Below are 71,001 nucleotides of genomic sequence, written 5' to 3' on the forward strand. Positions count from 1 at the left end.
GAAAGGTGAATACCTTATTGTTAGGTTGTTTATATTAGTTATGAAACATTGCCAGCTACATTTTAATTTCATTTCCCAACAGGCTTGCCGCTTCTTTGGATATCTCTTTCAGTTCTATTTACCTCTTATGGTATTTTTTATCTTTCCTTCCACATGCAATCAAGCTATTTAAGTGTAAGTTTTTAGGCCTTTTGTTTTTTTACCCGTGCATCGCACGGGGTTTCTTACTAGTGTATATATATATATATAGGAAATGGTTTGTGAGAAGCTGCTCAGATAGCTTATCTGAGCATGGATTTTTAAAACAAGGGTGGGCCCACATGTTGGGGTGATCTTAAGCATTCATTCGGAAGGTCCTGTCATGGATGGAGTGTGTACCAAAAATCAGCTCAATTTGATCATCTTAACATGTCCATTTGAGGAGGGAAAAATGGACAGATACTGTTTGTCCAGAAATTTGCCCAATTTTTCCCTCCACAAAAGGAAGGGTTAGGATGATCCAATGGAGCTGATTTTTGGTACACACGCCATCCATGATGGGGCCTTCCAAATGAATGCTTAGGATCACCCCCAAAATGTGGGCCCACTCTTGTTTTAAAAATCCATGCTCAGATAAGCTATCTGAGCAGCTGCTCTAAAAACTCATGTGGCCCACATTTTTTGGGTGATCCAAAGCATTCATTTGAAAGGCCCTTCCATGGATAGGGTGTACCAAAAATCAGCCCTATAGGATCATCCTAACCCAGTCAAAGGTGGAGGGGAAAATGGACAGACACTGGCAGGGATAGGATGATCCTAAAGGGTTGATTTTTGGTACACATCCTATCCATGGAAGTGCCTTCCAAATGAATGCTTTGGATCACCCAAAAAATGTGGGGCCACATGAGTTTCCGAAGCAGCTGCCCAAATAAGCTATCTGAGAAGCTACGCAGGAACACCTATGTGTGTGTGTGTGTGTGTGTGTGTGTAGACACACACTAGTAAGAAACCGTGCGATGCAAGGAGTGAGTGGTTGATGCCGGTGGAGAATGTATTGGTTTGACATGAGGCCAAATATCAGATTATAAGAAATCATTTAGTAGTTGCTACAGAAAAGAGGAGGGGGGCACATCTCAAATATAAGAAATCATTTAGTAGTTGGTATAGGAAGGAGGGGGGCCAGCCATACCAGCTGCATCTCAACAAATTCGGCATGAGGCTACAACATTGTATAAAAAGTGGACTGAGTAACCACTGTAAAACATTTAGTAGATGCTACAGAAATTCGAACGGATAGAACTCTAGCAGACAGTAGTGAGGCGTACAAAGAGATATGAAAGTAAGAAAGCTGTAACTTTTCATGTGTTGACGATACCAAGAGATACGAAATTAAGGAAGATGTAACTTTTCAATGAACAGATGTGAAAACAGGGAGAGATTCCAGCTCCTTATTTTTCTTCCAGTCGTTATAATTCGACTCTAAAAGAGAAAAAATCCAATTCAAAGAAGATTGTTTAATGTTTTTACATGGGTGGAAATGCAAAAGCTAATAAAAATCCCCCGTCTTAAAAATGGGTATCAACTAAGATTATAAAATTCATGTTATGATGCTGTCTATAAAAACACCCTCATTTCATGGGATAACAAATGTTAAATCGAGGAAGAATGTTTTGGATTCGTCTAGTGACACAACCAAGAAATTCTACACATGAAACATGTCCAACTGTTATAATCAAACTAAAGACCAATTCCTTTCCCAATACAGGAAAATAAAGACAAAAGTCAGACAAATAGAGAGAGCACCTTTTTGCAAAAAACTGTTGAATGTGAAAAAAATTGCTATAAAAAATTAAAAGCGCACAACATTCCCAGAATTCGGCAGTATACATATGCAATCAATATCCAAAAACTGAAGCAAGAGGATAAAAACAGACAGTAACAAAGAAGAGAAAAACATTCCAAAAAAAAATACAGCTTACCACATTCTTGAGAACATGTTGATAAAACTAACCGTGGGTCAATCTCGGGATCATGCAATACTATGTTTCTACTTCCACCAAATGCGAAGCATCGAGTAGTTCTTGACATTGAAATGTACCATCAGATCTTCTCAGCTACAGTTCCAAAAAGCAGAAAAGTGCAAAGAATCATGAAAGTTTCGAACCTTCTGTATAAGCTTCGTCCACCTATAACAGTTTTCAAAACCTGCCCAAAAAAGAAATTAATTGAGAATAATACAAATAAAAGCATGCAAATGGTGCATCAAAGAAAATAAAAATTAGAAAAGATATAAAATAAGAGGAAGCTCCACAAATTAGAGCTCACCTCAACTCACCTTCTCGAGTGAGACATTTTTAGCGGCCCTAATATACCGAGATTAAATATAAAAATACAGTTCAAAGACCGAAAATGTGAAACTGATTACATGATCTTTAAATGTTTTCTCGCAAATTGGGATAATTGTGATATGCTGACTTTGTGTTGTTTTAAAACAGTTCCAAAATCAGTTAAACTGATAGTTTCCTGTGTTTAACTTTGACTGGTTGTAGGATTATAGTTATAGATTTGATTTAACCAAGGATGTGAAACAATTTATGGTTAAGATTGGGTTTGATTAGAAGTCTATTGTGTGTCTTAATAAGTGTATTTGACGGTCTACAAATTGAGATAAAAAAAGTATTCACATTCAAAAAAATGTGGTGTTGAAGGTGAGCTCCAATTTCTTGACCTGCCTCCTACTTTATGGACCCACACATTTTGATTCTCTTTGATTAATCATTTGCATGCTTTTATTTGCAGTATTCTCAATTAATTCCATTTTTTTCACGTTTTGGAAACCATTACTGGCGGAAGAAGCTTATACAGAAGAAGGTGAGCTCCAATTTCTTGAGCTTCCTCTTACTTTTATCTCCTTTCTAATCTCTATTTTCTCTTTGATCCACCCTGGCGTTTATCATTTTCAGCTGTCTTTCTTACAGTAATAGGTTCTCACTTCCTCTGCTTTTCTTCCATTCCTTTTTTTTTTTTTCATTTTGTTGTTCACTTCTCAGTGTCTATTACCATTTTAAAGTCATCTATTCTGGTTGTAGTTGCTTTATAGGACTTTGGCATATCTTCTTCCAAGGGTGGATGCGTTATAGAAACTGCCATGAATCACCAAATTAGAGCTCACCTCAACTCACCTTCTTGAGTGAGACATTTTTAGTGGCCCTAATATACCGAGATTAAATAGAAAAAACAGTTCAAAGACCGAAAATGTGAAACTGATTACATGTTCTTTAAATGTTTTCTCCCAATTGGATCAATGTGATATGCTGATTTTGTGTTGTTTTAAAACAGTTCCAAAATCAGTTAAACTGATAGTGTCCTGTGTTTAACTTTGACTGGTTGCAGGATTGTAGTTATAGATTTGATTTAACCAAGGATGTGAAACAATTTTTTGTTAAGATTGGGTTTGATTAGAAGTCTATTGTGTGTCTTAATAAGTGTATTTGACGGTCTACAAATTGAGATAAAAAAAGAATTCACATTCAAAACCTAGAGACCACAGTTTACAAACGCATTTCATCACTTTTCCTGACATGGGTTCTACATAAAATCTCAGTAAAGTGAGAAGCTTCATTTCCATATCAACAATCAAAATTCCAAAACAAATAAAAAGGCACAGAACTGCCTGCACATACTGAAACAAAGAAAATGAAGTAATATTGAAATTTTTTTCCATTTATATGCAACAACAGGAAATGAGAAGGAAGCACAAAAATAAGGTCAAATGAATAGCTTCTAGATAGAGATAGAAACAACCTGGCTGGTGATATTGTCTTTGATGGAAGCAGGTAAGTTGAGATATATCAAGTTGTACCATGCGAACAAACGATCTCAGGCAATCCTAGATTCAACAAATCAAAAACCTTAAAAACCCAATATAAACAATGTTGGAACCCATAGTAGATTATTACAAAGCTTAGGAAAATCATGCCTGCAATTAAATGAAACATAACATCTCCCTATAGAATTCCATGACTATCTATACTATATAAATGTGAAAAAGAGAGCTTTTTGGATAAACTTGAGAGGAATTGTCATGAAAAAAGGAAAGGCCAGCAAGAGCAAATCTCTGCTCGGATGTAAAAAACTAACATTGCACAAAAGGTAGGTAAACAATTCTTTCTTTTCTTAAAAACATTTCATCGAGCAGTTTCTGTGCAAGTGAAACATATGTGGAATATCAAATGTTTTTCCCCATACCTTTCAAGCTACCACAACCCATCCTTTGCAGGGGCTAATCTATGAGGAACATCAAAGGTTTTTCCCCATACCTTTCAAGCTACAATAACCCATCCTTTGCAGGGGCTACTCTGTAGATTTAAAAAAAGAAGAAAGAAAACACAGCAACCACATCCAAATTTCATTGCACTCCACCCTTTATAAACCAACTTTTATCACCTTCATGGCAGTGATATTGATATATGCTCTCAACTTCATTAATTGCGATTGCACTTAATACATACTTGAGAATCTGAAAAGCCACCAATACTCTCTCAAAATCACCCATAGTTGCTATCAAAAAGTCACCAATACTGGCTCCCAAAATCAAGCTCATAAGAAATTTGCAGAGATCATTAGAAAAGATCATTGGATTGATTTTCATCGTTTTCAAATATTTAAGAGAAGAAGGGAAACCATAGAAAATCTTAAATACTTATACAGAGTGGATAGTATGGTTTCTGAGTTAGACCTTGAAATAGAGGACGTGAATTCAATGGTACAATAGATCTATCTAAATAATAAAGAGATTCATATAATTACCTCGGTAGACAATTGCAAAAAGGCCTCTCTCTCTCTCTCTCTCTCTCTCTCTCTCTCTCTCTCTCTCTCTCACACAAAAAGTTCCACTACTTCCACTACTTCCAACCAGATCTGGTAAAAGAACCCAATAACCAGAGGGCTCATAGACAGTAAAAATTGGGGAAAAAGGTAAAGAAGCTGGAGGTACTTCGATGCCCAACCTTGAAGAGCATGAGAAAGAGACTTTGATCATATAAACAAAAACATCAACTATTATAAAGAGGGAAAAATATCAGGAAGATTAGTGGGAAAAATAGCATTTTTTTTTTGTTTGAAAATTAATAGCATTATCTTTTTTAGGAAATAAAATCTCACACTTGCTTGGCTGCATTCTCATCCATTTCATATCATCCACATAGCATCAATTACTGATATCACGAATACATCAACATCACATTTAACTTCATCAATTTTGAAACATTTGTAGATCCTGTCATATTCTAAATACAGAAATTGATGGATTAAATACTACAACCGAATGAACTTGGTATATTGTGTTAAAATAATTTTACAATGGTGGTAGCCAATGCAAAAGAAATAGTTCAGGAGCACAATCCTCATTTCTATCACCATCAGGCAATCAAAATAGATCCTCAAGATAGCTCTGCAAAGTATGATATTGTTACAACTCCAGACACAACCCAATATTGGGTATATGTAGGAAGCTTTTCAACATGGAAAGAATAATCACTGCAAAGAATGAAGAGGAAAACATACAGCTTGTATTACCAGAAGTCCAAAAACCTCACTAAGTAGGAAACAAACCTACGAAGAAAGGATGTACCTATGTTATGAAGTTAAAAACATTGACCCGCAACTCCCACAACAACCAAATGCATAAAATAAATGGGTTCTGAATCCATCATTGTTGTGTCCATTAACCCTAACCAATTGTCAGAGTTGGAAGAAACAAATTCCTCCTGAAATTGTAAAATCCCAGATGGAATGCAAGCAAATTTTTTTCACCAAAATTTAAGGAAAAAATGCACAAATAAATACCTGAGAAATGCAAAGATAGACGATGCACGGGCGGCAAATGAAAAACTAATACTTATTAACACTTTAGCATACCCATCCATTGAATACTTCCTATATCAACTTCATAAATTAAATCATTGAGGCCATGAAAAATGCCACTGGGTGCATAGAAAGAATAGCAAAGACGACTATGGCCCAGGTTCAAACCCAGCTCACCTACCAAAAAAAGAATAGCGACGTAAGAGAATTGCAGATGATCTAAAGAATTTTAAAGAGATTCACCACGAAATATATATCAGTGAAATGTCCTAATTAGAATGTAAAATAATAAAGTTTAAGATAAACAAATTCCCAAATTAAGTAAACTTAAAGAGTATATCTGATGATTAACGGCTGCAGTGCCCAAAGTACAGCCTTCCAGCATTGAGGACGGATCTTGGCTAGCCAGACATCCTGTAGACTCGTATGAGTGCATTGGCATGAATTTCCATAGACTCGTTTGAGTTCACGGCATGAATTGCCAAGACTCTAGTCTTTCCGGATGCATTTAACTACACAATCCTCAGAATCCAATCTATAAGAAAACCTCAGAACACAACATCACAAGCTAAAAAAAAAATCACACACAAGCAATAAATGATAACAACACACCACCAATAAACCCAAAGTTCCAACATCTCAACACACTATAAATGAAAATTATGTAATGCACAGTTCAAAAAGGGAAATAGAGAAAAATATACAACAATATTCCACAAGAATTACCTAATAATCATAGTCTAAACTTCTGAAATAGGATAAGGAAACGAACCAAATGAAAGAGCTTTTGACCTGTAACTGACCGCTTGTTACTAAAAAGATGAAATAAAAATGATTGAGCGGGGTAAAATTAAAGAAATGATATCAATGCATTTTAATTTCTACATATTAGCTTTTGTCAAAAATATACACCCTGTTTGATGGTTGGAAGGGTGTGTACAAAGAGCCAATGTGAACAACTTATTTTCACTCAACCAAAATATAGAGCATCCCCTTCCTGATAAATCCATCAAAAAAAGGCTAGAGAGGTGAAATTAAAGTCTGGAACCCAAACTTAGCAGCAGATGGCAACAGAAGGTGTCTTAAATGTTTGACACCCAAAAGCCTACTCCTGGAAGAAGAAAGGAATCGAATCAACAGCAAAAAAAAAAGGGGAAGGAAGAAAGAAGGAAATTCCAAAACCAACAGCAGAGCTTGAATAATCAGTCACAGATTGGGAAAAGAATCTCCAGATCGATTGTTGAGCCCCAAAATCCATTGAATCTTTAAAAAACCAGGACATGCCGAAGGGATGGAAAGGGTGAAGGCCGATGGGAATTCGTGGAAGAGAGATTCACACCATCTCTTTTTACACGATTTTCTCCCCTAAGAACTCGCCAGTAAAGAGAGCGATTCCGATTTTCTCCCCTAAAAACTTAGCAGCAGATGGCAACAGAAGGTGTCTTAATCATTTATAAAGTAGCGAAGGGGGAAAATGTAAGCAATAGGAAAAGCGGTTGAATAAATGGGGCTTGCTAAGCAATTTAGCCGAAAGCCATTTTGTGGCTAACTTTTGCACCAGAGAACCGCCACCTCAGATAAATAAAAGGAATATGGTAGGAAAAGGTTTTCGAGTGCAGCATTTTTTGGGAGTGTTGATATGAAATTCGAGGGGAGGAGGTTGCATTTGATGTAAGATGAGGAGAGGGTGTATTGTGAAGAAAAAAATATACGAAAGAGGCGCCCTTTAGACCCATTTTCAGAACCTATTATACATAGGAGTTTGAGACTTGTGTTTTCAAATGTAGAAGTAGAAGTTAAATACACATTTGGGGATTAGGAAAATAAATAAAGGTTGAAATTGTCAAAAAAACATGTAGAGATTAGATAAAAAATTTGGTTGAACTACAAATATGGCATTTGCTAGGCAATTTCGTGGGAAGCCATTTGGTGGCTACCTTTTGCATAATAGGATAACCATCTCAGATGAATAAAATGAGGACAAAATCAGCTGAAAAGTGAGCCTCCGTGGATTTTCTCACATGCAAAAGTCAGCCGCGACATGGCTTTTCTTAAAATTGCCTAGCAAGTCCCAATGAACACATGTATATTACAACATCAAGTGGTCTTAAACTATGTTGCCTGTAAGAACATTTTAGATAATTCAAGTAAGCCGGCCATCATCAACATCCTCTGGAAAAAGTAGTACGCACATAATCTCCGAAGTATCATCAAATTAAACAATCGATGAATCAGTGTAATTCTCAATAGTCAATACACATCTAATTAGCCGACCAGAGACTGAATTCATGTAGCAATCGAATCCAAATCAAGAAGATATTGAAAAGATATTGGTACCTCAACCAAATAAACACTCAGTCATCGACTATGTGGAATGCAAAATAAGGCGTTTGAGGATGCTGATGAATGAAATTTTTCTTGTGCATGGAGAGTTAAAGAGAGGTAATTTTCTAGCTGACATCCGATTTTTCTTTTCCTCATTATACATCTAGACTAGTTGCTACTAAAAATGTGAGATATCCATCCATAGTTGTAAACTTTGTTCTACCTTTTGTTCGGCAATGTTTACCTGGGTGTGATGATTGGTTGGTCGGTGCTAGTGGTGTATGATTTGCGATGAATGCACGGGTGTACCAATTCATAAAAATCCAAAATTCAAGTCTATGGGAAATCAATTTCTGTTCCCTGAATTGAATTGCAAGCGATTAAAATGACGAGGGGACTGATTAACTTGGGCTCTAATGCCTTTTTAGACAAAATGAAATGATGTAGAGCGTAAGTGATGGCTTTTAATGTTGATACACGCAGAATGTAAATGACTCAAATTAAACATTGATGCTTGTAGAATGCAAACGACTAATTAACCTCTTAATAAAACAATACAAACAAGCTTCACAATGAATCCATTTCATCGGGTCTTCAATTCTTGGACTAAAACTACAACTACTGAAAAGTAAAAGTACAGTGCAAAATAGTAAAGTTAATGCAAAGATAAATTAAGACAGCATCCTAAGGCTACTTGCATATGCTCCAAGCTATCAAACAAACAAAATTGCCATAGGAACCCAACAACAGAAGTAATATGCACTTTGCAGTCAAAATTACTCACATACAGACCATAAAATGAGAAACACAAAAACAAATCAGGTGATAGTGCTTCATTAACATGGTTGTAACAATCTAGTTGTCTAATGGATTTCTTCTCTAAAGTAGTGCACTTCTCTACTCACCACTAAACAATACATTCCGAACAATCATCAAATTGGATCACATGGTCAAACCAAAGGAAACCAAAAAGCTAAGAAATAGGTTGAGTTAGAAGGTCTCACTATTTTCGATCCAGAAGTACCTTGTTATTAGTGAATGGAAGGTGTTTTGGCAGACTAAAATGGCTCACTTATCAATATCTTGCATCCCAATAGGAGTCAAACTCCTTGTCCTAATAGCAGTTAAGTAGAAAATTAGAATGCATGTGCATAGAAACAGAGATAGGAGGTATGTTGGTTGTTTAACTTCATAAGGAAATTGTCAGGGTTTGATATCTGAGATTTGTTACGTTGGCTAGTACCAAATTCCATGATAAATGAGAGTGACTCCCATTGATTCCTCCCAAGAGAATAAGTCTGTGAGAAATGAGAGTGACTACCATTGATTCCTCCCAAGTGAATCATCGACAGAGACAATTCGCCACCTCTGATCTTTTCCAGCACATCACTTGCAATAAACCTGTGAACGGAAGAAATCTTCATGAACAAACAGGGGAAAAAAGAAGAGTCATCGTTCAAGAAACAACATCCTTTAGAGGCCGAACAGTAGAATACAAACATGGAAAATGGGAAAAACAACCCAATTTCCACGTCAACGCCAAGCATATGAAAATGGAAAGATTCAAAACCAACCCTGAAAGAAGACTGCTAGGCTCAGCAAAACACCGTAAAAAATTCAATATAAGCCTAGAAAAAACATGATTAAGCAACCAAGGACCACATGCTCGCTGTTAGGAAATGGGTCAGTTGAAAGGATATATTAAAAAACGGGAAATACTGATAGAAAACAGGATATAACTGAGAAAGAAGATGAAGAACAGGAGGAGATTGATGACGGTGAAGAGCAAGTGGAAAATCAGCCATGTCACGACAAAAGAAACAAAAGCAGTAGAATGATGAGAACACCCATGTGGATGAAGGATTATGTCCGTAATTAGATTAACAGAAGCTGATTAGTTAAAGATTGTTAAACTAGGTTGTTACCATTTATACTTTTCTTGTAATTTGAAAGGCCAGCAAGGCTGAGTTAGTTACGATTGTATGTCAGAGTATCAAGTCTGTTAGGAAAGGCCTATATAACAGAGGCATCATGAGATGAGAAGGGGATAGAAAAATACTACTTTCTGAAATTCTTCTTCTTCTCCTTCCTTTCTTCTCCTCATCTTCCTATGTTTTTCTTCTCATTACAGAGATCTGGAAAATCCGATTTCTGGGTCATAACAAATACCCTTACCGTGCCAATTTCTTTCAGAACTACTAAGTAATGCTTTGTTGTGGACCAAAAAATCAGAAATAGAGAGGAATAAAAAAAGGAACAATTCAAAAAAGGAACTACTAAGAGGAATCCAAATGCGGAACAATTCAAGGAACTACTAAGAGGAAACAAAAGAAGAATCCAAATTTTCTTGTGGCAATGCTCGGCATATCTCACAAGCTCAGTCTCTCTCTCTCTCTCCAAGGACGACGGCACTGCTAACCCCAAAATCTCGCCGTCTTTCTCTCTCGATCGGCCCCATCTCTCTCACCATCCCTTGTACTACCACCACCCTTGCATCGCCATCAAATCAGCAAAAGCCTGGATTTATGCCGCAAGCATAATATTAATTAATTGATTGGAAAAGGGTGCATACAATCTGTTTACATAGAACAGAATAAAGAAAATGGTTTCATAGATGGACTCACCTTCAGTTGCTAAAATGCTCCCAAGGAAATCTAAGCCTCAAGTTGATTGAAGCCACTTTGACAAACCTGAATTTTCTCCCCGGATTCAGTTGGGAGTGAAATTCCATATCAGAAAAACCCTAATCGGCTAAGAGAAGCATGAAAATATCGAAACGACAACCACCAAATCCAAATACAAACCTTACAAACCCTCAAGCAAGTAACCAACTGTTCCAAACCCAAATCGTGCCCCAGCTTCAATGACATGAAGATATTGCAGGTGAGCGAAGGAGAAAATCTCGCGAGATTTTTCTTTTGCGAAAATCTCGCGAGATTTGTTTATACCTGCAATACAATTTTTTTTTAATGGTATACCTGCAATACAATAGAAAGAGTAAGATCATAATCAAAATAGATCAAACCCTAAAAAAAAATAGATAAAACCCTCAAAAAACATTTTTTAAGTAGAAAAAATTAATACGACTGCTCATCACCACCTTCTCACTAAAAGTACCATCGTCCGCAATGACGCACCAAGGCTGTAACAGTCCATCTGCCATAAATATCCATTGATTCAACAAAGAAACCTCATAGTAAGGATTTTTCATTTCAATCCAGAAGTACAAACTTCCTATAGTTGTAGGTTTGTTTGATTACACTCTTTGAGTTTTTTAGCATCCCCTAATTTTGATAAACCTTATTTTCACTCAACCAAAATATAGAGCATCCCCTTCCTGATAAATCCATCAAAAAAAGGCTAGAGAGGTGAAATTAAAGTCTGGAACCCAAACTTAGCAGCAGATGGCAACAGAAGGTGTCTTAAATGTTTGACGCCAAAAAGCCTACTCCTGGAAGAAGAAAGGAATCGAATCAACAGCAAAAAAAAAAAAAGGAAGGAAGAAAGAAGGAAATTCCAAAACCAACAGCAGAGCTTGAATAATCAGTCACAGATTGGGAAAAGAATCTCCAGATCGATTGTTGAGCCCCAAAATCCATTGAATCTTTAAAAAACCAGGACATGCCGAAGGGATGGAAAGGGTGAAGGCCGATGGGAATTCGTGGAAGAGAGATTCACACCATCTCTTTTTGCACGATTTTCTCCCCTAAGAACTCGCCAGTAAAGAGAGCGATTCTGATTTTCTCCCCTAAAAACTCAGCAGCAGATGGCAACAAAAGGTGTCTTAATCATTTATAAAGTAGCGAAGGGGGAAAATGTAAGCAATAGGAAAAGCGGTTGAATAAATGGGCTTGCTAAGCAATTTAGCCGAAAGCCATTTTGTGGCTAACTTTTGCACCAGAGAACCGCCACTTTTGAGCCTCCCGTGGATTTTCTCACATGCAAAAGTCAGCCGCGACATGGCTTTTCTTAAAATTGCCTAGCAAGTCCCAATGAACACATGTATAGTACAACATCAAATGGTCTTAAACTATGTTGCCTGCAAGAAAATTTTAGATAATTCAAGTAAACTGGCCATCATCAACATCCTCTGAAAAAAGTAGTACCCTCATAATCTCCGAAGTATCATCAGATTAAACAATCCATGAATCGGTGTAATTCTCAATAGTCAATACACAACTAATTAGTCAATACACAACTAATTAGTCAAAACACATCAAAAAGATATGTTTATGAGAAGGAGATGGTAATTTATTTACTATTACATGAACAGTACAAAAATGTCATGCACATACAATCACTTTCAATGTAATGCATGTTTGCAAATGCGTGTTTGCATACAGGATGGCCCAAACATTTTACCAAGTAGGGTTTACAAATCTGTCAGATATAATGTAGCTTTCAAGGCACTAAATTTGGCGGTTGATAGATTAGGAACCTCCAATGTATGTGTTGCTGGCCATTCTTTAGGAGCTGGCTTTACCCTCCAAGTGGGTACAGCTTTGACCGAACAAGGGGTGTTTGTGGAGTCTCATCTGTTCAACCCACCATACCAAGGTTAATGATCTCTTTATTGTGCTTGAACAACCAACTGTATGGATCAATATCAGCAAAACAGCATCTCCTTTTGATCATTGTCACATTTGTCCTAAATGGTATGTATTTTGAAATTTGGATCATAGGAGTTACTTATTCAAAATTTCTGCTTTTTGATAAAGAAATAAAATCTTCTAATGCTTCCGTAGTTGCATTTCTGCTTTTTGATAAAGAACCAAAATCTTCTAATCCTTCCGTAGTTGCTTTTTCATAGGTCCCACATGAATAATTTTGTTGTTGAGCTTGCAGGCTTGAGTTGCAGTTGGAGAGGTCTACTTGCAAAGAATGACAGTTGCTTGGGTGGAGTAGAGTGGGAAATTGAGGTTTCATCTTATTTCATCACTTAAGAACAGGAGACAATGTTCACCACTTGAACTTTCTGTTGATAGTCTGTCTTTGATTTGTTGGCTTAGAAGTTGGGATTTTGCTCGATTTTCATTCTGTTTATGTTTACGAAACTGAATTTGTTATTCCTTCCTCTTTCCAAGAAAATGAATTTCTTATTCTTTCCTCCTCCATTTTCATTTCCATTTTTAAATGTCCATTTTTAAATGGATAATTTATAAGAGCTATTACTCTTTTTTCACATGTTTTGAGGCAAAACCTGCATCTCCAAACTTAATATTTTTAACGAATGCATATTTCTGCCTTTAAAACAATTTTAAGCCAAACTTTCTTTTTTTGCCCGTGCATCGCACGGGGTGTAGAATTCAGGTTCATTACTATGTCCATGTAGAATTCAAACTTTTTGTGATGTTCTAATACCACTTTACGGGTTAAGATTTGGATTCGTCATTGTAATGAAAAGAAGGATAGTAAATTGTCCTTTGTTATTTTGAGTGGGGGTCTTTCGTCTGTCAAGGTGGGGCCCATGTATTCAATTATCCAAATTGTTTATCAGTTTGGTTGTGCTAGGAATGGCCATATCAAAATCCACCTCCTTTATATCCACCTCTTCAATTGATAGTACTATATTGTGGTTGAGGTTCTTTTCATGCTTGGTCTTTCTATTTTCCTCACATCTATCATATCAATAGGCTGTTGAGAAAAGTCATATTAGAAAGGTGAATACCTTATTGTTAGGTTGTTTATATTAGTTATGAAACATTGCCAGCTACATTTTTATTTCATTTCCCAACAGGCTTGCCGCTTCTTTGGATCTCTCTTTCAGTTCTATTTACCTCTTATGGTATTTTTTATCTTTCCTTCCACATATGCAATCAAGCTATTTAAGTGTAAGTTTTTAGGGCTTTTGTTTTTTTTACCTGTGCATCGCACGGGGTTTCTTACTAGTGTGTGTGTGTGTGTGTGTATATATATAGGAAATGGTTTGTGAGAAGCTGCTCCGATAGCTTATCTGAGCATGGATTTTTAAAACAAGGGTGGGCCCACATTTTGGGGGTGAGGGGGTGATCTTAAGCATTCATTTGGAAGGTCCCATCATGGATGGGGTGTGTACCAAAAATCAGCTCAATTTGATCATCTTAACATGTCCATTTGAGGAGGGAAAAATGGACAGATACTGTTTGTCCACAAATTTGCCCAATTTTTCCCTCCACAAATGGAAGGGTTAGGATGATCCAATGGAGCTGATTTTTGGTACACACGCCATCCATGATGGGGCCTTCCAAATGAATGCTTAAGATCACCCCCAAAATGTGGGCCGACCCTTGTTTTAAAAATCCAGGCTCAGATAAGCTATCTGAGCAGCTCTAAAAACTCATGTGGCCCACATTTTTGGAGTGATCCAAAGCATTCATTTGAAACGCCCTTCCATGGATAGGGTGTGTACCAAAAATCAGCCCTATAGGATCATCCTAACCCAATCAAAGGTGGAGGGGAAAATGGACATACACTGTTTCCGATAATTTTTTCCCTCCAGAAATGGCAAGGATTACACACCCTATCCATGGAAGTGCCTTCCAAATGAATGCTTTGGATCACCCAAAAAATGTGGGGCCACATGAGTTTCTGAAGCAGCTGCTCAAATAAGCTATCTGAGCAGCTACGAAGGAACACCTCTCTCTCTCTCTCTGTGTCTGTATATATATATATATATATATATATATATATATATATATATATATATATATATATATATATATATATATATACTAGTAAGAAACCCGTGCGATGCACGGAGTGAGTGGTTGATGCCGGTGGAGAATGTATTGGTTTTACATGAGGCCAAATATCATATTATAAGAAATCACTTAGTAGTTGCTACAGAAAGAGGAGGGGGGCACATCTCAAATATAAGAAATCATTTAGTAGTTGGTATAGGAAGGAGGGGGGCCAGCCATACCAGCTGCATCTCAACAAATTCGGCATGAGGCTACAACATTGTATAAAAAGTGGACTGAGTAACCACTGTAAAACATTTAGTAGATGCTACAGAAATTCGAACGGATAGAACTCTAGCAAACAGTAGTGAGGCGTACAAAGAGATATGAAAGTAAGAAAGCTGTAACTTTTCATGGGTTGACGATACCAAGAGATACGAAATTAAGGAAGATGTAACTTTTCAATGAACAGATGTGAAAACAGGGAGAGATTCCAGCTCCTTATTTTTCTTCCAGTCGTTATAATTCGACTCTAAAAGAGTAAAAAAGTCCAATTCAAAGAAGATTGTTTCATGTTTTTATATGGGTGGAAATGCAAAAGCTAATAAAAATCCCCCGTCTTAAAAATGGGTACCAACTAAGATTATAAAATTCATGTTATGATGCTGTCTATAAAAACACCCTCATTTCATGGGATAACAAATGCTAAATCGAGGAAGAATGTTTTGGATTCGTCTAGTGAGACAACCAAGAAATTCTACACATGAAACATGTCCAACTGTTATAATCAAACTAAAGACCAATTCCTTTCCCAATACAGGAAAACAAAGACAAAAGTCAGACAAATAGAGAGAGCTCCTTTTGCAAGAAACTGTTGAATGTGAAAAAAATTGCTATAAAAAATTAAAAGCGCACAACATTCCCAGAATTCGGCAGTATACATATGCAATCAAAATCCAAAAACTGAAGCAAGAGGATAAAAACAGACAATAACAAAGAAGAGAAAAACATTCCAAAAAAAAATACAGCTTACCACATTCTTGAGAACATGTTGATAAAACTAACCGTGGGTCAATCTCGGGATCATGCAATACTATGTTTCTACTTCCACCAAATGCGAAGCATCGAGTAGTTCTTGACAATGAAATGTAACATCAGATCATCTCAGCTACAGTTCCAAAAAGCAGAAAAGTGCATAGAAACATGAAAGTTTCGAACCTTCTGTATAAGCTTCTTCCACCTATAACAGTTTTCAAAACCTGCCCAAAAAAGAAATTAATTGAGAATAATACAAATAAAAGCATGCAAATAAAAATTAGAAAAGATATAAAATAAGAGGAAGCTCCACAAATTAGAGCTCACCTCAACTCACCTTCTTGAGTGAGACATTTTTAACTGCCCTAATATACCAACATTAAATAAAAAAAACAGTTCAAAGGCCGAAAATGTGAAACTGATTACATGTTCTTTAAATGTTTTCTCGCAAATTGGGATAATTGTGATATGCTGACTTTGTGTTGTTTTAAAACAGTTCCAAAATCAGTTAAACTGATAGTGTCCTGTGTTTAACTTTGACTGGTTGTAGGATTATAGTTATAGATTTGATTTAACCAAGGATGTGAAACAATTTATGGTTAAGATTGGGTTTGATTAGAAGTCTATTGTGTGTTTTAATAAGTGTATTTGACGGTCTACAAATTGAGATAAAAAAAGTATTCACATTCAAAAAAAATGTGGTGTTGAAGGTGAGCTCCAATTTCTTGACCTGCCTCCTACTTTATGGACCCACACATTTTGATTCTCTTTGATTAATCATTTGCATGCTTTTATTTGCAGTATTCTCAATTAATTCCATTTTTTGTCACGTTTTGGAAACTATTACTGGCGGAAGAAGCTTATACAGAAGAAGGTGAGCTCCAATTTATTGAGCTTCCTCTTACTTTTATCTCCTTTCTAATCTCTATTTTCTCTTTGATCCACCCTGACGTTTATCATTTTCAGCTGTCTTTCTTACAGTAATAGGTTCTCACTTCCTCTGCTTTTCTTCCATTCCTTTTTTTTTCATTTTGTTGTTCACTTCTCAGTGTCTATTACCATTTTAAAGTCATCTATTCTGGTTGTAGTTGCTTTATAGGACTTTGGCATATCTTCTTCCAAGGGTGGATGCGTTATAGAAACTGCCATGAATCACCAAATTAGAGCTCACCTCAACTCACCTTCTGGAGTGAGACATTTTTAGCGGCCCTAATATACCGAGATTAAATATAAAAAACAGTTCAAAGACCGAAAATGTGAGATTACATGTTCTTTAAATGTTTTCTCGCAAATTGGATCATTGTGATAGGCTGATTTTGTCTTGTTTTAAAACAGTTCCAAAATCAGTTAAACTGATAGTGTCCTGTGTTTAACTTTGACTGGTTGCAGGATTATAGTTATAGATTTGATTTAACCAAGGATTTGAAACAATTTTTTGTTAAGATTGGGTTTGATTAGAAGTCTATTGTGTGTCTTCATAAGTGTATTTGACGGTCTACAAATTGAGATAAAAAAAGTATTCACATTCAAAACCTAGAGACCACAGTTTACAAACGCATTTCATCACTTTTCCTGACATGGGTTCTACATAAAATCTCAGTAAAGTGAAAAGCTTCATTTCCATATCAACAATCAAAATTCCAAAACAAATAAAAAGGAAAAGAACTGCCTGCACATACTGAAACAAAGAAAATGAAATAATATTGAAATTTTTTCCCATTTATATGCAACAGGAAATGAGAAGGAAGCACAAAAATAAGGTCAAATGAATAGCTTCTAGATAGAGAGAGAAACAACCTGGCTGGTGATATTGTCTTTGATGGAAGCAGGTAAGTTGAGATATATCAAGTTGTACCATGCGAACAAATGATCTCAGGCAATCCTAGATTCAACAAATCAAAAACCTTAAAAACCCAATATAAACAATGTTGGAACCCATAGTAGGTTATTACAAAGCTTAGGAAAATGATGCCTACAATTAAATGAAACATAACATATCCCTATAGAATTCCATGACTATCTATACATATAAATGTGAAAAAGAGAAAGTTTTTTGTATAAACCTGAAAGGAATCGTCATGAAAAAAGGAAAGGCCAGCAAGAGCAAATCTCTGCTCGGATGTAAAAGACTAACATTGCACAAAAGGTAGGTAAAAAATCCTTTCTTTTCTTAAAAACATTTCATCGAGCAGTTTCTGTGCAAGTGAAACATATGTGGAATATCAAATGTTTTTCCCCATACCTTTCAAGCTACCACAACCCATCCTTTGCAGGGGCTACTCAATGTGGAATGTCAAAGGTTTTTCCCCGTACCATTCAAGCTACAATAACCTTTGCAGGGGCTACTCTGTAGATTTAAAAAAAGAAGAAAGAAAACACAGCAACCACATCCAAATTTCATTGCACTTATCACCTTCATGGCAGTGAAATTGATATATGCTCTCAACTTCATTAATTGCTATTGTACTTAATACATACTTGAGAATCTGAAAAGCCACCAATACTCTCTCAAAATCACCCATAGTTGCTATCAAAAAGTCACCAATACTGGCTCCCAAAATCAAGCTCATAAGAAATTTGCAGAGATCATTAGAAAAGATCATTGGATTGATTTTCATCGTTTTCAAATATTTAAGAGAAGAAGGGAAACCATAGAAAATCTTAAATACTTATACAGAGTGGATAGTATGGTTTCTGAGTTAGACCTTGAAATAGAGGACGTGAACTCAATGGTACAATAGATCTATCTAAATAATAAAGAGAATCATATAATTACCTCTGTAGACAATTGCAAAAAGGCCTCTCTCTCTCTCTCTCTCTCTCTCTCTCTCTCTCTCTCTCTCTCTCTCTCTCTCTCTCAAAGTTCCACTACTTCCAACCAGATCTGGTAAAAGATCCCAATAACCGGAAGGCTCATAGACAGGAAAAATTGGGGAAAAAGGAAAAGAAGCTGGAGGTACTTCGATGCCCAACCTTGAAGAGCATGAGAAAGAGACTTTGATCTTATAAACAAAAACATCTACTATTATAAAGAGGGAAAAATATCAGAAAGATTAGTGGGAAAAATAGCATTTTTTTTAAAAAAAAATTAATAGCATTATCTTTTTTTAGGAAATAAAATCTCACACTTGCTTGGCTGCATTCTCATCCATTTCATATCATCCACATAGCATCAATTACTGATATCACGAATACATCAACATCACATTTAACTTCATCAATTTTGAAACATTTGTAGATCCTGTCATATTCTAAATACGGAAATTGATGGATTAAATACTACAACCGAATGAACTTGGTATATTGTGTTAAAATAATTTTACAATGGTGGTAGCCAATGCAAAAGAAATAGTTCAGGAGCACAATCCTCATTTCTATCACCATCAGGCAATCAAAATAGATCCTCAAGATAGCTCTGCAAAGTATGATATTGTTACAACTCCAGACACATAACCCAATATTGGGTATATGTAGGAAGCTTTTCAACATGGAAAGAATAATCACTGCAAAGAATGAAGAGGAAAACATACAACTTGTATTACCAGAAGTCCAAAAGCCTCACTAAGTAGGAAACAAACCTACGAAGAAAGGATGTACCTATGCTATGAAGTTAAAAACATTGACCCGCAACTCCCACAACAACCAAATGCGTAAAATAAATGGGTTCTGAATCCATCATTGTTGTGTCCATTAACCCAAACCAATTGTCAGAGTTGGAAGAAACAAATTCCTCCTGAAATTGTAAAATCCCAGATGGAATGCAAGCAATTTTTTTTCACCAAAACTTAAGGAAAAAAATGCAGAAATGCATACCTGAGAAATGCAAGGATGGACGATGCATGGACAGCAAGGAAAAACTAATACTTATTAACACTTTAGCATACCCATCCATTGAATACTTCCTATATCGATTTCATAAATTAAATCATTGAGGCCATGAAAAATGCCACTGAGTGCATAGAAAGAATAGCAAAGACGACTATGGCCCAGGTTCAAACCCAGCTCACCTACCAAAAAAAGAATAGCGACGTAAGAGAATTGAAGATGATCTAAAGAATTTTAAAGAGATTCACCACAAAATATATATCAGTGAAATGTCCTAATTAGAATGTAAAATAATAAAGTAAAATAATAAAGTTTAAGAAAAACAAATTCCCAAATTAAGTAAACTTAAAGAGTATATCTGATGATTAACGGCTGCAGTGCCCAAAGTACAGCCTTCCGAGAATTGAGGACGGATCTTGGCTAGCCAGACATCCTGTGGACTCGTATGAGTGCATTGGCATGAATTTCCATAGACTCGTTTGAGTTCATGGCATGAATTCTCAAAACTCTAGTCTTTCCGGATGCATTTAACTACACAATCCTCAGAATCCAATCTATAAGAAAACCTCAGAACACAACATCACAAGCTAAAAAAAAAAATCACACACAAGCAATAAATGATAACAACACACCACCAATAAACCCAAAGTTCCAACATCTCAACACACTATAAATGAAAATTATGTAATGCACAGTTCAAAAAGGGAAATAGAGAAAAATATACAACAATATTCCACAAGAATTACGTAATAATCATAGTCTAAACTTCTGAAATAAGATAAGGAAACGAACCAAATGAAAGAGCTTTTGACCTGTAACTGAAGGCTTGTTACTAAAAAGATGAAATAAAAAGATTGAGCCGGGTAAAATTAAAGAAATGATATCATTGCATTTTAATTTCTACATATTAGCTTTTGTCAAAAATATACACCACTGTTTGATGGTTGGAAGGGTGCGTGCAAAGAGCCAATGTGAACAACTTATATCCCAAGAAACTCATCCTTTCTAAATCTTCTAGCTCAGAATTAAGTAAACATTAAAAATAACAATGTTTGATGGTTGGAAGGGTGTGTACAGAAAACCAAAGTCAAGAAGTTAAATTCAAAGAAACTATCTCTTCATCGAAATTCAAAGAGACTCATTTATTCTAAATTTTCCAGTTCACAATTAAGTAAAATACAGAAATACCACGACTAAATTTTCAAATTCAAACATGATTAGAAAATGGCCTGAGCAGGAAGGAAATACATTATATATAATCCAGTTGGTGATTAAAACACGGAAAAAGAACTGGAAAAAACAAACTAACACCTAAAATAATTTATTAGAAAACACAAAAATAAAAATATCTGTTGATATAGTATTTCTACTTGGACGACATGGCTAAGGGAAGTAAATAATTCATAAAAAATGAATTTAAAAGATGGATTTATAGATTTTCTCTAAATTATTTATAAAGTAGCGAAGGGGAAATATGTAAGCAGTAGGAAAAGCAGTTGAATAAATGGGCTTGCTAAGCAATTTAGCCTCCGTGGATTTTCTTAAAATTGCCTAGCAAGTCCCAATGAACACATGCATAGTACAACATCAAGTGGTCTTAAACTATGCTGCCTGTAAGAACATTTTAGATAATTCAAGTAAGCCGGCCATCATCAACATCCTCTGGAAAAAGTAGTACCCTCATAATCTCCGAAGTATCATCAGATTAAACAAAAAAAAAAACACAAACCTGCTGGAAAGAAGCTGTCCAAACCTGAAACCCTAGCAATCTTAATCCATCTTTTCCAATCTCTTTTTCATTTCTACTGCCCTTGAGGAAAAAACTGAGAAAAGAAAAAGAAACCTAGCTTTGAATCATCATCATAAGTAAGAAAAACTCGGAAGAATCCCAAATCCAAGAAATTTCATAAATGAAAAAAAGAAAAGAACAGAGAGGTAGCGTTTCTAAAAGGTGACATGGGTAAATTACCCTGAAACAAGGTTTCTAAAATTTACCCTGAAACAGGGTTTCTAAAATTTACCCTGAAATAGGGTTTCTTGAAGAGGGGCAGAAATATGGGAGAGAAGAACAAAAAAAAACAACAATCAGGCTTCTAAGTAGAAAGAAGACACAAAATTTCGGACAAATCCCAAGACCGAAGATTACAAATCAAGATGACAAAAAAAAAAAAAAAGTATTACCGATGCACAGGTCAAACATTTACAAAAAAAGTATTCCTGATCACCATTCATTTGTAAATTTACAAGTCCTGAGAACATAAGTTCGGTGAGGATTTTCGGGCTTTGCTAAAGATCTCGCGATACCGAGATTTTGGAGAGAGAGAGTCTTCGTGTGAATCTTGGGTCGAAAATCTCGACCGAGATTTTCTCTTACGCGAGATTTTGAGGGCGAGCGAAAGATACAGAGGGCAATATTCTCGGCGAGAGAGGGTTTTCTCTATTTTAATGGTTTATTTCCTGTTTTTTTTTTTTTTTTTTTTTTTTTTTGTATTTTTTGGGAACCTGAGAAAATCAAAATAAATGGGAGGTGGAAGGGGAGGAAGACACGTGTCTATGAACAGTAAAACTTCCCTTCCTCTTTGTAGGTAGACACACTGTGTGTCTGTCCATTTTTTTCCCATTTTCCCCTCCACAGTTGGATGGGTTAGGATCATTCTATGGGTCTGATTTTTTGTGGACACCCTATCTAGGAAAGGGACTTTCAAATGAATGGTTTGGATGACCCAAACAATGTGGGCCCGCACTATTTTTAACTCGACCGAGTAGATAAGTTTAGCTACGAGACCGAGTAGCAACACTTTTCAAATATATAGGGTTTCTTGAAGAGGGGCAGAAATATGGGAGAGAATACCCAAAAAAACATCAATCAGGCTTCTAAGTAGAAAGAACATACAAAATTTCGGACAAATCCCAAGACCGAAAATCACAAATCACAAATCAGAAACTTCGTGGTTGATGAAGCAGCTGTATGGCAGTTGTGGCGCGTGTGTCAAGGCGATCCTGAGAAGATAAGTTCGGTGAGGATTTTCGGGCTTTGCTAATGATCTCGCGATACCGAGATTTTTGAGAGAGAGAGAGTCTTCGTGGGAATCTTGGGTCAAAAATCTCGACTGAGATTTTCTCTTAGGCGAGATTTTGGGGGCGAGCGAGAGATATAGAGGGCAATATTCTCGGCAAAAGAGGGTTTCCCCTATTTTAATGGTTTTTTTCCTGTTTTTTTTTTTTTTTTGTATTTTTTGCTTATTTTTTGGGAATTTGAGAAAATCAAAATAAACGGGAGGAGGAAGGGGAGGATGACACGTGTCTGTGAACAGTAAAACTTCCCTTCCTCTTTGTGGACACACTATGTCTGTCCATTTTTTCCCATTTTCCCCTCCATTGTTGGATGGGTTAGGATCATCCTATGGGTCTAATTTTTTGTGGACACCTTATCTAAGTAAGGGACTTTCAAATGAATGGTTTGGATCACCCAAACAATGTGGGCCCGCACTGTATTTAACCCGACCGAGTAGATAAGCTTAGCTACAAGACCGAGTAGCAACACTTTTTCGATATATATATATATATATATATATATATATATATATATATATATATATATATATATATATATGAGGAAACTGTTGGTGAGCTTAAGCTCACCAACTTATGGTGAGCTAGCTTGCCCAATCACATGGGTCCCACATTTTGGGGAGTGATCCAAACCATTCATTTGCAAGGCCTTATCATAGATAGGGGGTGTACCAAAAATAAGCTCCATAGGATCATCCTAACCCCTCCATTTGTAGAGGACCATTTGTGGAGGACAAAAATGGGGCAAATTTGTGTCTGTTCATTTTTGTCCTCCACAAATGGAGGGGTTAGGATGATCCTATGGAGCTGATTTTTGGTACACCCCCCATCTATGTAAAGGACTTTCAAATGAATGGTTTGGATCATCCTAACAAAGTGGGCCCCCATGTGATTGGGCAAGCTAGCTCACCATAAGTTTGGTGAGCTTAAGCTCAACAACAGTTTCCTCTATATATATATATATATATATATATATATATATAGAGAGAGAGAGAGAGAGAGAGAGAGAGAGAACATTTCCTACACACTTGTGTAGGTAAGTTACCTACACTACCTTAAAATACAGTGGGGGCCCACATTGTTTGGGTGATCCAAACAATTCATAGGGTGTCCAAAAAAAATCAGATCCATAGGATCATCCCAACCCTACGATTTGTGGAGGTAAAATGGACGTGTATAAACCTTCACAAATTAGTCCATTTTTTGCCTCCATAGTTTGAATGGTTGGGATGATCCTATGGATTTGATTTTTTGTGGACACTCTATCTATGTGAGGATCATTCAAATGAATGGTTTGGATCACCCAAACAATGTGGGCCCCCACTGTATTTTAAGGTAGTGTGTAGGTAACTTACCTACACAAGTGTGTAGGAAATGTTCTCTCATATATATATATATATATATATATGGGATTTGCTAGGATCCATCGCTAAAGGCTTTTCGCGGCTGGCCAGTCGCATATCATACCAGCCACCTCGTGAATGGAGACAAAAACAGTTGTCTCCATTTACGAGGTGGCTGGTCTGACGTACGACAAACCACCCGGGAAATGTCTTTTGCGAAGGACGTTAGCAATTCCCATATATATATATATATATATATATATATATATATATATAGGTATTCAAGGTTCAAAGTGATTGTTTTACATTAATTCCAAAGTGGATTCATATAGTAGAGGATGTCTGATAGTTCAAAGATTCATACCGTTAGAAAAACTGAAAGGGGTTTCACAAGTCTAAAGTATTACACCGCGTAGGTGAACCAAATTACCAAATTCAATAGAGTTCATTCGACATTCAAAGATAGTAATTCACATAGATTTTTCATAAGGTTGTCAATGCAGATGGTCACACAGTGGTCAAAGTTCATAAGCGCGAAGGAATCACAAATGGGTTTTCACAAAAGATTCATATAATGGAAAAATCATTCAATGTAAGTCTCTTTGCCATAAGATTCAATAGATTTCAAAAAATAACGGAATTAGCATGCAAGACCCAAGTCAAGTCTAAAGTTTATCAATGGCTCCAAAGATTCAGAGAGTTTGGGATTCACAATCAACAATGGCATAGTATTCAAAAGGTAAATCGCAACACTAAAGTAGTACGAAATTATGTACCTCAAATGCCGAATATATATTCCTTCAACAATTTTTAGGGCACAATACCTATCCCAAACAATGGCATTCATATCAATAAATAGGCCTAGGATAGTGGCCAAAGCAATGGTTAAAACCTCCCAAAATTAAGAAAAATACTTCAAAATTTTCAATGGGTTCGGAAGTCCGACACTATTCATCGGACGCCCGCACCACTATTCATCGGATGCCCAACACTATTCATTGGACATCTCTGCACACTTTCGGGTTCTCGGTTTACTATTCATCGGATGCCTAACACTATTCATCTGACGCCCGCAACACTATTCATAATTGGTTTTTGCCAAAATTCCAGATTCGTCCCGATTTTCCCAAAACTTCAACGGACCATAACTTTTCCGTTTTAGATCCGATTCGCTCATGGTTGGATTCGTTGGATTCATATCGACGAGAGGAATCCATCTAAATTAATTGCACGCTCCGAATTGGTATGAGTAATTATTGTAAAATAATCTAATCTTTTAGGTTAAGCTTTCTAAAACTAAAATTCTATGACATAACTGCCAATTCTTGGGTTTGTTGGGGGTTGAAGGGCGATACTAACCCTAGGAATCCAAGATCAGTCAAAATATTCTTATTCTAAGCCATATTGATCACAAATCTTATCTTTTAAATACTTTAATCATTTTTTTAGTGTTCTCAACATGCTAAACCTTATATAGAACATAGATCTTACCTCGATTCACGTTCTCTCTTCTTGAATCACGTTCTTCCTCTCTTTCCCCTCATGGATCTTCTCTTAGGGCCACAAAGACAGTTTAGAGTTCTTAATCTATCTTAAAGTTGTATTTATAGGCTTTTCTAAAGAAGCGCTAATTCTAATCCAACTTCTAATGACAAAATTACCCTTGATTCATAAGGCGGACGAATATTAAAGGGAGGGGTAAATTCAAGTATTTACCGTTATCCAAATAAAGGTATATAAAGAGACGTTTGTCTCCAAGGAAGAGGTACCAGAACCAAAATCCAAACAAGTTTTAACATTTTATCTTTACTTTCAAGCACTGTACCTATACTTTTCCCAGCTATAGATTTTATCTGGATTAAGGATGCAATGAATTTATCTTCCCAAGTAAGTCCTTCCCTTTAATTCAACTATCCCTCGCATTGGCGTTTTGTTTCTATTCTTTTGTCATTTAGTTGAAATAGAACGGCTTGTAAACCCTGAGAGTCGTTTGCATTCTGCTTGAATCGATAGCGACATTTGCGTTCTGCGCTCGGTGACGTTTTCCTTGCCAATCGCGAGTCATTCATGTTCTTCGCATGTAGACGTGTCGTTGACAATTTGCGCGTGTTGACATCTCCTCAGTTGGCATTATGTATGTAGTAAAAATGTCCTTTCCATCTGTGTATAGACAGAGGAGCCGAGGAATACTCTCTTTTATTGCATTTTAAAAAATATATTTAACTTCAATCAAGATAAGAAATATTCTTCACATGAGTATGACTAAAGAATTATCCGAAAATCTAAAATGTTCAATTTTGGTCACATGATGGGTATATATATCTATATAATCTACCTATAATATATACTAAGCCTGTAGGATTACAAAATGTCATTCGCCTTAGGAAAAGGTTTCTTTGGAAAAGTTTTTTGGGTTTCCCTCCTGTAAGAAATCGTTTGCCATTTTTGGATTAATGGAAAGGAACAACAAATACATCCATCTGCTCACTGGTAAGTTTATTCAGCTTCTTTCTCATTTCTTATCCTTGCACCCTCCTCCTTTCTTTGTTAGCTATATTTCTTCATTGCAAGAACCAAAGGAAAGGGATAACAGAGATTCAGACTTCAGCTATGTTCCTTTACATCCAGATTTTGCCTTTTTTTTCTCTTTCATTTTGCCCTTTATCTTTGATGTTTTACCCTTTACCATCCAGATATAACATTTGATTTGCTTTATTTATTTTGCTCCAGTGGTCTCCTGTTGGCAAGATCAGATTTTCTTTTCATCTTTTCCTTCTTTACTCTTTTTTTGAATGTTAGTTGAATATTAATTCACAAACTTTCCACTTAATCTTTTAATTTATGCATCTCCTGTGTTAAGAGTTTATGATCTAATATGCAGTTAATAATTATATTGCTTTGTACTATCTTATTGCAGTCACGGCTTTTGGATTTTCTAGGATTGCCATGATTTCAACCATGTGTTCATGTTTTCTGGGATTGCTTAATAGTTAATACTATCATTTGAGTTTGTATGATCCACACACAGGTACATCTGGATGAAGGAGCCTAACTTAAAAAACCCAGTGTAGCCAAGGTTTCGTCTACTGCCATCAAAATTTAGCTTCCATCAGTGCTAACATTGTGAAAATTCATGTCAACATCGTAAAACCATTTTCTCAACTCTATTAATCTTCTCCATTTAACCCTTGGTCACTATTGGTTCCTTGGTAAAGAACAAAACTGTAAAATATATATCTTTGCTCGACAGCTGCACCCCAATGGATGCTCACATATACAGCATCCTTCATGAATTCATAATAACCTATGCATTAGGGTGGGGCCCACCATAATCTAGACTAACCTATGCATTAGGGTGGGGCCACAATTTTTACACCCATGCATAGTTTTTCTTGAGATCCAAACATGGCCTAAGGGAGGTAAAGATTTTTCAGCTATATGGGCTGAAATCTTGCAAATTTTAATCTTTATTTTTCTCTAAAATAAATTATTTGAGATGGAAAAAATGACCCAATTAATTCAAAAATTTATTCCCTTCTAAATCGAGGAAAGGAAACATTTTTCTTGAGATCCAAACATGGCCGAAGGGAGGTAAAGATTTTTGTAGTGGGCGCCTCAATTTCATATTTGTTGCTCCGTCTTTGGATTTAAGTTAAGGACTGAATATGTAGTGGCTTCAAAGCACACCAATTCTAGAGTTTCTACTGCTGTGATTAAAAGTTGCTTTTGCTGACCACTCTACATTGATTGGTATCAGAGCATACCAAATCAAAGAGTATAACTGTATAAGTTTAGAAGCTTCAATGATTTCTGCTGCCGATGTTTAGAATCCACTTGGTTTTCACTTCCGCTCCACATCATATTTGGTATCAAAGCCAGGTTGTTGTATAAATTTCATTTTATGTGGTCCTGTGTGCTCAAGGCAACAATTCAGAGCAAGGTTCGTGTAGGAGCTGCCATTGAGAGTGTTCTCATTGGATGTTGTATGTTGTTGCCCCAATCTGTTTACTGTGTCCACTAGTTTTTTCTTACTATTTTTTTTCATTTATTTTTGAGATACCACACTTTCAAATCAAGCACACAAGAGGGGTATCCTATAGGTGTCTATTTAGTTTAATTTTATTCTATTTAAATTACAACCTACATATTATTCATGTGTTTGCTTCTTTGTCACTTGTTATATAGAAAAGAGATGAAAAAGAGGGGTAATTGTAACCGAGTTTTTATATGGTGGCCGATCGTGAAAATCACAAGGGCAGAGTGTCAAATCTCTGCCCCTTGATTTTTGATCTAAGTGGAAAGTCAAAAAAGGGGCTTTGACCAGGATAAAAAATCAAGGAGCAGAGTTTTGACACTCTGCCCTTGTGATTTTCACGGTCGGCCACCATATAAATTCTCATTGTAACCTATTGTTCTTTTATTTTTTATTTCAATAAAAGATTACCTTTTACCATAACTAGTAAAAGGCTACAGTCCTTATTTTTTCCAAAAAGTTTCTTTTACTTATATTTCTAAAATCTTTGTTCTTTCTAATAAATCTTCTAATTACATACATCCAAATATAGAAGAGAAAGTTTCTCAAAAACTGTGTTCTGTTGGAGAAATTACTTTAGAATGGAACCATTATGACATTTCATGTATGTTTGGTGTTGTACGATTAAAAAGACCAAAATGCCTTATTCTCATTCTTCTTTGTTTTCCTATTGTTTAATCTCCACCACCATTGCTGACCATTGCTGCAACTTGAAGGAGGAAGAAGAAGCAGAGGAAGAAGAAAACAAAAAGAATCGATGTCGGGAAAAATAGAAGATGCTAGAAAAATAGAAAAGAAGAGGGAGAAGGAAAAAAAGGAGAATCGACACTCGAAAGAATGGATCGGAAAAAATGAAAAAGGGGAAGAAGAGAATGTTGGGGTCGTATTGGTGGAATTGGGGTCGACTCGGTGAGATTTAGGAATGACTCAGTATTTTTTAAAGTCAGCTTGGTGAAATTTAGAGCCGACTCTGTGAGATTTTTCGGCCGACTCAATGACGCCACATTTCACGAAGTCGGCCGCAATTCTCACCGACACGGCCCCAATTTCTGCTTCCTCTCTCTCTCTTTTTTAAAATTTTTTTCTGGAGTCTTTTACTTTTTCCATTGTCGATTCTTTTGTTTCCTTCTTCACGCTCTTTTCTTCATCTAATTTGTCTACTTTTTCATCGTCTTCTTTCTCCTCTTCTTCAACCTTTTTCGAGTTGCAGCGACGGTCGTCGGTGGTGGTGGAGATTAAAAAACAGGAACAATTAAAAATGAACTAGGCATTATAGTCTTTCTCACAGTACGCGAAATTGAATAAAACACCATTGACGTGTCATTTCAGAAAAGATAACACAATTTTCGACGAACTTTCCTACTATAGAAAATGTTCTTTTTTTGACATACAACCCTATTTCAATTAAAAATAATCATTTTTATTTTAAGCACTCCCCCAATATCTTTTTTTTTCTTCCATTTTCTTTTATAGCAGTACAAAAAATGGACTCCTATCCTACTTCTAAAAAAATAACAGTAGGCTCTCCTCTCAAGAGGATCTTTCATTTCTCTCTTCCCCTCAAAATCCTAGAAGGGGGTGGGGTGGGGATATTTCCCTCGACTGGTGCAATTCTCTCTCTCTCTCTCTCTCTCTCTCTCTCTCTCTCTCTCTCTCTCTCTTCCTCGCCTCCTATTGCTCAAAAGGTTACAGGAGAACTCTCTTAAAAAAAGTCATTTCTTTCTCTGCACACACTTTACTATAATGTAGACTTTCTACAATTGTTTTTTTTTCACCATACAAGCCATTAATACACAAATACAAACTAGAATTTATACTTTTTTCCAAAGCATTTTATTTAATCTCGATCTTATATATTGGGGCGATGCGCGCATCAAATCTTCGGCATTCATATTGATTTTCACACAGGGCTTCTACGGAATACCAACTTCTCAATCCATCCATGACAGATCCACCATCAGTGATTGGACCCACGAATCGCAAGCATCGTGAAAGATTTAATCCTCTTCTTTTATTATTCTATTCTTTATTTATTAGATCCATACATAAACAAATTGCGCATAAGCTATTCTTAAATTTTATTTATTTAAATAAATTTTTTCTTTTGGTTATTGTTTTATGCATTTTATAGTAACCGATCATATGCATACTTTATCATTTATAAATTTCCAGATCAAATTTGTTTGATATAGATTTCTTTGAAGTTATTATTTTATTTAATTATAATCTTTGCTTGCAATACATCATTTTGATGATAAAACTACATATTTAAAGCTTTCTAAACAAATTTTAGGTTAAAACTTTTACATATTCACTTCGACATGTTGAACTAATCATGACCCATTAGAAATCTAACTTCACAGTTATATTTAAATTCGAAATTTTGATGTCCTCTCTTCCTACTACATTCAAAATTTCAAACCTTTTATTTATTTTTAATCTTGTTTTCTTTGGTGTATGAGATCAAGGGATAAATAAATACATGAAAAAAAGATCTTCTAAAGAGCATGTACAATTGAACTCTGTGTAAAGAAAAGATGGTAGAGAGATGGTGTGTCTAGTAGCAAGATATGAGAGAAATGACTTGTTTCTAAGAGAATTATATAATGAAAGGTCTTATGAATACGTACTCAGCATCCCATCCTTCATATTTGATCCTACAGCAGCTCACTTTTTGACGGGCTGCTGTTGGACCAAATCTCAAGGATGGTACCTTTATCGTACCGCCTTTATGTGTTCATACGGCCTTTCAGCATATAATTTCCTTCTAAAATGGGAGGGAGAAAGATATTTTGGTTTATGGCAGATTTTAGCTATAATATAAAATTTTATTTCTTTCTATATTTATGTATTTCAAATTTAGATGTTTACAACATCCTCTGTAGAAGAAGATGAAGAGATTAATTTCATACTTGCGCAGGGGTCGGGCTGTCTCAAATGTAAGCAAAAGTGTGAGTGTTCTTGATCTTTCTGACAAGGAAAAAACTGCTAAACCACCCAGACGCATCTCAATTCCTGCCAAGTCTTCTGTCAGCCCACTACCGAGACCGGTTAGCAGCATTACTCCAATATCAGAAATTAGAACAAAGAAATCAACTAGCAGCCAGGGAAATTGTGATACACCTGCCTTTGATGCGTCAAAGTCGACAAACAGGCGGAAATTCAGTGTTCTCTCATCCGTCTCTTATTGGATATCACAGATTAAGATATCTGAATCTGCCGCTAAGCATTCAATTTCACTTGGGTTTTTCAAGCTTGCCTTAGAGTCTGGATGTGAGGTATCTAGGTCCGTATATTCTTCAATTTCACATTACACACATTGCTTGTATTCTATGCCACAAATATCTCCAATATTTTCAAATTATCACGTTTTTATGGCGACATTTTGATAAAACGACAATTCCGAAATAATCCCTAGATTTTAAAAATATAGCAATAATATCATAAAATATTGCAATAATATCATGATGTTATCCTGACATTTTTACGATTTTTTTATATTATATATTTTTCTTAAATTTTATATATTTATGTATTTTTAAATAACTTTTTTTTTTCCTGATATAAACCTGGAAAAAATAAAAGAAATTTAATATATTCTGAGATTTTTCTTTGCCTAGAAATTCCCAAGAACGATATTTGTGACATTGCCTGTCTTGATTTTTCTTTCCCACATACTTCTAATTTGCTAATGCATTGTGGCTTGAATTCACAGCCTTTTCAGCGATTGCGTGATGAGCTGAAATCATATGTACTTTGACATAACCTTCTGGAACTTGGAGAACCCACAAAGGAATTGCTGAGAAGCTACAATATTTCAGAAGATTTAGAGTAGGTACAGGTCTCTGAGACATGCTCTCTGGTCCCTGAGTCATCTGATGAAGATGGTCATTCGACTTCTACTGCAAGAGCTGGCAATTTGAAACCCAAATCATTGAATTCCGAAAATATTAGAGCGTCTGTAGTTGGAGAAGCAATTTAGAAAGAGGGTGGTAAAAAAAGAACTGCAGTCAAGAACAGGGCATCAGTTAGCAAAAGCTCTTCAAATTTGGCATCTATTATTGATAATTGGAATAATTTGCAAAAGAAATCTCAGCGGCCAAGTAGGCAGGATACCAACAGAGAGAAGGGGAAGGTCAAGAATTCAGAGACTAAGTTTGCTAGTGAGAAAGGTAAAAAAAACATCTCGATTTTTTTTTCTGTTCTTTTTTTCTTTCTTTTTTTTGAAAAATGATCAGGTGTATGGTGTTATTTCTTGCCTCAAGACCTTTTTCCTCATGGGAAAACTGCATGGCATTCATTTTTTGTTGTTGTGGCAGTTGACCTCATGGTTACTATTCAATGCTTTGTGGATAAACCCATGGTGAATGTATAATGTCAACCTACAAATGGAAATTATTAATTTTAGGGCAAATTCTTAAAGAACCCACCATTTTGATAGGGTCACAATCAAAATGGCATCTTTTTGTTATGTTACAGATTCAAGCAATCCTATGTCTAACAGGAAACACAGCAAGATGACAAGGAAATTTGGTATGATATTTTCTTCAATAAAATGAATTTCAATTGACTGTTTTTCTAGAAGGATGGGGCTGCCGTTATGTTTTTTTGTCACATTATAATACATGTGGCACACTTAGACATTTGTTCCACTCATTTAGCGTGCCACCATTACCTCTAGTCTCACCATTATTGGGTGATCCTCACCTGGATAAAAGGATATGACTGTAGGATAAAAGACATGATTTTAACATAAAATGAGGACATAATGTTAATAATCAAGCTGAACACTTGATCACCTCGGGACTGGAGGCAATGTTCTAGACTAGCTGGGCACACCAGACTGATCAGGATGAACACCATTGGGTGTGCAATTTTTTACAGTTGGAAACCTGTATTACCAAAAGGTAATATGGACACATCTATTTGTATCACTATTCATTTCTACATTGGCGCCTTATCTGAATTTGAAAGGTCTTTTCTTAACGTCTTCCTGCCACATCTGAATTGAAAAGGTCTTTTCTTAACTTCTTCCTACCATATCTGAAGAATTGAAAAGGTCTTTTCCTAACTTCTTCCCGTTACGGAATTTACATTGGCATCATATCTGAATTGTTCATTTGAAAACTCTATTGCGGTGTGTTATATTCAAATGCTAGAAAATGAGAAATTAACTACGGGTTCATATTCAACGAGGACAAAAATCTTCTGACTAGACAATTAAGATTGTTCATCTAATGATGGTTTCAGGCTACTGCATATTCATGGTTCGCTTAGCTAGATTATATCTTATGTGTCTAGTAGATGGTTACATTGATTGGGTTGTGGTACATATATTGCTTCAAGGGATTTGCTAGCGACTATCCCGGATGGCATTTCATGGCTGGCTGTTGCATGTGAGAGCAGCCTCACAGGCTCACTTTTCATCAGATTTTGTTTTATGAACTTTATTCATCTGAGGTGGCTGCTCTCAAATGCAACAGCTTGCCACAAAATGCCTTTCTGTGATGGTCCCTAGCAAACCCCTTGTTTCAATATATGGTGTTACCTCTTACCTGTTACCTTGATAGAAAAGGTGTGTCTCTAGTGGTCTTTCTGAGCATGACTTTGTTCAACTTGTTTCTTACAAACCTCTAGTCTTCATTATTTCAGCACTCTCATATCAATATATGGTGTTCCCTGTTACCTTTATAGAGCAGGTTTCATCAGAGGTGTTTTGGTTGTTTTGAAGGTTTTGGTTCAACCTTTTAAGCAGCAATGATGGTTTGTGGCATTGAGCCTGTTCAATTAGAAGGTCCATAAATCTTACAACTTTTTATTGTTTAGTCCTCTCGTACCAACAATTTATTTTTTTCAATTTTAATCTGAGGAAAGGTATCTGCCATTACAACCATAGTTTTAAAACGTCTCAGCATCATCGTCGACTCTGTCGTGTCAACTCCCTTTTACGCTGGATGAGTTCCTGTCCGAATCCACATTTTCACCCTTCAAAGTAAATAAGATATCCTTTGACTCCATAATTATGACTATTTCATCTGGGTACTCGATCGTGGCATTCAAAGTGACTAGGATTTGATTTGGCTTCTTTTTGAAACAGAGATTAAAACATTATTTTAATGATTTTGTTGTTTTTGCCTGTAATCCGAAACAAGTAATTCAAGTATTTTCAACTACACTTGATTTGTTTTCTTTATTGTGATGATCCAGAGATCTAAAGTGACCTTAGAATATGATTTTAGTCATTTAGTTGAAGGATTTTACTCACTGAATGTTGATTGTCGGTTGTGTATTGTTATTGCTATTGTCTCTAATCTGATACAAGTAATTCAACTGTACAAGATCTGTACTGTTGATTGTACTGACTCGAAGCTCAACATTTCCCTGGTAGCCGATTTAATTATTTAATTGAATTCCTTTACCAATCGAAAGCTGATTGTTGGTTGACTTATTAGCAGTAATCCGTTTGTGGTTCTTGAAATACCTCTAATCCTATGCATGTTTTTAACTCAGCTATTGAGGGGCTGTAATCCAGTTCTTTTGAAGGTTTCCTTTTTCCTTCAATACCGACCCTTTCTAATTTCTGACATCCCCTCAATCCAAACATAAAAGGATGTTTTTGGGGGTCTAGCCTAACTGCGATGTTACTCACAAGAGGAAGGGATTAGAAACACCCGTAACTGAATTAAAAAAAGAAATGGCAACATTGGATAGTCCCTTGATCATTTATCAGTTTCATACCCCTTAGACCCCTTGACAGGGCACGAGTATCAAAATAAGAAATTGTGGATTACATCTCCTATTGTTATTATTATAAGTTGTTATATGCTTCTCGTCTTGTTTTCTATCTGTTTGAAGGTCAGTAAGAACATTTGATGTATATGCTATTCTCGTTTTATTTTCTATCTGTTTGAAGTACACAAATCAGAAGGTTAGTTTGATCATTTGATGTGAGGCACTTTTGAAGTACACAAATCAAAATGCTATTCTCGATAGCAGCCTTCAACAGGTAAAATTGTTGAGATTATGAATAAGTTTCTCACACTTGTACACTTGCCTGTTAATATGTTTCACCCCAAAAATGCCCACCAATTTGTCATCTAAATGCTCTGTTCCTGTTTTGCAATTTTTCTTGTTTGAAGGTTTTAAGCAGAAGACAAAGAACAAGTGTTTGTGTTTGAGTGGTGAACAGTGATAATTGCTGTGTGTCATTGTTTTATTCTTGTGGTGATTGCCAACACTATATTGATATCATTTAATTTTTTGTTTTGTATACATTTGAAACATAAATTATGGGTTTTTGTTATAAAGGTTGCATGGTTTCTATAGTGCAGATATCAACTGTACCAGCTATTCACAAAAATATAAAATAAATAGTGAAGCGCCATTATCAAAATTTAAAGTGCAGATATCAACTCCCTCTAGTTATGGCTTTCAGTTTTGAATCAATGCATTGAGAATCACAGTCCAAATTGCACGAGGGAGAATGGAAGAGAATGCTGGATATTTGGAGACAGAACTAAAAAACAGGTGAATGAAACAAATAAGACAAGCTAAATCAATCAAACAAAGAGAATTGAAATACGACAGGTCGGCAGGCATATAAAAATTAATAAAAATGAAACCAAAAGTAGTTAATGTCTAACGTGTAGATATCAAAACCAAAAATGAAACCGACAAGTACTAGTAGTCGGCCGCTAAGGAGGGAGAAAATCAAACAACTCTAAGCTTTCCTTAGACACTCTTGCTCTAACTAGCTTATTATTGGCTTCGCCATTTGCCAATCTTACATGCTGGAAAGAAATATAGGTCCCAATATAAATGGTTAATGGCCACACAATTCAGTACTTAGTTGAATTTTGAGATAAGAGTTGCTAAAATTCTCTGCATGCATGGTGGCTCCAACTAGTTTGCTCTTTTTTTCTACCACCTCCAAATATAGTAGCATTGTAGTTCATCTTCATTTTATTTTCAACATCTTTTTGTTTTAGAAAATCCCCTTTGAACATTGTGGTATGTTTGCTCTCATATGAGGAATCGATTCGACCCGGCCCGCGTCCTTTTTCAATTAACAAAATATCTACATTAAGGTCTTCTTAGTTGCTGTAAAGTGAAAAGAGGAGTGGACGTATCAAAGCAGATGGGTGTAAATACTATACCCATTCGTTTGCTTTGACTGTAAACTTTACATTTTTCAAGGAATAAAATATTTGGGCTTTTGATCAAAGCAAAAATGGCTCTTTACAAACGACAATGTCAAAGTCTCCGTGTTCAAAAACTTGGAGTGTAGCAATTTTATGGAAAAAGTTTGGAAAGGGAAAAAATATAAAAAAATTCCTACTTTTTTTTTTTTGATAATTTGAATCCACCCTATTCAATTTTAATTTAGAGGGACCTCATGATATATCCCTATAAATTAACCATAATCATATTATTCCCTTCTAAAAGAGGAAAGGAAACATTTTCCATAGAAAAAGTTTCCGTCGGAAATATTTTTCTTGAGATCCAAACATGGCCTAAGGGAGGTAAAGATTTGTCAGCTATATGGGCTGAAATCTTGCAAATTTTAATATTTATTTTTCTCTAAAAAAAATTGTTTGAGGTGGAAAAAATGGCCCAATTAATTCAAAAATATTGACTCTAAAATAAATTTACAAGTTTGAATTTTTATTGGCTGTTATAATGATTAAATCACACTTAATCTTAATTTTGTTATCGTTGAATATTAATTCAAAACATTGCCGACAACGGTACGTAAAATGACACAAAAATGTCCATGATTGATGTAAATTACAACATCTATGTGCCTGTGAAATCCCTTATTTTTCAAAAACTACTGTGGACCCACTTCATATGATGATCGAAACCGTTCATCTGTTGGGCCACAACTTAAATCATCTCCATAGGATGATCCCAACTTCCCAATCTATAGAGGTTTTTCTAAATGTGCAGTCTCTCTACAAATCGGAGGGTTAAGATCATCTTGTGGAGATGCTTATTTAAGTTGTGGCCCAATATATGAACGGTTGGGATCATCCTATGAAGTTAGTCCTACAGTATTTTTTTTTGAAAAATAATGGACTTCTTGCCCGCAGAATATAAAACCCCCCCTACTTTGCACCATGTTTTGATACGGTGGGTCCTACCAATTTCCCTCAAACACAGGAATAGGGTGGGGCACACCAAGTATACCAGTGCTCACTATCTCAACCCAAATCCATACATTGAGTCAGGCCCACCATCTTACACCATGTATTCGTTGTGTGGGTCCGACCACCCAAATTCATATTCATGTATAAGGTGGGGCCTACCATTTTACACCTTGCTTTGATAAGGTGGGCCCCACCATTTTAATGGAATGATATATACAGTAGTTGGACCTGTTGGGTTGATTTGGATCTTAATGGAAGGAAGGAATCTAAAGATGTAGACTTGCTGAAATCCATGCCCTCTTGTCTGCCCACAAGCACTAATTAAAACACCGAAATAGGGTCAGATCTTAGCTCACTTCCCAACGCTCCTTCTCACACTACGCACGTGCCGCCGACACGTCCACTTTCTTACAGGACTTTTAGCCTATCATTTGCCCCTCTTTTTTCTACACAAAGCTCGGCTCTTCCTTTCTCTGCTCTGCACTACTCTACTCTTCTGTTCCATTCACTGCCATTCTAGAGCAATTCTCTTCTCAATTTATTTTCTTAACACCCACTTCAAATTATTTTCCACCCATCTTTTGAACCTCTTATTTTGAACATTAATTGCTGAAATGTTTGGACTTTTTTTTTCTCTTTCCTCTTTCTATTTCTCCAACAAATGATACATCTGGGTTTCCTCATCTTCAAATCCTTCCATTTCAACTCTCTTTTTTTTCTGGGTTTTTTTTGTTATAACTTATAAGTACTTAAAATTCACAACCCATTTGTAAGAATTTTCATCTTCTAGTCAATGATTTCTCCATCTGGGAAACAACTGTGAAACTCATACTCACTCCGCACCAAAAACCATTTTGCGGTAAAATGTTCTTCACTTTCAGATCAAAATTTTAGGTAAAATGGGAAAAAAATTTCATTGTCTTTCTTGGTCTGTGGATTTTACACTCCATTTTGCACCAAATTTCAGCTTTGTTTGTTTTCTTGGGGTTCAGTCCCTTCACAATTAATTTCCATAAATGGACAGGACTGAGATTTAGACTCAATTCTGTGACTAGTTTCAAGTCTTTTAGTTTCTAGTAATAGAAAAATTGGAGTCCTTGTTTACTTGCTTCTTTCTTATATTGCTGAATTTTCATTTATGTGATGTAGGACATTTTTTGTTGTTTCTTTAGATTTCTTATTTTCCTTTTGGTTTAATTCTTAGTTCTATTTGCAGTAGGATTATTTACAGATAGTAAAAGTTATGTATAAATTAGGAGACTAAATCGCCGCATTAGAATGTAAATATTTTAATCTGTGTTCTTTCTACATTTACCAATCTGTTCTTCCCAACCATGGAAAACACACATAGTTTTACCTTCCTTACTATTCTCATTTTCTTTGTTCTTCCATTCTCTTTTGCTCAATTGCTTCCCTCTGAAACCATGGCCGTGTTCCGATTTCAACGCATTTTGGAGTACCCATCTGTTCTCAATGGCTGGAACAGGTGGACTAATTTCTGTTACATTCCTCCTTCTCAGTCTCTTAAAATCGTCTGCTCGGGAAACCATGTAATTGAATTAACTGTCATTGGAAACAAAGGATCCCCTTATCCCAGTAAAGTCTTTTCCATCTCTTCTCAAACTCTATCTTCGAATTTTTCGATCGACTCCCTTTTCACCACTCTTTCTAAGTTGTCAAGCTTGAAGGTACTGTCACTTGTGTCGTTGGGTTTGTGGGGGCCTTTACCTGCAAAAATCAATCGATTTTCGTCTCTTCAAGTACTGAATATAAGTTCTGATAGGGTCCGGACTCAGCACTGAGGGAATCCGGACTCAGCACTGAGGGAATCCGAACTCAGCATCCAATTAGCTGCTGGCACGTGGCCCTCACAAGGACCGTTGGAAGGCCAACACCTGTCTCCACTAGGTGTGGCACCTGGACCAATCAGGGACCTCCACCTGCCCTCCTTAGGTATGAAACCTGGTCCATACAGAGGCCACCACCTGGCTCAGAACTACCACCTGTCCTAGACAGGTGGCTCAGAATCACTATAAATAGCCTTCACTTGTGCTAAGGTGAGGGTCCTGAAAATCTGAGAACCAAAACTCTAAGCTTTTTGCTCTGACATTGCTCTGCACTCCTGCTCATACTGACTTGAGTGTCGAAGCGCCCGTCCGGAGTATCACTCCGGGTTGGTCCTCTGACCCTTTTCTTTCTTGTCTGTACTCTTGTGCAGCGCAGGACTCAACCAGCCCCTCAGTCGTGGCTCGTTAGTTCGGACCACCCAGCCCTACCATAACCTGTTACCGATTTTAGGCCTAACAGATTTGGCGCCATCCGTGGGACCACGCAACAAAAAGCTGTTCGAAATCTCACCCAGATAAAAATGGTAGGACAGACCGGCAAGCGAGCACCTCCGACTTCTCGGGCTACCCGGGCTACGGCCCCCCGCGAAGGACGAAGTGAGCGGCTGGCCTCACAGGTGGAGGTCGGGGCGGCCGTGGAGCGGACTTCGCCCCACTCGGACCGTTCAGACCCCACCCCGACCCCGAGGGAGATGAGGGCCCTTTTTCAGGAAATGACTGCTGTAGTTGCGCAGTTCAGGAATGCGGCTCCCGCACTCCAGCAACACCCCGTCGAGGTTTCTCGACACGTTCAGAGGGGAGAAGGCTCCCGCAGAGAACGCGCGTCTCCACCCCGGGACCAAACTCGTCACTCCACCAGAAGAGACCACCACTCGCGGGACAGGAACGTGCGCCCTGAGCCTCGTCAGCATCACCGGTCACGATCTCCCTCCGTGCAGAAACGGGGCAGCAAGAGAGACCCTATGCACGGAGAGGGATCGCGGCACCGGCGAAGGAGTCCCCTCAGCCAGTCCGGATCCGCAAGGAGCCCATCAGCCGTAAGGAGTAGACCTGCCCGTCTAGCCGAACAGAGGGATGATCCGATGCTACTGAGAATCCAGAAGATCGATAATAGAATCGAAGAGCTGGCTAGAGATCATGGCCGCCCTGCCTCAAGGATCTTCAGTAGCAATCCCCCTTTCACAGACAGGGTACTCGGTGCGGCAGTTCCCTTGGGCTTCAAGATGCCGCAGATCCCGCAGTACGATGGGACCACCGATCCCGTGGATCATCTGCAGACCTTCAGGACGACGATGCTTCTCCACGGGGCGTCGGACGGGTTCCTTTGCAGGGCACTCCCCACCACATTAACTGGAGCCGCGAGAGACTGGTACTCACGGCTGAAGCCCAAGTCTGTTGACAATTTCGACGACTTCGGGGACGACCTGGCCCGGCATTTCATGAGCAGCAGAAGGCCTCGAAAGACGACGGCTTCACTGATGGCCCTGAGGCAGGAAGACGGTGAGGCCTTAAAAGCGTTCGTTGGCCGGTTCAATAGGGAGGCCCTTCAGGTACCCAACCTGGATCCCTCCGCGGCAACGAATGCTCTTCTGGCCGGAGCCCGGTCCACCGACTTCCGAAGAGCAGTCGCCCGGCGCAATCCACAGTCCTTGGCAGATCTGATGACCGGGGCGGAAGAGTACATTTCCGTCGAGGAAACTCTCGCTGCCCTGGATTCCTTCAGCAAGAGAAGACCAGAGGAAAAGAACCCCGCCAAGCAGCGTAGGGATGACAGGCCCCAGAGGAAGGAGAGCAGTCCGTCCCGGAAGGAAAGGAGCTCCCCCCGGCCTCGGAAGGAGAGGAGCCCCCCGACGAGGGAGCGCTACACGCCGCTCACCGCTTCCAGGGCTCAAATTTTGGCAGCCATTCGGAAAGAAGACTTCATCCGATGGCCGAAGAAGCAGACACCGGAGGCGGGCACGCAAGATATGTCCAGGTATTGCCGGTTCCATAAGAGCCACGGCCACGACACCAACGCCTGCATTCATCTCAAGGAGGAGATCGAGCAGCTGATAAGCAGAGGGTACCTTGGGAGGTACTTAAAAAATAATGACAACAGAAGGGAGCGCCAGGACAACCCGAGGCCCAGAGACAGAAGTCCTCGAGACGCCCAACCCCTGGGCGACCGCATCCAGGCTCCTGCCCCGGCCGTTCTCCCTCCTCAGGTACCTCAACCTCAACTTCAACCTCATGGTGTTATTGGTACCATTTCAGGAGGGCCGACCGCGGGAGGGACCTCTTCATCGGCCCGCAGGACCTATGCCCGGCAGGTCAACGCCGTCCATGCCTGCAGCAAGAGGGCCGAGCCAGAAAATGAGATATCCTTTTCGGAGGCAGATCTTGACGGTGTGATCCTCCCGCACGATGATGCCCTGGTCGTCACAATGCTAGTGGCGAACTGGGAAATGAAGAAGATCCTGGTCGACAACGGGAGCTCCGCCGACATCCTCTACTATCACGCCTTCGAACAGATGATGATCGGAGCTGACCGTCTGAAGCCGGCCAACTCAGATCTGTTCGGGTTCTCGGGAGAAGTTGTCAAGGTCGAAGGGCAGATTGAGCTTCCAGTTCTTATCGGGGAGCCGCCCCGCCAGTCCTTTGCTATGGTGACCTTCCTGGTGGTTAAGGCCAAGTCGGCCTATAATGCCATTCTAGGACGCCCTGGCCAGAACCTCCTCCGAGCTATTCCCTCCGCTTATCATCAGAAGATGAAGTTCATTACGCCAGGAGGCGTAGGTGAAGTCAGAGGGGATCAACCCCAATCAAGACAATGCTATGCGGCAGCGCTGAGAGGGAAGAATGCGTCTGAGTCTCTTCCAATCGAGCTGTACGATCTCAGAGACGAAGCGCAGGTCACAGTCAACGAGCCCGCAGAGGACCTCATCTCTATTCAATTGAACATCGATGACGAACAGAGGGTTGTCCAGATCGGCTCTGCCCTGCCAGAGGCCGCGCAGCAGGATCTCGCTCAGTTCCTCCGAGCCAATGCAGATGTCTTTGCCTGGACTCCTTCAGACATGCCCGGCATTGACCCGTCGATTAGCACCCATGAGCTCGGTGTCGATCAGACATGCAAGCCCGTGAAGCAGAAGCGGAGACACTTTGCGCCAGAAAGGCGGAGAGCCATCAGAGAAGAGGTGGAGAGGCTTTTGAAGGCCGATTTCATCCGTGAGATCCAGTATCCGGACTGGCTCGCGAATGTGGTGATGGTGAAAAAGTCCAACGGGAAGTGGAGGACCTGTATAGACTTCACAGACCTGAACAAGGCCTGCCCAAAGGACAGCTACCCACTCCCGAAAATAGACCAGCTCATTGACGCTACAGCAGGTCACGAGCTGCTCAGTTTCATGGATGCTTTCTCAGGATACAATCAAATCAGAATGTACGAGTCAGACATCCCGAAGACATCATTCGTTACCGACCAGGGACTTATTGCTATCGGGTGATGCCTTTCGGACTGAAGAATGCAGGAGCCACTTACCAGCGTCTCGTCAACAAGTTGTTCAGAAATCAGATCGGTCGGAACATGGAGGTCTACGTTGATGATATGCTAGTGAAGAGCAGAAGTGCTTCCAACCACGTCTCCGACCTCGAAGAGGCCTTCCAAGTCTTGAGGGAACACAACATGAAGCTTAATCCGACCAAATGTACGTTTGGCGTCGGAGCAGGCAAATTCCTGGGCTTCATGGTAAGCCAGAGAGGAATAGAGGCAAATCCGGAGAAGATCAAGGCAGTAATGGAGTTGACTCCTCCCAACACTATCAGAGAAGTACAGCGGCTGACCGGGCTGGTGGCAGCTCTGGGGCGGTTTATTTCAAAATCCGCCGAGAGATGCCTCCCGTTCTTCAATGCGATCAAAGGTATAAAAACCGCGCCCTGGACTCCGGAATGTCAAGCAGCGTTCGAGGAGCTGAAGCAGTACTTATCCTCCCCCCCCTTGTTGTCCACGCCGGAGCCAGGAGAAGAGCTGATTCTGTACCTCTCAGCAGGACCCTTGGCAGTCGCAGCAGTACTGATCAAAGAAGAGTCTAACCAGCAAAAGCCGATCTACTATGTCAGCAAGGTCCTCCATGATGCAGAGACCAGATATCAGCGAGTAGAAAAGCTCGTGTGCGCCCTTATTATGGCGGCCCGGAAGCTAAGGCCGTACTTCCAGGCGCACACAATCAAGGTCTTGACAGGGCAGCCTCTCAGACAGATCCTTCACCGACCAGATACTTCGGGCCGACTTGTCAAGTGGGCCGTGGAGCTCAGTGAGTTTGATCTCAAGTATCTACCCAGGCCGGCGATCAAAGCTCAGATTCTCGCTGACTTCATAGCCGAGTGCACAGTTCCGGACCCAGACCCCGGGCTGGTAGCAGTTCCATCTCCAGAAGCAGAGCTTCCTATACCGGAGCCTCGAGTCGTTTCCAGAGCATCACCGCCCCCCGGGACTGAGTCCGTCATCGCGCACCCAGTTTTTGATGAAGAGCCGCTCTGGGAAGTTTATGTGGACGGGTCATCGAACAAGACAGGGTGTGGTGCAGGACTAGTTCTCACTGGACCAGAGGACTTCGTCCTGAACTATGCCCTGCGGTTTGGTTTCCGTGCGTCCAACAATGAAGCAGAATATGAAGCGCTCATAGCCGGGATGAATCTCGCTGTACAGACCCGTGCTCAGAGGTTAAGGGCGTACTGCGATTCACAGCTGGTCGTCTGTCAGATCCAGGGAGTATATGAAGCCCGTGAAGAGCGAATGATCAAGTACCTGGGAAGGGTTCGCAGTCTGGCCGTTCATTTCAAGAGCTTTGAGGTCGTCAGAATCCCCCGAGCAGAGAATGTAAAGGCAGATGTGTTATCAAAGCTTGCGGCATCGGGTTACACCGCCCTCAGAGAAATTCGCATGGAGTTTCTGAAGAGGTCCAGTATCGATGCCCAGTCCGTCGTGGTGATGCAGATTGACGACGAGCCGTGCTGGATGGATGAGATAATCAGGTATCTGCGCAGCGGAGAGCTCCCGGGAGAGAGAAAGGAGGCCCGTAAGGTCACGCAGCGGGCAGCGAGGTTTTCACTGGATGGCGGGACTCTATACAAGAGGTCGTATACCCTCCCGTATCTGAAGTGTCTTCGCCCCAGTGATGCCTTGTTAGCCCTGCAGGAAACCCATGAAGGAATCTGCGGAGAGCACCTCGGGGGCAAGGCCCTGGCCATTAAAATCCTCCTGAGAGGTCTGTACTGGCCTACATTGAGGAAGGACGCGCTGAGCCTTGTGAAAAAGTGTGAGAAGTGCCAGAAGTTCTCTCCGACCGTCCACCAGCCACCCGTTCCGATGGCCCCGATCATCAGTCCTCTTCCCTTCGCAGTATGGGGAATGGATATTCTGGGCCCCTTTCCGCCGGCCTCGGGAGGCCGTGAGTTCGTCGTTGTCACCATTGATTATTTCACCAAATGGGTAGAAGCAGAGCCTCTGGCCAAGATCACAGAGCAGAATGTACAGAACTTCTTCTGGAAATCAGTGGTGTGCAGGTTCGGAATCCCCCGGGTCCTCATAACGGACAACGGCAAGCAGTTCGACTCGAGGAACTTCCGAAAGTTTTGTTCTGACCTGCACATAGAGCAGAGATTCACATCTGTGGCACATCCTCAGACTAATGGGCAAACAGAGGTGACGAACAGGACCCTCTTGCAGGGGATAAAGAAGAGACTGGATGGCAAGGCCGGGCGTTGGGCAGACGAACTGTATCATGTGCTCTGGGCGTATCGGACTACTCCGCGTACGGCCACAGGCGAGTCACCCTTCAATCTCTCCTTCGGAACAAAAGCAGTGATCCCGGTTGACATCGGCGTCCCCTCCCCAAGGATCGTCCATTTCAGTGAGCAGCTCAACGGGGACGGACTCCGTGCCAACCTTGACTTGCTTGAAGAAGTCCGTGAGGAATCTCAGATCAGGGCGGCGGCGTATAAGCAGAAAGTATCCAGATATCATGACGTCAAGATCCGACCAAGAGAATTCCGTGCTGGCCACCTAGTCCTGAGGAAAGCCTCCGTTTCCCAGCCAAGAAGCGTGGGCAAGCTCTCTCCGACCTGGGAAGGACCGTACCGAATCAAAGAAGTCATCCGTCCAGGAAGCTATCGGTTAGAGTCCCTCGACGAACAGATGCTACCACACGCCTGGAATTCTAGAAATCTTCGGATCTACTATCAGTAATTTTGTTTGCCTTTATAGGCTTGTAAAGAACTGCTGTAATCATCCAAGTTCTGGAATGAATAAAATAAGTTTCCCGAACAACTGTCCCTCTTTGAGTAACTCATGTAAACATCAGCATATAGCAGTAGTGGTGCACTCCGGCTCATCCTAGTGGCTTGGAGATCAGTTCCAGCCAGGACGCCCGCAGTGGAAACCACCTTCAAATATTTCCTAAGTGTTTGAGTACCAAGCTTCCAGCTCGGTTCTCGCAGACTTAGGACGAGCAGCAGTGGTGCACTCCGGCTCATCCTAGTGGCTTGGAGATCAGTTCCAGCCAGGACGCCCGCAGTGGAAACCACCTTCAAATATTTCCTAAGTGTTTGAGTACCAAGCTTCCAGCTCGGTTCTCGCAGACTTAGGACGAGCAGCAGTGGTGCACTCCGGCTCATCCTAGTGGCTTGGAGATCAGTTCCAGCCAGGACGCCCGCAGTGGAAAGCACCTTCAAATATTTCCTAAGTGTTTGAGTACCAAGCTTCCAGCTCGGTTCTCGCAGACTTAGGACGAGCAGCAGTGGTGCACTCCGGCTCATCCTAGTGGCTTGGAGATCAGTTCCAGCCAGGACGTCCGCAGTGGAAACCACCTTCAAATATTTCCTAAGTATTTGAGTAATGCGTACAAAAAATAAGAATGCTGTACAGACAGTTGAACAAAAATGTATTTGTATTCAGTATTCGTATTACAAAATTGCTCCCTTCGCCGAGCTGGCTTACAAAGAATGGGCATTACAAACTGTGCAAAAAAAAAAAAAAAAAAACGTATCACCAAAAAGAAAGAAGGCTGCTGCTCAGGCCTCCTCGTCTGCCACCACCTCGGTGACGACCTCTGTGGGAGTGAGGGTTGCAAGCTCGCCGCCCTCCGCAGAGGAGACGGCGGCCACAGTCACCTCCGCATCTAACTCAATAGGCCGGGAGGAGTCCGGTTCGTCTTCCTCCTCATCTTCTTCCTCCTCCGGAGGTGCATACGGGACGGTTAGCCCGTCCAAGGAGATGTCAGGGTGAAGCTTCTTCACCTGCTCGGAGCAGAGAAGGAAACCCGCCCTGTAAGCCTGGAGGCCTAAGTCGAAGTGCTGGGCCTCCTTCCTCTCCTCAGTTTCCTTCACGGCCTTCTCCACGGCCGCCTTCTCCTTCCTTCCGGCCCTCTCTGCCGAACTTAGGAGATCCTGCACGGCCTGGTTTTTGACCCTCTGCAGTTCGTCCTGTAAGCTGTTGAGTTCAGCTTCTTTGATCTGGACGGCTTCAGTGAGCTCGCCGTTCTCCTTCTGGAGCTGGGCCTTTTCGGACTCGATCCTTGTGATCGTCTCAGAGAAGAGATATCGCTTCTTGGCCATATCCCTTGAGTAGACCTGGAGTTGATAGAGGGCGGAGCTGATTGCCGCTTCGCAGGTCTCCGGCACCTCCTTTTCGACTTCTAACCGGTCGCGTGGGAGGACTCCCTTGTACATCAACTCTGTGGCCACCCGGGTATCCCCCAGGCCGGTGTCCGTTTTCTGCACGGCCCAGTTCGGGCGGAAGACGTTGTCGCCTCCAACCGATGCGGTGGCCGGGATACCAAGTACTGCCCCGCCGTGTTTTGGCCCTGTCGCCGCTCCGGACTTGGAGCTCTGACCCGTGGTTTCTGTCCGGCTCGATAGGGCAAGCTTATGCGTCGCCCGGCTGCTTTTCAGAGGCTTAGCCAGCGCGACCATCGGCGGAGTCGACTCCGGCACCTTCCTCTTCTTGCCCTTTGTTTGGGGCTGCTCCTGCGCTGGGGACGCGCCCGAGGACTGCTTGATTCTGTCCAAAAGGGACATCTGCTTCACCATTTCTGCAAAAGAGAACGGAGCGCAGTCAGAAATATGAAAATTGAAGAACACTTCAGAAAAACAAAATGTTATCCTAAAGGATCTACGTACGTGCCGGCGTCGCACGACTGACCCCGAGTGCGACCAGCTCGGCCTCTTCTTCGAACTCTGAGCAGTGTATTGGACCTCGCTTGAGCTCTTCTTTGATCAGAGCGAAGGTCATATGGTCATAGTCCTCGAGGGCTGGTTTCTTACTAAGGCGGCGAGTGTCCGGCGTTCTCCATTGTAATGAGAACGGCCAGTGCGAGCCCGGCACGGTGTCCTTTACATAGAAGAACCTGTTCTTCCATGTGTGAATGGAAGAAGGTATCCCAGTGATCATTTTCATTTCAGGCCTCTGGCTAATGTAGATCCAGCCGCCGTCCTTATGCCTCTTCAGGTGCGCACACATCCTAAAGACGGGCACGGTGGGGTTCCTACGGAGCCGGACTTCAAGAAGGTACAAGAAGCCGATCAGCGTTCTCCAAGAGTTTGGGACGACCTGTGTAACTGCCAGCCCGTAATAATTCAGTGCGTCCGCAAAAAAGGGGTGGAAGGGGAGCCTAAGCCCGGCCCGTAAGGCCTCTTCATATACGCAGAGGTCTGCGCTATCGTTGCTGGCCCGATCCCCTTCGACAGCCGCCCTCAGAATGTACCGGCTAGGAATACAGTATTTGTCCCTGACGATCTGAAGCCTGTTCGGCCACAGATGGTTCACCTCGTATAGGGCCCCGATGTTATACTGCGGGTTGGCTTCCATCTGTGCCTCCGCTATCACCTCGACTGGCATGCGCGACGATTGAGGGACTGCCGCTTCGACGTCCTCATCATCGTCGCTGGTTTCTACCCGGTCCGGTCCGTCCCCACAGGCCGGGATTGTGTCTAAGTCCACACTCATTTCCTCACCGCTCTCCTCGTCTATTATGATCACTAGCTCTTCGCCCTCAACACCGGCCTCCACTATAGGTGAGGCCGGAACCGCCCTCTCCGACGCCCCGGACCCCGATGCGGTACTGGTCGAACCGGACTCCTTTGAACTGGAGTCCGTCTCCGAACTAGTGCTAGACATAAAAAAGGAAGAAAAGAAAAGCTAAAAGCTAAAAAAGATTACCGAACTGAAGTGTTGGACGAGGACCTCCGGGCTCACTGATCCGAAGCGGGCAGAAAACTTGAGTAGCCGAACAGAAGAGGAGGAGAGTAAAAGATGAAAAGTAAGAAATGAAGAGTAAACTTCAGTATTTATAGAGAAGCTGGGAAGAGCGGGAAAAATCCCGCCCCTTTCCGCCAGCCGGAGTGCGCCACGTCGCCTTCCGCATTAAATGCGCCGCTCGCATTAAATGCGCCGTCCGCATTAAATGCTCCGCCTGCATTAAATACAAGGCACAGGTCCCAAAGCGCTAGAGGACAAAAGACCTGTCCGGCTGTCCGGACAGGATATGGCGCATTTAGAAGACAAAAGACCTGTCCGGCTGTCCGGACAGGATATGGCGCGTTCGCTAGACGACAAAAGCGCTAGAAGACAAAAGACCTGTCCGGCTGTCCGGACAGGATAATTCAGGCGACAAAAGCCCTGTCCGGCTGTCCGGACAGGATAATTCAAAAGACAAAAGACCTGTCCGGCTGTCCGGACAGGATATGGCGCGTTCGCTAGACGACAAAAGCGCTAGGCGACAAAAGACCTGTCCGGCTGTCCGGACAGGATATTTCAGGCGACAAAAGACCTGTCCGGCTGTCCGGGCAGGATAATTCAAAAGACCAAAGACCTGTCCGGCTGTCCGGACAGGATATGGCGCGTTCGCTAGACGACAAAAGCGCTAGAAGACAAAAGACCTGTCCGGCTGTCCGGACAGGATAATTCAGGCGACAAAAGCCCTGTCCGGCTGTCCGGACAGGATAATTCAAAAGACAAAAGACCTGTCCGGCTGTCCGGACAGGATATGGCGCGTTCGCTAGACGACAAAAGCGCTAGGCGACAAAAGACCTGTCCGGCTGTCCGGACAGGATATTTCAGGCGACAAAAGACCTGTCCGGCTGTCCGGGCAGGATAATTCAAAAGACCAAAGACCTGTCCGGCTGTCCGGACAGGATATGGCGCGTTCGCTAGACGACAAAAGCGCTAGGCGACAAAAAGCTTTACCAGCAAAGACTTGCCCGGCTGTCCGTTCACAGCCTTAGCCGAACAGGACCACATGACTTCCTGAACCAAGGACGTTCAGGACCCCTGGCCGCCCAGACCTCTGGTCAAAAATTTAGCCGTACTGGATAGCCGAATGCCTTCTGCCCGGCCGTACTCCTTCAGGCCAAACGCCAAGGCCAGGCCAGGGCGCCCGGAGTCTCCTGTCCGGCCACTATTTCTCCTAGCTGAGTCGGAGCCCGGTCTAAGCTGCCTGGAGGTCTTAAGGCCGGCCCGACGCTGTCTTTACCTTCTCTTTGCTTCTTCTAGCCACTTTCATGGCTTGAAGAACCAGGGGGCAACTGATAGGGTCCGGACTCAGCACTGAGGGAATCCGGACTCAGCACTGAGGGAATCCGAACTCAGCATCCAATTAGCTGCTGGCACGTGGCCCTCACAAGGACCGTTGGAAGGCCAACACCTGTCTCCACTAGGTGTGGCACCTGGACCAATCAGGGACCTCCACCTGCCCTCCTTAGGTATGAAACCTGGTCCATACAGAGGCCACCACCTGGCTCAGAACTACCACCTGTCCTACACAGGTGGCTCAGAATCACTATAAATAGCCTTCACTTGTGCTAAGGTGAGGGTCCTGAAAATCTGAGAACCAAAACTCTAAGCTTTTTGCTCTGACATTGCTCTACACTCCTGCTCATACTGACTTGAGTGTCGAAGCGCCCGTCCGGAGTATCACTCCGGGTTGGTCCTCTGACCCTTTTCTTTCTTGTCTGTACTCTTGTGCAGCGCAGGACTCAACCAGCCCCTCAGTCGTGGCTCGTTAGTTCGGACCACCCAGCCCTACCATAACCTGTTACCGATTTTAGGCCTAACAAGTTCAAATTTTATTTATGGGAAAATCCCATTGCAAATTTATTCATTGACCAGCATTCAGAGTCTTATTTTTCATGATAATTTGTTCAACGGAAGTGTTCCTGATCTTAGTAGCTTAACAGTTCTTGAAGAATTGGACTTGGGTTGCAATATCCTCGGACCGGAGTTTCCCTCATTGGGGAATAAGCTTGTCAGTCTAGTATTGAGAAACAATTCTTTCCACTCAAGTATTAATTCTGAACTTCAGTCCTTTGATCAGCTCCAAAGATTAGATATCTCTTTCAATCAACTTGTGGGGCCAATCCCATCTCTTTTGTTCTCTTTACCTTCAATTCAGTACTTGGATTTGGCTGGTAATAAATTGAGTGGAGCTCTTCCAATGAATACATCTTGCAGAAATGGACTCAATTTTATGGATCTCTCTCATAATCTTTTGATTGGAGGTTTGCCTCCCTGCGTCTGTTCTAATTCTTCAGACCGAATTGTGTTGTATTCATGGAATTGTTTGTCTTCTGGGGATTCAAAGTATCAACATTCAAACTCATTTTGCCATGTAGAAGCTTTGGCTGCAGTTATGCCAAGTAAACAGAAGGAAACATCAAAAACCAAGTTAGGCCTCTTACTTGGAATTGTTGGGGGGATTGTGGGATCTTTGGTAGCATGTATGATGTTAATATGGGTGATAGTTAGGAGCTTGGGGAAAAAGAATGAAGGGAACTCTAGATCTCAGAAATCTGTCATAGAAAAAACGTCAGTTCGGATATCCCCAAGACTGGGTACTGAATCTAGTAAGCTGTTCTTTCTCTTCCACCATTATTCATTGCTATCTGTCTATAGAATGACCATGAATGATTTTTCTTTCACTTTACCATCGTTGAAAATTTCAGTAGAAATGTACCCAAGTTTTCCAGACTTGCGTCTATGGTTTAAGGGCCTAATCTTTCTGAATTTCTTTTGTAATGTTTCTGCTTGGTAGTGTATATAGACTTTTGTAAATGGATTCTTGCATGGAGCTCTCAATGTTTCTTTGATAGGAATGATTAAAATTTGTGAAGCCAATTTTATCTATGACAGGGCATATGTCTCAGGCAATGAGGCTCGGAGCACTTGGGCTCCCACCATATCATGCTTTTACTCTGGAGGAACTCGAAGAAGCAACAAATAACTTCGAGCCGTCGAATTTAATGGGGGAAGGATCTCAGGGTCAGGTATGACAGTGAATCTATTTCAGATGGAAAATATCGGCTACTACTCATAATAACAATTTTATATATTTGTTCTTAAAATGCTCGGGGACAAATGATCATGTAATTAAATGTTTCAGTATAATGTTGACTTTGTCATCCTAACCACTGCATTGATTAATGAAGGCAACAGAATAGGTAGATCATTTACGAAATGTTAATAAACTCTAAAGAAAGGATAAGGGGATAGTGTTGTATTTTCCTTCTTCTATCTAGAGCTGAATAGACTACCCAAGTTGTGGCTCTAACCATGACACAAGAGTGAATGTTTCCAACGTATGTGCCTGTGAGCATTGAAACAAAACTGACTGTAGAAAATAGATGACAGATTTTTAAGATCTGGTAGACCTCAATGAGTCCTGTTTATTTGCTCTGTTTCCACCATAATTTGCCAATAACCGTTTAACTGTTGATTTTTGGACTGTGCCTGTTGTGTCACTTAAACTCTTTTGAATACTAAATATTTTGTTCATGTGTTCGACACAAAAATCCCCTCAAGTTTCAGTCTATTAAGTGGTAAGTAGTGAATTTCATATAAAGTTATCCTCCTTATCAGTTCTCCATTCCCTTAGCAGCCTAACTCCCAAGTTATGAATGGATCAAGAGCAATGAAGAAATGTTTTTGGGTGTCTACAGTGTAAATCTGTCTGAAAGATTCCAAATAGCTAAGCTGGTTTCCGAATATTTTATTTTCTCAAAATTTAAACAAGTAATCACACGCACTCATGGTAAAGATCTCAAAGTAATAAAGGTTCTTTGAAAACATTATAGGCCTAATTCAGTCGGTAATAGTGTTCAACTCTATCGAAAAAACATTTATTTTCACTTGTATGATTTGTTATTGTCAGATCATTTTGAGTTTTCACACTTTTATAATTTCATGTAGTGAAAAGTTGGATCCTTAAAAATGCATCAATGCTCTGTTTTATATCTCCACAATCAGTAGTTGATTGGATTTACTTTTTCTACGTTTGAACCTTCACTTGGTCAATCATTGACTTGCACAAGTCAACTTGATTTCAGATCTACCGAGTCAGTAAAACTCATTGATCCACCCGATGCAATCAGCTTGCTGGCTAAATCATTGACTGCCTGATTCAACCCACTTTTGCTTTGGGTTGACTTCTTGACCAATGATGAGATTTTAAGCACTACCATATCTCTCTCTAAATGGTGTCTTTCAATCACTAGTTATACCAAGTGAATTTTCTACGTACATAAGTCAAATTTGCGTAGTTATACTTATAGCTCCTGAACTAAAGTATCTCAAGAGGACAGTAAATTACAGTTTTCTTGTAATGTCTATGTCATTAGAGTTTCCAACATGGGCATCCTAATAAGGACAAAAGATTTGGACTGTTCTATTTAATGTCCCAGAAATGGGGATAATATTCCCATTTTCATATGTTGCAGTAACCTTTCCTGATTATGGTGTGTCTTACTGGGCCAATATAGAATATTTGAAAAACTGGAAGTTATTATTCTTTTCTGACATTGGGTGATGATCCATCATCATATCTCCATGAATTTGATAGAATTTTGTAAATTAATATGGTTAGAACATCATCTCTACTAGACACAGACTGCTTCACTTTCATTCTTTCAATGTTGACATCTGAATAATTTCACATCGTCTTGGCTTCTTTTGTAATTTTAGCTGTACAAAGGCTGGCTCAGTGACGGATCAGTGGTCGTGGTGAGGTGTCTGAAACTAAAGCAAAGGCATGCTCTTAAAATCTTAAAACAGCAAATGGAAGTAATTTCAAAGCTCAGACATCGCCATTTGGTCAGCATTCTTGGACACTGCTTTGTTACTTATGAGGAATCCCCTAATGCCACTGATACCATCTTTCTTGTCTTCGAATACGTTTCAAATGGGACACTGAGGAGTCATCTTACTGGTAAGGGGAATAACCATTATCCTATTGCTTTTCAGCCATTAATATCTGAAATATCATAGGATTTCAATTCTTATAATTTATTTGGCAGAACGGCGAAAGCAAGAGATGCTGAAATGGCCACAAAGATTAGCTGCTGCTACGGGAATTGCAAGAGGAATCCAATTCCTGCATACAAGAATTGTGCCTGGTGTTTTAAGAAATAATTTTAATATAAAGAATATTTTGTTGGACGAAAATCTCACAGCAAAAATTAGTGATTATAAGCTTCCAAGACCATTTATCAATAAGATCACTACGGTGAGCTCCACCTAGAGTGAATAGTTCAGGTTTTATGTTTTGTTAATATGAAGTATCCACATTTACTTAATACACCCCTAATTTTATTGATCTCTTTTTTGGTTTGAACCAAAAGGTCTCAATTTCAGCTAATTTTCATCTTTAATAATGTAGGTCGGTTCTGAAAGCCCTTTCAATGGAGCAGAACTTGACGATCTCGACAAGTAAACAACCACCTTTTTTGGTATAATGCTTATAGCTGGAGTGTGTCTTATATAAAACCCAAATCAAAATTAAGTGTAGTTTGATCATCGTCAGCCTAAAAAGCGTTTATATTTCTTACATGTGGGAGTGTATATAGTGAGGACCACCAAGCATGTTACTGTGAATTGAGTTCGAATTGGTTTTTACTTTCTTTATCTGCAGTACTGGACATGGTGATAAAGAAGATGTTTATCAGCTGGGAGTTATTCTACTAGAAATTATTACAGGAAATCCCATCACATCTCAGACAGAATTGGATGTCTTGAAACTTAAGGTAAACAACCCATTCCTCCATTTTACTATTAATGCATTTAGAGAGAGAAATTGAAACCTTTTTTTTCTATTTCTAAGCTATTAATCAGCTATTTCTAAAACATATTTCTAGTTTTTCAAAAACATGGAAATCTCTTCAGAAAAGATTCAAGTGTTTGGATTATTCAAAAAAAAAAAAAAAAACTCCTTTAATAACTGGAGAAAGAAGGTTTTGTTAGTATGTTAAGGAAATGAATTCCTTATATTAGGAAATTTTGAACCCATGATTGCGAGTTGTGACACGCCATTAGACATCAAGATTGAATCATGAATAGATTTTTAGTTCATAATAGTATGCTGAAATTTTAGTAATTTTTTTATAGTTTTTATATATGTTTTTTTGTGGTTCACAGCTAGAGAGAGGCCTAGCAGAAGGCCCAAAAAAACTGAGGGGGGAAACTGATCCTTCCATTAGAGGTACTTTTGCCTATGAGTCCTTAAAAACTGCAGTTGAGATCACCAAAAACTGTCTATCTGAAGATATTGGTGAGCGTCCATCAATAGAAGATGTTCTCTGGAACTTGCAGTATTCAGCTCAAGTTCAAGATGGATGGACGAACAGCGAGAACCTCAGTACACATTCATAGAGATTAATGTATCCTTCATTTTGTATTTATTTTTATCACTTGGTGGTGTTTCAAAAATCCGGATCATGGTACTTGTTTGTATATTTCTACCCATCCTAATCTCCTATGGTTCTTTCTATTTTTTATGACAGTGATTGATAATGAAGGGAGGATATGTTAAATGAGCAGGGGGAATAAGATGTCTTATAAAACGAGAAAATCCTGAAATAATCTCGAGAATTTAAGAAATATCACGATATTTTCATTTTTATAATTCATTGTGAAAATAGCATGATAATTTAATGATATTTTTTATTTTATACTTTTTCTTAAATTATACATTTTTATTTAGCCTACTGATGATATTTGTTAGAAAATTAATCAATCTTAAGCGGAAAAAGATCGTTACCTCTGCCATGATGATCAAATTGAAGGTGCAAATGATGTACATTATCTGAACGTTGAATCATCTCCTTGACGAACTTAGTTTTGATGTAGCCTTCAGATTTATCCAAAGCCTTATGCTTAAATCAATGTGAATCCCAAGTAGGACAACCACGAAACAGGGGGTGGGAGTTGGTTGGCTATTAAAATTTTAAGCTCTTTAAACGTTGATCTTTAATCCTAACCCTTTTGCTTATTAATCTTTAGTTGAGTGGTTAGCCAAGTAGATTGAAAATATAAACACGATAAGCATAACTAAGAGAAGAAAAGAAGATATGGGAAAGAGAAATGTACACCGATAATTTATAGTGATTCAACCTTCAAACCATGGCATACTCCACTCTTCTCAAGTTTTGCTCATCGAGGCAATCTACTATTGCTATCCTCTCTAGTAGGCCGGATGCGAGCCCATACAAGCTTGAAGCTTCAAGGGGTTTAATATTGGTGCCCTTCCACCTTTACAATGAGAATTAATGAAGAAGAGAAAGATCTTGCTTTGCCTCATTTTAGGGGCTGATTGCACGATGAAGAATGATGAAGAAATCTCTCACAATAGAATACAAGTTGAGCATAATCCAATCTCTCAAATGTTTTAGCCAAATCAAGACACAAGAGATGGAGACAGTGGTTTTAAATCCAAAATAGGTTTGCAGATGTTTAATCAATGCTTAAGAGTGCTGGTGAGTCATTAGAATTGAAATAAATGCAAATGGATGTGTATTTATAATGTACCAACAAAAAACTAGCCGTTTTACGGCTCTAACGGCTCTGGCGATAGACCTCTCGGTCGACCGCCCAACTAGCCGTTGGGCTATTTTAAAAAGCTAGTTTATCGGGCATGGTCGACCACGGGGTCTCGGTCAACCAATCTTGGTCCACTGGACGGGGTCCGGTAGACCGCCCGATAGACTGTTCCTTTTATTTTTTGTAATTTGTTGGCTCGCAATCGACTGAGGATCAAGGACTTTCCAATTTTTTTTTTAAAACCATTTTTATGAATTTTGAAGTTTGGGGACTTGGTTTTAAAATCATTTTTAAAACATTTTTGTAATATTTTCAGTGCGACTTAACCTTGGAAAATATTAAGAGACAGGATATACATTCTAAGTTGAAAGTTCACTCTCTTAAACATGTCTTCCACTTGATTTTCTTCTTGATGCTAGCTTGCCTGAAACCGACTTCAATTGAGCTTGTCTCTTGGATATCTTCCAAGGATGAGTGTCTTCCATTTAGGTCTAGATCTGTGACATTGTTTATGGTTTATCCTCAAGCTTTGAAGGATGTGCAGTGCAAGATGAGATATATCCACTGTAAACCGTCTTACGCACATACGCTTCAAGGCAACTCATTAGTCCCTAAAACTAACCAATTTGGGTTTGTTAATCATCAAAACATAGGTGATTATTTGAACCCTTGGGCTAACACAATGGAATAACTGGTTGTTCGTGGTAGATCCAGGATGCGTTAGAGAAAACAAAGCCCTAACAACCTTTGATTACAGTTAAGTGTTCTTTCTTACATTAAGCAAACACATCTTTAAAAGGTTAGGGATAAATCAGTTTCCTAATTACTCTGAAACTCCTCTTCACTTTGGGATCTTACTGAGAATTATTGTAAAACCCGACCCCACTTTGGGTCGGTGAAGTAGGGTATCTTACACAATCAAAGGGCATGCTGTGTTTCTTTAGAAATTTGATAGTTTAATGGGTTCAATTCTCCAACAGTCCCATTCCCCTCATTGATGGATTTTCAATGGCGAAGACACCTATAGCTTCCATCCTTAGAGAATTGTCATTTCCCTAATTTTCCTAATAAGGAAGTATTCGGAATGTCCCCTAATAAATTAATTTAATAGTCATATGCCAATGCCACCATACAACCCTTTAAATTGTAAGCGTAATATATACTCTTGGGTGACGGCGGTTTGGCGCTTCAAGTAATGATGGTGAAACGACGTATTTATGGCCTTGATAACCGTGTACTTATCATGGAACGCCACGTAACGTTAGAGGGACGCGACTTTTGAGTTTTCCTGCTAGAAGGCCTATAAAAGCCCCCCCCCCCCCCCCTGTTTTTTCTTTCTCTTTCTTTTCCTTCCTCATTCCGGCGAGACCCTCGCGGGTTTTCCAGTATAAAGTTCCTTTTTTTCTGGGGGATCATTTCCCTTTTTCTGTCGAAGTCTTCCATTTTGCTTTTTTCTCTTGCGTTGATCGGGGTTTTGTGAGATTTCAAGCTTTCCGGCCCAATTTTTCTTTTTTTTTCAACGGTATTGGTTCGTCTTCTCCGGCAAGCTTCACAGCCTTTCTCTCCAATTTCACCGGTGCGTTTCTCAACCCGATCTTTGCATTTCATTTCTTTAAAAATAGTAATGTCGGAAAATACGGATTCACAGAACCAGTCGATTGAGCCCGTGGGAATGGAGGAATCATCCTCTTCTCCCCATGTCTCCTCGGAGATGGAAGTAGAGAGCGTACCAGAGCAACTGTCGGTGAAAAGACGCAAAATTAGGGCCAAGAAAGTGGGAGGTGGCACGATGATCAAAGAGAGCGAAGGATCCCAAAAGAGGATAGCGCCACGTCCAAAGAAAGATGTGGATCCGATTCTCCCTATTGAGCCTCCAGGGGCGGTAGAGTCTGTGCCGAGTGATGTTCCCGTGATTGCTGCGTTGGTTGAGGATAGGAGTGACTCACGTTCGGCACCGATGGATGTCCAAATTAGGTGTCTTGCTAGGGAGTCGGTGGAGGTTCATAAGCCCCGTGTGCCTCCCGGTGGGGCATATCGTCCTGGAGCCGCCATGAGCTCAACGGGTATTCTCCAACCTTCAGATCTTAGGCAGTTGCGGGAGAAATATCATATTCCGGATGAGTATGAAGTTCGGCTCCCTACCTCCAACGAGTGGGCGTGTAGCAGCAGCGTGGAGGGAGAGACGGCCTTCTACAAAGAGGTTATTGAGGCTGGTGTTCGCTTCCCTCTCCATCTGATTCTGATAGACTTTTTTGATTTCTTAGGCTTGGTGCCATCCCGTATTTTTCTAAATGGGTGGAGGGGTCTTTTGGCGTACATAGTAAAAAGTAAAATGGTAAGGGCCCCACTATCATTGGATGTTATTCAGAAATGTTTTCTTATGAAGATGAAAGGAGACTGGGTAGATGTGGCCAAACGGTGGAAGAACGAGTTCTTTTTTGTGAAGCCGCCTCAAGCAGCTGGGTGGCGATTCCCCTTCGATTGGAGAGAGCCTAATGAGGAGAAAATGGGGTTGAAGTTTTCCTTAGGAACATTAAGTCAGCTGGTTTTCAACGATGTTGTAGGTAGGGTGTGGAAGTAGGAAAGGAGAGGTTTGATGTTCGGAATTTCAAGTCCGAACGAGTATTGGTCAGATTTGGTCTAAGCAACGTTGTGGTAGATTCAGAGGATGAGGCTCGGGGCAGAGGTGAGGAAGGGGGGAGGAATATGAAACGAGTGTTGACAAGAGTCAGTGTGGTGATTCCCTCTTCCGACTTCTTTTCCGTGTTTTTGTTTGCTTCCCTTTTATTATGTCATGACTTGTTTCCTGGTTTTATCACAGAAATGGCGGCGCAAGGTTCGGGCGCTAATATTTCTGCTCGGCAAAATCATGAGAGAGCCTTGAAGCGCCAGGTGGCTAAGGTTGGAAAAGGGTCGGCTCCGAACGCAGGGTCCAAGGATACTGCATCTCCGGAGAGGCCCGTTCATGGTAAGTGGCAAGCGGATTTGCCGGGGAAGAGCCCTAGTAAGAAGGGCAAGTCGGCAGAGGGGGAGGGTCTTAAAGGTAAAGACCCAATTGTGACTCAGGAGACCCTGCCTGTCGAGGGTTGCGATGGAACCCAGGCTCTTTTCAAGCTGGTGACTCTTTCGAAGGATTGGGCGACCCAACATGGGCCTTATTTTGATTCTAAATGGAAGGTGGGTATTGAAGATTCTGCCCTTCGTAACTCGAGGGTGGCTATAGAGATGGTGATGACGAGCGTCTTGCCAAGAGACTTGGCGGAGACGGATAAGGGGCCGGGACATGGTCGCTTTGGCGAAGAAGGTGTAAGCTTTTATCTTAATTCTCCGGACGTCCTTTAGGCTTTACGAATACTTATTTCTCCCCTTTTTGTTCACAGTTGTCAAATATTTGTTCTTATACTTTGTAGACACCCCATTTTGACCGGACCCTTTTCCTCAAAATCAAATAAATTCCTGAAATCGATTGAATTCCTGAAGTCAAATAAGGTCCTAGATCCGAATTCCGGAATGTTCCGAAACCGATCCTGAATTTTTCGAAAAAAACTAAGCCCAGAACGTGAAAGAACCTGAAGAACCTAAAAAATGCTCATCTGCAGATCATTTTCGAAACCTTTTGAAAGTCTGAGTGATCCCCGAACCCCATTGATATTCTCCGTTCAATTGTCTAGACCTTCTCCTTCATTTTTCTAAAAATTTGAAAAAACTAAAAATATCCCTAAGTTTTGGTATTGATACTCTATTTGATTTCCCCGAGTTCTAGTGTTTATCCGCACACCATATTTTGATACGCACACTAACTCATTTCGTCTTAGAGTTTAAGGTGTTGTTAAGAGGTTATTACATTTTCCAAGATGGTTGTGCAAAACATGGTTATGCTAACATCATTTCAAAAGAATGGAGTGTATTTTTCCCTTCTTACGTAGCCCCCCATGATATAGTAAATACACTATCAAGGGCTGTCCATGGGAGAAACGGAGGCAAAATATATCATAGAGTGGGCGGTCTAAGGAAGAAAAGGAAGCAAGCATGCTATTTTTTATTTATTAATATACCCCTCTTCTTACTTAGACCCCTCCCCTATGGAAAGAAAATCAAAGCAAACATGTGTAAAGGGGTTGTCCTAGAGAAGAAAGGGGTGAGATATATCATTGCTTTTTTGTGTTGATCTCTACTTCACCAAGACACCCCCTTTTGAGTAAAGGAGTAGTCATAAATACATAAGATGGGGGCTGCCCATGGAGCAAAAGGGGGCGAAAATATCATTTCCCTTTACATAGCCATCGAATGATGGCAAAAAGGGGACGAGGCTTCAGCTGCTGTTGAGAAAGAAAAACCTAGAAAAGGCTAAAAGAGAGTGAGGCAAGAGGAAGAAAGGAGGCTGCAGAGAGAGAGAGAGAGACGACTCCGGTCATCTTCTCCTGCGGCCCGCCGGAGATCTAACCTCTATTTTCGCCCAAACCCTCCTCCATTGCAACCTCCACCTCCAAGATCAAACCCATCTCTTCCCCAACTCTAACCCCATCCCACCTTCGTTTCCACCGACCACTTTTTCTTCCCTTTGCCATTGATTCCGGCAAGCACCACCGGAATCCGGTGAGCTCCATTAAATCCGGCCACCCTTTATTTCCGCCGGCCACTTCGCCTTCTCCGACCATCTCCTCCAGCCCCAAACCTCCATTATTACTAGCCCAAACCCTCTTCTCCATTAACACTTAGACCCCCTTTCAACACCAAGTTCTCAGATTTTCAGCCACCCATCCTCATTCCCTCCAACCTCCATCGCCACCCATTCATTGCCTTCATCTAATTTCAGCAATCCATTGCATTACTTTCATTTCTTTTCACCATCTCCTCCATTCCAAAATGTGGCGGCCATTTCTATTTGGCAATGACGAAGGATTTTTGCTCAAGCTCAGTTTTGCCTCCATTAATTGATCAGGTAAAATTTCTCTTCATCTTTTAATCATTGTTTGGAATGCAATTCAAAATAGTCATGCAATTTGGATGTGGTAGTCTTTGATAACTTCTTTTGTTGGGTGGGTGTATCTCTTCATATGATGTTTTTTAACTCTCTGTCTGAAGAATGGAAATTTGAGGGGAGTTATACCCGGATCTAATGGAGGGATAAATTGGGTTTGGGGTGATTGCCAAGATAGGGTAGTACTTATAAAGACACCTTTGCCTGCTGATATTGGCTCTATCATGTTTTAATCATTACACCAATCTAGTTGATCCTTTTATTTCCCCTTTGTTAGATAGTAATAACTCTAAGAATTGTTGAGCTGTTTGATCCTCTTTCAAATAATAAAAGATGAGACCAGAAAGTGCAATTTACGATTTGTGTGCTTGTAGTTCTTGAAATGATTTTATGCCTCTGTATTGGGACTCATGGATCTTGCATCTGTATTGTATAGGTTTCATTTAGATCATGGGTTCTTAATAATGGTAGTTGAACATGTTTTTCAAAAACAGACACACCATCTCATTAGATCAATGCTTGTAGTTAAAGTAATTTGGTTATAAGCTTGTTTTAGATTTGGGAATGTCAGGAGCCTATTCCATATCAGTTGTACTTTTCCACACCGAGCTAATTCTTCAAGTTGCTTTAATGGCTCACAAGGACTGTGAAACAAATAGTATTTGTGCAAAAATGTTCGGTCCTCCTCCTTCTAATTCCCTATGCTGTTGACTTCGCAACTCTAATATCGGTTAAACCTCATGATTCTTGAAGTACTTGGGCAAACCATGAAAACTTGGCAATGGGCATTTGGTCTCGTTTTGAACATTTAAGTGTCGTTTATCTGAGTAGCAAAAGGCTAAGTTTCAGCCTTTGAAGGTGCTTCCACTGGGTTCTAGATGAGATAAAGGAATATTTTAGTGCTTAAAATGATTTCTCGTGGGATTCTTGGTTTTATATTCTTATCTATTGAGGTAACCAAAGTGGGTTTTGATCTCTAAACTTGATTCTAGTAGGATTTGGTCTCCATTTTGAAAGCATCTGAAGGGAAGTAAAATGTCTATGATAAGGCTACTCGGAGCGTCTCTTTGTCTCTTCTTCTTTCTTTCTTCTTCAAGTTTTGTGTCGATATTCGGGTTTCGTTTCGGAGTTTTAGAGCTTCTCCTTGCTTGCGGGATCTTCATTAGCATTTGGGATCGTTACCCGCGTTTGATATGTCCCTTGGTTTTAGAAACTTTCCTCTCGAGTTCAGGCGATGACGGGGTGTTTCTTGAGCCAAACCCCCTTCACCCTTCTTCCTTGTACTAGGATTTCTCATGGGGTTTAGGGATTCCTTTTTCTTTAGGACCTTCGCTTCTTACAGGGTTCAGAGTTTCTCCTTCTTCGAGTCATTCTCCTCATGTTCCTCGGGATCCTTTCCGAGTTTCAGGATTCCCTCGATCATAGGAACGCATTTCTCTCCGGTTTTAGCGATGACGGACGGCAACCTCTTGAGCCAAAACCCCCTTTCAATCAAAGGGATAAAATGCACAAAAATCAAATAACAAAAATCCAAAAATAACAAAAAACATAAAAAAACTCTCAAAAGCGTTTTTTGAAAAGCTGTTTCGAACTACGTTGGCTTGATCCCTTTCCACAGGGTAAGTAGGCAGCTTGGGATTCTCGTCCCAAGTTCAGTCAAACTTTTCAATAAAATCAGTTAAACCCTTCAAAAAATCATTCAAGCATCCAAAAAATCTTTCAAACCTTTCACACCAAAAATCAAAATGGGCAAGGATGAATGATTACCAGGTCACTCGGAGCCTTCCTTTCATTTCATTTCCGATTTTGATCGTGGTTTTCCGGTTTTATCGGTTTTCCGACGTTTTATCGGGTTTTGGGACGGGCGACGACGTAGCGTGGCCCCTTTACAGAGATTGTCCTTGCTGAGCCCAATGATAGACTATGACGATGGTGAGACTTATCCGATCTTTAGCGGATTAGGATCGCTGAGCTTGATTCATTAGAATCGCTCCCTGAGCCTATCGTACGCTCCATTTTCTTTTCCCTGGCATTCTTAGTCTTCATGTACCGTTGATTTTCCGATTCATTTCTTTCCCTGTATCTTTTAGCTCATTGTGTGTTTATCTTTGACTTCTTATGTGCTACTGTTAGCTTGCTTACTTTCCTAGCATGAGATTGATTATTATTTTCTTAGCATTATCTCTTACATAGGCTCCCATGCTAGTGTGTTTATTCTATTGCTTTGGTAGCTGTGCTTATCTGTCCTCTCACCTGCTTAGTTGTAGCATTTATTCATCTTATCTTGATTATCTGCTTAGCGGTAGCCGTGCGTGAGGATGTTACTGCTTTCCTAGATGTGATGGGTTAGGATTGGATGCGGTGAGTTAGGATTTGGATGTTTATTTTCTTTTGCCCATCCCCGGGTCATACATGCTTAGATAGACATTTTCTCGGGGATACTCGTTCCCATTTCACATGATTTTAGCCCAAAACTCTTCAAAATTAATTAAAAATGGCATAAGAGACCAGGTGCTTGCACTTGGGCGAATTGGGGGCGCTTAACACCTTCCCCATTCGTCATCAGGCACGGACTTTTGTATCTCTGGTTATCCGTTGTAACAGAGTATTTCATGGGATCCAGGGCCTACTTCCTTGGATGGCGACTCTTCTTTGTTATAGGTACATCTTGATTCGGGGCTAGTCCTTGAATTGAGAGGTATCTCATTTATATCGCCACCCATGCTATGAGTGGCACCATTTCGAGAGTTCCTTGGTAGAGCTCTCATTCACATTGTGGAGATCTTAGAGGATCGGCGTGGGATCTCGTGTCCCTCGCCCACAGTCCTCGGGATCGGGGTCCACAAACTTCGCGGTGCATGGACAAGTACCAATCTCTCTATGCTCACGCATCCAAGGAGGTAAAGAATTACGTGGATTCGCGGGCGAACGATAGGAAGGTGTTCGAGGAATCCTTGGCAGATGTGAGAAAGCTTCAGGCAGATGCCCAGACTGAGCTTCAGAGGGTTAAGGACGAACTTAGCCGTGAAAAGGAGATCCATGCTAACCTCGAAAAAGTGCGGGACGAGGATGCGCAGCGTGAAGGAGAGATTCGGTCCCGGGCGATTGCCGAGTTTCGCCAGTCTCAAGAGTATCAAACGGATATGGCACTTCATGTCCTGGAGTTTGAGGCGAAGGGGTTCATTGACTGTCGTAACCAGGTTAAGGCCATAGACTCCACATTTCTCGTTGACAGGCTGGAGGGACCACCGGGGACCGAACTTTCCAAGGGAGAGGATTCGGAGGCGACTGAAGCGAACGAAGCGAACCTCGCGGTTGCGTCTTGTGGAGTGGAATCCTCTGTCCCGCCCGTGGGAGCGTCCTCTATTGGAGAAGATCTGGAGAAGGATGCTTAGGGGCAGGGCCCTTGCAGTTTTCTTTTCGCTTTTGTTATGAACTGGATCTGTAAAACTAAATTTTATTGTGGTGTGTGATGGAAGGGTTCGTTCTTCGAGGCGATCCCTACTCATGGTGATGCTTTTGAAACATTTTTACCTTTTTGCTGGTGATAGTAAATTTTTTCCTGATTCTGGCAATATATTGATTTATTTTTTGAAGCAGTACTTTGCAGATAGACTCTTCACCGAGCCTCTTTGGGCATTGGTTTATGAGTCACATCCTTCAAGTAGATAGATTCTCTACCGAGCCTCTTCGGGCACCGGTTTATGGGTCGTATCTTTCAAATAGATAGACTCTCTACTGAGCTTCTTCGAGCATCGGTTTATGGGTCATATCTTTTAAGTAGATAGACTCTCTACCGAGCCTCTTTGGGCACCGATTTATGGGTCATATCTTTTAAGTAGTTAGACTCTCTACCCAGCCTCTTCGAGCACCGGTTTATGGGTCATATCTTTTAAGTAGATAGACTCTCTACCAAGCCTCTTTGGGCACCGGTTTATGGGTCATATCTTTTAAGTAGATAGACTCTCTATCGAGCCTCTTTGGGCACCGGTTTATGGGTCGTATCTTTCAAATAGATAGACTCTCTACTGGACCTCTTCGGGCACCGATTTATGGGTCGTATCTTTTATCCTTCGTTTGTAGCTTGTTTAGTTTGGAGATTTGTCGATGTAATCGCTCTTGCGGATGGAGAATCGAAAAAGAGATTTTATTACTTGGGGAGAATGATTATATGTCTGCAATATCACAAAGACAAAGAACAAACACATAGATTTATTGGAAATAAGGAAACGAAAACAAATTACATTCTTGCCTATTGGTAGAATTTCTTCAGATTCGAAATGTGCCAAGTGCGGGGAATGGGGTTGCCCTCTAAGTCTTCCAGTTGGTATGACCCAGGCTGGAGAGTGCGGGATACGCGGTAGGGTCCCTCCCAGGTGGGAGCCAATTTTCCCGAGTTGCGAGGGTCGGAGACTTCGGATCGTCGCAGTACCAAGTCGCCCGTCCTTGTTACTCTTCCTTCATCCTAGAGTTGTAGTAACGAGCGACTCTGTGTTGACGCGGCCATCCTGACTCGGGCTTTTTCTCTAGTTTCTACGACGAGGTCGAGACTGCTCCTTAGGTGGTTGGGATTGGCCTTTTCATTATATGCTTCAAGCCTCGGAGAGTGGACCCCAATCTCGACGGGTATGACCGCATCTACCCGAAAGGCAAGGCTGAATGGAGACTCTCCTGTTGCGGTTCTAGGGGTAGTTCGATAGGGCCAGAGGAGATTCGGTAATTCTTCTGCCCATAAACCCCGGGCTTTTTTCTGCGCGTTTCTTCAACCCCTGTAAGAGAGCCCGATTGGTTACTTCCACTTGTCCGTTAACTTGTGGACGACCGACTAAAGTGAGCCGTTGATCGATACCTAGTTTTCTGCAAAAATCTTTGAACCGTCGGCTTGCAAATTGGGTCCCGTTGTCGGTCACAAGGACCCGCGGAATACCGAACCTACAAATGATATCATGATAGAAGAAGTTTTCTGTTTCTTTGGAAGTAATCTTCTTCACTGCCTTGGCCTCGACCCACTTGGTGAATTAGTCAGTGGCAACGTACGTCATTCGGTGTCCCTTGGTCGAGTTAGGAAAAGGCCCTAACAAATCCAATCCCCACATAGCGAATGGGACTGGATTGGAGATGTGTTTGTAAGGAACTGCAGGAAGACGAGGTACGGTAGCGAACTTCTGGCATTGCTCGCATTTTCTGACAAACTCAGATGCGTCTTGTTGGAGAGTTGGCTAGAAAAAACCTCGGCGAAGGATCTTGTGAACCAATACCTTTTCGCCCGAGTGATCGCCGCAGATTCCTTCGTGGACTTATCTCATGGCGAGTTCCGCAGCGGAGGGTGGGAGACGTTTCAATAAAGGCCATGAAAAGGACCGCTTGTATAACTCCTGTCCATCGAATATATAATTGGTGGCCTTGGTGACCAGGCGTCGACCTTCCTTTCTATCCGAGGATACGACACCATCTTTTAAGTACCGTACTATAGGATCCATCCAACTAGGTTCCTCGTTGAGTTGTAGGATTTCTTCTTTCTCAATGTTAGGTTGAGGGAGGATCTCGGTGTAGATTTTTCCTGGCTCAAACATTCTGGACGAGGCCATCTTGGAGAGAGCGTCAGCGCGGGTATTTAAAGTTTGGGGAACTTGCATTATCTGGAATTCTTCAAATGTGGAGATTTCCTTTCTCACCTTTTCTATGTATTTGATCATCCGCTCTTCTTTAGCTTCGCTGAAGCCATTTACTTGGCTGACCACCAATTGCGAATCACCGTGGACTCTGATCCGATTGACTCGTAATTCGGTGGCGATACCTATTCCCATGATCAAAGGTTCGTATTCCGCCTCGTTATTGGATGCTTTGAAATCTAGTCACAGGGCGTACTCCGCAATAAAATTGTCCGGTCCTGTTATGACCAAGCCGGCACCATTGCCTCGGCGTTGGAGGAGCCGTCCACGTACAACATCCACAGTGGATCTTGGTTCTGTTGGATCAGAGTCGGTTCTTCGGCTGGGAGACTTGGTCCTTCGGATTCCTCTATCGGTACCGTACGTCTGGATCAGGTTGTATCCAGAGAAGGCATCCATGAAACTTAGCATCTCATGCCCAATGGTGGCATCAATGAGGTGATCGATCCTCGGTAACGGGTAACAATCTTTGGGACACGCTTTGTTGAGATCCGTGAAATCTATGCAGATTCGCCATTTGCCATTGGATTTTCTGACCATCACAACGTTGGCTAGCCACTCCGGGTAGTGGATTTCTCTGTTGAATTTGGCATCGAAGAGTTTATCTACTTCTTCCTTGATGTGCTTTTGTCTTTCGACGGCGAAATTACGTTTCTTTTGCTTGACCGGCTTGGAGTTTGGGTCCACATTCAATTTGTGGATCGCTACATTGGAGGGAATTCCCTGCATATCGGAGGCGGACCAGGCGAAGATATCCAAATTAGTCTTTAAGAAATTGACGAGGTCAGTTTTAAGTTTACCTGACAGGAGAGAACCTATTTGGACGATTTGTTTGTCGGCACCGGGGAACAGAGGAATTTTCGTGAGTTCCTCTACCGGTTCTCCCTGCTTTACCTCAACTCGAGGGTCCGTACCGCATATGAAGAAGGTTTCTTTTGCGGTATTTTTCTTTTTCAACAGGGCAGCGTAGCACTCGCGGGCTTTTTCTTGGTCGCCGATAACCTCTCCTACGCCAAGTTTTGTGGGAAACTTTATTTTCAAGTGGGCAGTGGAAACCACTGCCCCCAGTTCGTTCAGCGCTGGCCTTTCAATGATTCCATTATAAGTGGAAGGGACGCGAACTATTACAAAGGTTTGCATGATGGTGCGTTGGATCAGGTGAGCACCAAATGTTACAGGGAGTTTGATTTTCCCTCGTACCTTGACTTCTCCTCCGGAGAATCCGAAGATGGACCAGTCAACAGGCTCCAGCCTATCACTGCTGATGTCCATTTTGGCGAAGGCGTCTTGATGGAGGACATTGACTGAGTTCCCAGTGTCTATCAAGATTCGCCCCACGTTAAAGTTGGCGATAGTGAGTCGGACTACCACAGCGTCATCATGTTGTCAATCTATCGTTCCATAATCTGCCTCTGTAAAGGTGATAGGCACACTGATACTTGGGTCCCGTCGTTGACTTCTTGGAGGGGTTTTCTATGGAGTTGATTTGTTCCGCATAAAGGGCGTGTCCTTCGTCGGTCGGTCATCCGGACGCCAGACCTACTTAGATGGTGTCGATATTTCTGGTGATCTTAGGTGCTTCCTCCTGATCTGAAACTCTTTGCCTACTGTTTTCTGCACCGTGGTTTGGCGAGCAACGACGTTCGTCTGGCTGGTGTATTTCGGATCAGGGTCGTTGCTGGCTTCTTGGGGGATTTTGAAGGTAACGGTCAATCCGACCAAGTCCCGCGAGTCTTTCGATTTCATTCTTCAGATGATAACAATTGTCGGTGGGGTACCCATGATCTTGGTGAAAACGACAATATTTGTTAGAGCTTTTACCCTTTCCCGAGTTTCTCATTCTTTCGGGCCATTGTATGGGTTATCTATTACGGATTTCGTACAAGATATTTGAGATGGTGTTGTTCAATGGAGTGTAGTTGACCCTATCAAACTGGGGATTTGGGGCGCGACGATTCTGTCGATTGTTGTGTCTTGCCTGCTTATGACTCGGTAGCGCCCTAGAGTCGTCTTTTCATTTTTCGGTTCCTCGGGTGTTCTCCAACTCCCTTTCCATGGCGAATGATTCCTCATTATTGATGTATCTGTCCGCAGTGGCCATGAGTTCTTGGAGGTTGCGAGGAGGATTCACATTCAAGGTGACTTTCATGTCTCTATCTCGGATGGCATGGCGGAGTACGGCGCGAACCCAAAGTTTGGTTCGTTAATTTGGTGGAGTTCCACTCGGAACCGACCGATGAACTTCCGTAATGTTTCGTCCTTTCCTTGCCATAAAGCCAGAAGAGCGTCGGCTGATTTCTTTTGGAGCCGACTGTTAATGAAGTAAGCGACAAACTCCTTTCCCAATTCGTGAAATGACTCGATAGAGTTGGGCCTTAATCGACTGTACCAGTTGCTAGCATCTTTCTTTAGGTAGGCGGAAAAGGCTTTGCACATCGTGGCGTCTGAAGCATTCCTGATTACCATCGCACGGCGATAGGTTCGGAGAAACTCAAGAGGGTTAGATGATCCGTCATAGAGGTCTAACCGAGGCATATCCGAATTCGTAGCGACGATGGAATTGGCGATTCTTGGGGTGAACGGGGAAGCGATCTCGCTATCCCATTCCGCCAGGAGGTCCGGATCACATGGTGCCTTCATTTGCTGTTGAAGTTCTCTTATCTGACGCTGGAGATCAGCCATAATGGTGGGGTTTTCGTCTGCTTGGATATTTTTCGTCGGGCTTCTTATTTGCGGAGGTATCTGATTCTCGTTTCGATGGGCTAGATTCGCGGGTTCCATCATCGAGTTGTCACCCCTTCGATACCGATCATCACGGCGATGGTTGGGTGGCGGGCTGGTGATTGAGGCAGACCCTTGTTGATGTTGGCGGGGTCTTTGACTCCGGGGATTTCGTCCTTCTGAGGATCCTTGCTCCTCTGAAATCTTGACGGGATGAATTCCTTTGCCCGGCGGGTTTACAGGCGGAGGTGGTGCTGCCGGTTGGGGAGGGATCCTTTGGAGTACTTGTTGGAGGGCGGCCGCGACGCTTCCCAGTTGCCGTGTGAGTGGGTTGAAGACGGTCATTGTTACCGGAGTATCGCCGGAAGTAACCATCTCTCCCGTCTCTTCCGGTGGCTCGCGGTCTCGTTGACTTGCTTGGCTTCTCGTAACCATTCCACCGTTAGGTTGGGAGGTATCTTTCGACTTTGGCATAGACGGTCCCACGGATGGCGCCAATCTGATGACGCCAAAAATCTGACTGTATGAACTAGCTTCGCAAAACCTGTAATCCTGCGCTCACAGAGAAAGCGTCAGTGGGCCCGGAGTTGTGGCTTCGGACGACCACTTTGACACTCAAGTCAGAGATGGGCAATCACAGACGATGGACGGGGAATGGGAGAGAGTTTATGTCAAGTTACCAGACCAAAGGAGAAGAGGGAGAATGGAATACCTTTTGCTTGAGTGCGTAGCCCCCTTTTTATAGGGGAGGAGATCCCCGATCTTGGAGATATCAATCGTATCTTTGATTTAGCCCACGTGGAGCGTGATGGCTGGAGAATAAGATCGTGGAGATATCAATCATACCTTTGATTTAGCCCATGTGGAGCGTGATGGCTGGAGAATAAAATCGTGGAGATATGACTTCTGCTGATCATGGGCGGAGATCGTGGATGGTGAATTCGGCGGGACGTTTTGAATTCAAAAGCCGCGCCTTACGTGTAACGGCCGTCCGGATTAGTCGTTTGGGGGCGAGATCCCCGCGATTGTGTTTGATTTCCCTGGTAGCTCGGTACCCGTCAAGGGAGAAGTATCAAGGAGGCCCAATCAATGTTCGTTACTGAGTGTTGCTGCGGGGGTTGTATTGATCCAGTTGAGTAATGGAGAAGGGGTTTGAGGGTCGGTACCCCAACAGTATGTTTGCTCTCATATGAGGAATGGATTCGACTCCGTGTCCTTTTTCAATTAACAAAATATCTACAACAAGGTCTTCTTAAGAGGGAAAAAAATGGTTCCTTCCAAACGACAATGTCAAAGTCTCCCTGTTCAAAAGAGGGAAAAAAATGTCTAAAATTTCCTACTTCTTCACACACTAAAAAAGATAATTTGAATCAACCCTATTCAAGTTTTATCTAGAGGGACCTCCAATTTATGATGATATCCCTATAAATTAACCATAATCATATTATTCCTCTCTAAATGGAGGAAAGGAAACATTTTCACCGAAAAAATTTCAGTCAGAAATATTTTTCTTGAATCCAAACATTGCCTAAGGGAGGTAAAGATTTTTCAGCCATATCAGGTGAAATCTTGTAAATTTTAATATGTATTTTTCTCTAAAATAAATTATTTGAGTTGGGAAAAATAGCCCAATTAATTAAAAAATATTGACTCTA

The 71,001-nt window shown here is 40.8% G+C and overlaps 5 protein-coding genes and 1 long non-coding RNA gene across 29 annotated transcripts in view; 3 read left to right on the forward strand and 3 right to left on the reverse strand.

The window, feature by feature from the left end:
* Nucleotides 1–4,884: 4,884 nt before the first annotated feature.
* Nucleotides 4,885–21,855, reverse strand: LOC143885500 (uncharacterized). Of its 19 annotated transcripts, none has more exons than XR_013253296.1 (13): nt 21,658–21,854; nt 21,418–21,511; nt 18,106–19,870; nt 17,661–17,745; nt 15,894–16,087; nt 11,270–12,704; nt 10,974–11,147; nt 10,794–10,859; nt 10,543–10,686; nt 9,194–9,570; nt 5,827–6,021; nt 5,612–5,747; nt 4,885–5,517 (listed from the first exon to the last, which is right to left on the reverse strand). It is a non-coding gene; the product is annotated as an uncharacterized LOC143885500 (long non-coding RNA). The 19 variants fall into 19 exon arrangements; XR_013253299.1 differs by having other exon boundaries at nt 15,894–15,962; nt 16,047–16,087; nt 21,418–21,854; XR_013253301.1 differs by having other exon boundaries at nt 11,270–11,620; nt 11,697–12,704; nt 21,418–21,854.
* On the forward strand, nt 16,628–35,406 carry LOC143885499 (uncharacterized). 4 transcript variants are annotated; one of them, XM_077389704.1, is made up of 5 exons: nt 16,628–16,737; nt 31,057–31,414; nt 31,852–32,308; nt 32,616–35,142; nt 35,276–35,406. In XM_077389704.1, exons 1-3 carry the CDS (start codon nt 16,649–16,651, stop codon nt 31,894–31,896), a joined length of 492 nt encoding a protein of 163 aa, XP_077245819.1. In that variant the 5' UTR covers nt 16,628–16,648; the 3' UTR covers nt 31,897–32,308; nt 32,616–35,142; nt 35,276–35,406. The 4 variants fall into 4 exon arrangements, 2 of the variants coding, with proteins under 2 accessions (XP_077245819.1, XP_077245818.1); XM_077389703.1 differs by having other exon boundaries at nt 32,616–35,406; XR_013253292.1 differs by lacking the exon at nt 16,628–16,737 and adding an exon at nt 26,547–26,593 and having other exon boundaries at nt 32,616–35,406.
* Nucleotides 35,407–38,269: 2,863 nt separating this feature from the next.
* Nucleotides 38,270–54,969, forward strand: LOC143885502 (putative LRR receptor-like serine/threonine-protein kinase At1g14390). Its single transcript, XM_077389706.1, has 8 exons — nt 38,270–39,058; nt 50,215–51,009; nt 51,296–51,429; nt 53,123–53,366; nt 53,455–53,663; nt 53,817–53,866; nt 54,069–54,180; nt 54,572–54,969. The coding sequence occupies exons 1-8, from the start codon at nt 38,620–38,622 to the stop codon at nt 54,803–54,805; spliced, it is 2,217 nt and encodes a 738-aa protein (XP_077245821.1). The 5' UTR covers nt 38,270–38,619; the 3' UTR covers nt 54,806–54,969.
* A 5,325-nt stretch (nt 54,970–60,294) lies between these two features.
* The window catches only part of LOC143883765 (putative LRR receptor-like serine/threonine-protein kinase At1g14390), a 21,364-nt gene continuing 10,657 nt past the window's right edge, over nt 60,295–71,001 (forward strand). For all 3 annotated transcript variants that reach the window (XR_013252506.1, XM_077387080.1, XM_077387081.1), the window contains exon 1: nt 60,295–60,914. The gene's annotated coding sequence lies outside the window, so the exon portion shown is untranslated. The remainder of the gene's footprint in view (nt 60,915–71,001) is intronic.
* LOC143883239 (uncharacterized) lies at nt 66,251–66,760 on the reverse strand. Its single transcript, XM_077386587.1, has one exon. The coding sequence runs from the start codon at nt 66,758–66,760 to the stop codon at nt 66,251–66,253; it is 510 nt and encodes a 169-aa protein (XP_077242702.1).
* LOC143883240 (uncharacterized) lies at nt 66,809–67,897 on the reverse strand. Its single transcript, XM_077386588.1, has one exon. The coding sequence runs from the start codon at nt 67,895–67,897 to the stop codon at nt 66,809–66,811; it is 1,089 nt and encodes a 362-aa protein (XP_077242703.1).

This window comes from Tasmannia lanceolata, unplaced genomic scaffold, assembly GCF_043159265.1.
Source record: "Tasmannia lanceolata isolate RefF3 unplaced genomic scaffold, GAP_Taslan_0.1 ptg000008l, whole genome shotgun sequence".
NCBI classification, from domain to species: domain Eukaryota; kingdom Viridiplantae; phylum Streptophyta; class Magnoliopsida; order Canellales; family Winteraceae; genus Tasmannia; species Tasmannia lanceolata.

Bases quoted from the DNA above. Each gene is read 5' to 3' on its own strand.
- LOC143885499 (XM_077389703.1), top strand. From the start codon at position 16,649: ATGCTTTTATTTGCAGTATTCTCAATTAATTCCATTTTTTGTCACGTT. The intron at 16,738-31,056 runs GTGAGCTCCAAT...ATACTTGCGCAG, and splicing joins AGAAGCTTATACAGAAGAAG to GGGTCGGGCTGTCTCAAATG. The intron at 31,415-31,851 runs GTATCTAGGTCC...TTGAATTCACAG, and splicing joins CCTTAGAGTCTGGATGTGAG to CCTTTTCAGCGATTGCGTGA.
- LOC143885502 (XM_077389706.1), top strand. From the start codon at position 38,620: ATGGAAAACACACATAGTTTTACCTTCCTTACTATTCTCATTTTCTTT. The intron at 39,059-50,214 runs GTTCTGATAGGG...TACCGATTTTAG, and splicing joins TCTTCAAGTACTGAATATAA to GCCTAACAAGTTCAAATTTT. The intron at 53,867-54,068 runs GTAAACAACCAC...CTTTATCTGCAG, and splicing joins GAACTTGACGATCTCGACAA to TACTGGACATGGTGATAAAG.
- LOC143883239 (XM_077386587.1), bottom strand. From the start codon at position 66,760: ATGGGAATAGGTATCGCCACCGAATTACGAGTCAATCGGATCAGAGTC.
- LOC143883240 (XM_077386588.1), bottom strand. From the start codon at position 67,897: ATGGACATCAGCAGTGATAGGCTGGAGCCTGTTGACTGGTCCATCTTC.